Source organism: Oncorhynchus masou, chromosome 32 (assembly GCF_036934945.1).
Source record: "Oncorhynchus masou masou isolate Uvic2021 chromosome 32, UVic_Omas_1.1, whole genome shotgun sequence".
NCBI classification, from domain to species: domain Eukaryota; kingdom Metazoa; phylum Chordata; class Actinopteri; order Salmoniformes; family Salmonidae; genus Oncorhynchus; species Oncorhynchus masou.
Genome location: NC_088243.1, coordinates 74409346 through 74481434, shown reverse-complemented (window position 1 = coordinate 74481434; position 72089 = coordinate 74409346). Strand labels below are relative to the sequence as shown.

At 39.9% G+C, this 72089-nt stretch overlaps 3 protein-coding genes across 4 annotated transcripts in view; all 3 read right to left on the bottom strand.

Moving 5' to 3' along the window:
* The window catches only part of LOC135526582 (uncharacterized), a 7869-nt gene extending 1448 nt beyond the window's left edge, over positions 1 to 6421 (bottom strand). Inside the window, exons 1-5 of one of the 2 annotated variants that reach the window (XM_064955083.1) lie at positions 6340 to 6421; positions 3291 to 3381; positions 981 to 1340; positions 443 to 805; positions 91 to 207 (exon numbers count right to left, since the gene is read on the bottom strand). In XM_064955083.1, the coding sequence (XP_064811155.1) occupies positions 91 to 207; positions 443 to 805; positions 981 to 1340; positions 3291 to 3333 (883 nt within the window). In that variant the 5' untranslated portion in view covers positions 3334 to 3381; positions 6340 to 6421. Of the gene's footprint in view, positions 1 to 90; positions 208 to 442; positions 806 to 980; positions 1341 to 3290; positions 3622 to 6339 lie in introns of those variants that run through there. The other variant, XM_064955084.1, reaches the window with a different exon arrangement.
* Positions 6422 to 40841: 34420 nt separating this feature from the next.
* On the bottom strand, positions 40842 to 58343 carry LOC135527266 (uncharacterized). The gene is made up of 12 exons (XM_064955862.1): positions 58266 to 58343; positions 57608 to 57955; positions 57062 to 57421; positions 56765 to 56881; positions 56540 to 56601; positions 55625 to 55750; positions 46316 to 46418; positions 45707 to 46051; positions 44870 to 45211; positions 42891 to 43007; positions 42700 to 42752; positions 40842 to 42576 (listed from the first exon to the last, which is right to left on the bottom strand). Exons 1-12 carry the CDS (start codon positions 58309 to 58311, stop codon positions 42448 to 42450), a joined length of 2148 nt encoding a protein of 715 aa, XP_064811934.1. The 5' UTR covers positions 58312 to 58343; the 3' UTR covers positions 40842 to 42447.
* Positions 58344 to 67232: 8889 nt separating this feature from the next.
* LOC135527265 (signal-regulatory protein beta-2-like) lies at positions 67233 to 68737 on the bottom strand. Its single transcript, XM_064955861.1, is given in 4 exon segments — positions 67233 to 67582; positions 68101 to 68378; positions 68380 to 68443; positions 68695 to 68737. Coding segments are annotated over 4 exon segments (735 nt in total).
* Positions 68738 to 72089: the final 3352 nt, after the last annotated feature.

Here is a 72089-nt window from a genome sequence, read left to right as displayed (position 1 = left end):
TCAGAACATAAAGTGATATTTTACTTTTAAATGAACATAGATAACACATTTGACACAAAACAGTTTATATGTATGAATAACATGACTTACCTTTACAATGATCACATGTTTGTCTCTTGTTTTTGGTACAAGCAAGAATAAAAATGACAATCACACACACAGCCACTGCTGCTCCCAAGCTGAGGACAATGGGATCCACTGTGCTTCCTTGTACAAAAATAGATTTAACAAGCTTTTTTTGATTGATGTTAAGCTTGCATAGTTGTTAAGCTTGCACAATTTTCTTTTGCTTTGACCCATTTAAACTAAATAATGGTATCTAACGTTGATTAATGTGCACTGTCCCTGTAAAAATAAAAACTCAAACTATAAAATACGCTTGATTGTTTGCATAAAGATTTTCAAGTGTAAGGTATTTTTTCAATTTAACAAGAAGTTGTACCTTTAATGGTGTTAAGTTTGGTTCCGTCGCCAAACAGGATCTCCCCGCATGTGACCACAGCACAGTAGTAAGTCCCAGCATCAGAAGGGCTGAGGTTGTTCTTGGAGAGGCTGTAGACACAGCTCTGTGTAGGAGAGGGAGTCTCAGGGATCTTCTGACAGTCATCACTCCTATTTTCAGGGGTGTAAATGACTCCTGGATGGGATTCTCCTGATCCGGCTCTGAACCAGTACACACTGTGTTCTCCTGTACAGGTCTCAGAGAGTACAGTACACTGCAGAGTCACAGACTCTCCTGGATGGACTGGGTCAGACACTGGTTGTTGCTCTACAGTCTGGTAGTGTGACCTCTTCTGACTGACACCTAATTTATGTTGTTTTTATGGAAGAAATGTCAATATCATGTGAATACACAATTATTGCAGTTTGGCTTTTTAGAATCATATGTATGCAACACACGCAGCATCAATAACTATGGATAACTTAACAAAACTGTTGTGATAAACATTGAGATAAATCATATTTCTGAAATAAATTACCTTTTACAGACAAAAATGTTCCATTTCTAAACTTAATTTCATACACTGTTCCTATTCCACAGAAGTATGCTGCCTCATCTGATCTGCTGATATTGTTGATGATGAGAAGATATCCAACTTTTACTTTCTCCATCGTGAAACGTATGTTGTTAAACTCTCCATTAAGAACAAAATGTGCAGATTTTTTCTGTTCCACGGTTGCCACAACTTGGGGCATTTGACCAGCAGTTTGCTTGTACCAGTACAGCCATTGGAAATAATCAATTGTCTCTGAGAAAAAACATGGAAGAGATACAGACTCTCCGAGCTGAGCTGTGGTCAGTGGAATTTGCAGAGGAACTTCTTCAGAGTGAATCAAGACTACACAAAAATAGAATGAAATCAGTTTGTCAGCTATGTTATCCATTCCATCAAACAATGAAGAAAAATATATACAAAGTTGATATCGGAAGTTTACATACACTTAGGTTGAAGTCATTAAAACTAGTTTTTCAATCACCCCACAAGTTTCTTGTTAACAAACTATAGTTTTGGCAAGTCGGTTTGGACATCTATGTTGTGCATGACACAAATAATGTTTCCAACAATTGTTTAAAGACAGATTATTTCACTTTTAATTCACTGTTTCACAATTCCAGTGGGTCAGAAGTTTACATACACTAACTTGATTGTGCCTTTAAACAGCTTAGAAAATTCCAGAAAATGATGTCATGTCTTTAGAAGCTTCTGATCACATAATTTACATAATTTGAGTCAATTGGAAGTGTACCTCTGGATGTATTTCAAGGTCTACCTTCAAACTCAATGTCTCTTTGCTAGACATCATGGTAAAATCAAAAGAAATTTGCCAAGACCTCAGAAAAACATTGTAGACCTCCACAAGTCTGGTTGATCCTTGAGAGCAATTTCCAAATGCCTGAAGACACTACGTTCATCTTTGCAAACAGTAGTATGCATGTATAAACAACATGGGACCATGCAGCCATCATAGCGCTCAGGAAGAAGAGGTGTTCTGTCTGCTAGAGATGAACATACTTTGGTGAAAAAAATGCAAATCAATCCCAGAACAACAGCAAAGGACCTTGTGAAGATGCTGGAGAAAACGGGTACAAAAGTAACTGTATCCATAGTAAAATGAGTCCTATATCGACATAACCTGAAAGGCCCCTCAGCAAGGACGAAGCCGCTGCTCCAAACCGCCGTAAAAAAGCCAGACTACAGTTTGCAACTGCACATGAGGACAAAGATCTTACTTTTTGGAGAAATATCACCTGATCTGATGAAACAAAAATAAAACTGTCTTGCTATAATGTCCATAGTTATTTTTGGAGGCAAAAAGGGAAGGCTTGCAAGCCGAAGAACATCATCCCAAACATGAAGCACGGCGGTGACAGCATCATGTTATGGGGGTGCTTTGCTGCAGGAGGGACTGGTGCACTTCACAAAATAGATGGCATCATGAGGGAGGAAAATTACGTGCATATATTGAAGCAACATCTCAAGACATCAGTCAGGAAGTGAAAGCTTGGTTGCAAATAGGTCTTACAAATTGACAATGACCCCAAGTATACTTCCAAAGTTGTTGTCCTTAAGCCATTTTGCCACAAAGTCAAGGTATTGGAGTGGCCATCACAAAGCCCTGATCTCAATCCTATAAAACATTTATGGGCAGAACTGAAAAAGTGTGTGCGAGCAAGGAGGCCTACAAACCTGACTTGGTTACACCAGCTTTGTCAGGAGGAATGGGCCAAAATTCCCCCAACATATTGTGGGAAGCTTGTGGAAGGCTACCCAAAACATTTGACCCAAGTTAAACAATTTAAAGACAATGCTACCAAATACTGATTGAGTGTATGTAAACTTCTGACCCACTGGGAATGTGATGAAAGAAATACAAGCTGAAATAAATTACTCTACTATCATTCTGACATTTCACATTCTTCAAATAAAATGATAATCCTAACTGACCTAAGACAGGAATTGTGAAAACTGAGTTTAAATGTAATTGGCTAAGGTGTATGTAAACCTCCGACTTCAGCTGTGTGCGTGCGTGTGTGTGTGTGTGTGTGTATGTATATGTGTATATATATATATATATATATATATATATATATATATATGATATAAATGACAATTACTGTCATTAATTATTTGCACTTGAATTTCCCACAAATATATTGCCATCTTAATTGCATCATATTGAATCTGAAGACATAACTTTTCAATCAGACATCATTATATAATCAGTTTTAAATGTTTCTCTCCAGTAAGACAGTACAGTATGGGACCGTTGGTTAAACTGGTACTTACAGATTTGACTGACTAACATCCAAACAAGGTTGATTCTGATCATCTTGATGTGTTGTAACAACAGTTGGTCTCCAGTCCCCAAATGAAATTACTGGTGAGAGCAGACATATACATGTAGGCTGATTTGAATTCTAAGAATGACCTTATTGGTTGGAAAAAACTAAAGTTCAACATTTCCTGTTCCATTTCCAACCAATAAGCAGTTAGCGTAATCAGAAGACCAGCGATAATGCTTCTCTTACTGTAATCTGTTGGCTGAATGCTTTAGGCTTACTAATTGATACCATACTTATGTCATATGTCATTTTGATCATAATGCCTTTTGCATGGTTTGCTTGGCCTACCTATATGAGGAGAAGCCCATTCATCTTAGTTTGCCTCTCCTCGGTATGATCTTAGCATAATCTCCTATGTAAATTAACTTCATAAAGTTACATTATTGTGTTTAATAGATATTATAGAAAATATGAATTTAATTGATGCCATAAAAGTTTTTTAATTTAAACATTTTTAATTGCACCTTTATTTAACCAGTTAGGCCAGTTGAGAACAAGTTCTCATTTACAAATATGACCTGGCCAAGACAAAAAACAACACAGAGTTACACATAAACAAATGTACAGTCAATAACACAATATAAATATCTATGTACTGTGTAGAAGAGTAGGGAGGTAAGGCAATAAAAAGGCTTTTGTGTTAAAATGATTAAAATTGACCATTAACACTGGAGTGATCGATGTACAGATGACGATGTGCAAGTAGAGATACTGGGGTGCAAAAGTGCAAGAAGATAAGTAACAAAATGGGGATGAAGTAGTTAGGTATAACATTTACAGATTGGCAGTGTACAGGTACAGTGATCGGCAAGCTGCTCTGAGAGCTGATGCTTAAAGTTAGAGGGACAGAAGACTCCAGTTTCAGTGATTTTTTTTTTTTTTTTTTTTTTGCAATCCGTTCCATTCAGTAAAGAACTGGAAGGAAAGTCGGCCAAAAGAAATGGTGGCTTTGTGGGTGACCAGTGAAACATACCGGCTGTAGTGTGTTGCTATGGTGACCAGTGAGCTGAGTCTGCTAAATGACTTAAATGTAAATGTAAATAAGGCGGGGCTTTACCTAGCATAGGCTTAGAGATGACCTGGAGCCAGTGGGTTTGGCAATGAATATGCAGTGAGCCAATCAGAGCATACAGTTTGCAGTGGTGGGTAGTATACGGGGCTTTGGTGACAAAACAGATGGCATTGTCATAGACTGCATCCAGTTTGCTGAGTAAAGTGTTGGAGGCTATTTTGAAATGACATAGCCGAAGTCAAGGATCGGTAGGCTAGTCAGTTTTACGAAGGTATGTTTGGCAGCATGAGGGAATTCTTATGATCTGAATCATGAACAATTTGTTTTATTTAAACTTCAATAACAAACCGAAGACACTATACTGGAAATATTCAGTGATATCAAAATATAAAGATAATACTTTAACATTTATTTATTGCTATAATTAGATGTGTGATAATGTATGGAACAAAAATAATGTTGCACATATCAACCCCATATACTATGGTTCCATTCAACATTTTACACAATGTTACCAATATGTACACTATATTTATGAACGTATGGGGAAACCCCTTCAAGAGAGTGGATTTGGCTATTTCAGCCACACCCCGTTGCTGACAGGTGTATAATATCGAGCATGCAGCCATGCATAGACAAACATTGGCAGTAGAATGGCCTTACTGAAGAGCTCAGTGACTTTCAAAGTGGCACCGTCATTGGATGCCACCTTCCAACATGTCAGTTTGTCAAGTTTCTGCCCTGCCAGAGCTGCCACGGTCAAGTGCAATTGCTGTTATTGTGATGTGGAAACTTGTAGGAGCAACAACGGCTCAGCCTGCAAAGTGGAAGGTCACTGAACAGCAATACCGAGTGGTGAAAAGCATACAAATTGTCTGTCCTTGTTTGCAACACTCACTACCGAGTTCCAAACTGCCTCTGGAAGAAATGTCAGCACAAGAACTGTTCGTCGGGAACTTAATGAAATGGGTTTATATGGCTGAGAAGCCATAGAAGCCTAAGATCACCATGGGCAATATCAAGCCTCGGCTAGAGTGGTGTAAAGCTTGCCACCGTTGGACTCTAGAGCAGTGTAAACACATTCTCTGGAGTGATGAATCACACTTCATCATATTGATGGCAGATGCCAGGAGAACACTAACTGTCCCAATGCATACTGTCAAGTGTTAAGTTTGGTGGAGGATAAGTAATGGTCTTGGGTTGTTTTTCATGGTACTCACTTGGCCCCTTAGTTCCAGTGAATGGAAATCTTAACATTACTCATGCAAATACATTCTAGGCGATTCTGTACATCAACTTTGTGGCAGCAGTTTGGGGAAGTCCCTTTCCTTTTTCATCATGACAACACCCCATACACAAAGAGATCCATACAGAAAAGCTTTCTCGAGATCGGTGTGGAAGAACTTAACTGGCCTGCACCGAGCCCTGCCCTCAACGCCTTTGGGATGATTTGGATAGCCGACTGTGAGTCGAGCATAATCACTCAACATCAGTGCCCAACCTCCCTAATGCTCTTGTGGCTGAATGGAAGCAAGTCCCCGCAGCAGTGTTCCAACATCTAGTGGAAAGCCTTCCCAGAAGAGTGGAGGCTGTTATACAAGCAAATGGGGGACCAACTCCATATTAATCCCCATGATTTTGGAATGAGATGATTGACGAGCAGGTGTTCACATACTTTAGGGCATTTAGTGTACAAGGAGATATAAAGATGCATTTCCTCCTGCTACTAGTTGACATCAGGTAGCTCAGAGTAAGTGGACCATTCCAGAAGGCATTTTGAGCAGCAACATGGTTCTAATTTTATTAGGCTATTGTATTATAATATTGGAAAAGTTAATCCAAGAGCAATGTACTGAGATTGTATGAGTTTTGGTTAAAACATTTTGTCTAAATAGAGATGCCTGAAAAATAGAATTTTGTCCATGCTGTAACTGAAACAAAGTTCACTCCCAGCCTGAATACCTGACATCAGAGTACATACTTTCCTGTGGTGTCTGTCCTTCTTCCTCATTTAGTTTTCCTCTCGGAGAAATGCAATGCAGTTTAACATATCTGTGTTTGGCACCTAAGGAATAGAGTACAGTAAATAATAACTCCCTTGTACATAATAACAGAAAAGTCCAATAATAACGTTACCATCTTAAAAACCCACATCTAAAATGTACCTATACGTTCAAATAAAACTATCAAAGACTTCTTTGATCAACTGAGCCAGCCAAATTATAGCTGCAGGTTATAATTAACAATATATTTAAAGATTTTCTTTGACACAACACTGCTGCAATATCTCAGTTTCTGCTGTACTTAGTGATTTATTCACAAATATACACATATACACACTTGTGTAACAGTCAATGTACCTCTTGTTTTCACACACTGGATAATACAGATGTTACATACCTGACCACTTGACTGCTCTGATGACGGGTTATCATCATGGTGAATATGCTGAGAGACATTTGCTGTATCAACAGATAGAAACCCAAGCACTAAAATGGAGATTAAATATACAGTATAACATTAAGCTCTCAATCAGAACATAAAGTGATATTTTACTTTTAAATGAACATAGTTAACACATTTGACGCAAACCAATATATATGTATCTCTAAAATGACTTACCTTTACAATGATCACGTGTTTGACTCTTGTTGCTGGTACAAGCGAGAATAAAAATGACACTCACACACACAGCCACTGCTGCTCCCAAGCTGGGACAATGGGATCCACTGTGTTTCCTGGTACAAAAATACATTTAACATGCTTTTTATGTTTTATGTTAAGTGATAACACCATTTATTTCGCTTTGACCCATTTAAACTAAATAATGGTACCTTTAAAATAAGCTTGCATGTTTGCATTAAGATTCAAGTGTAAGGTGCTTTATCATTTTAACAATAATTTGTACCTTTAATAGTGATATGTTTGGTTCTGTCACCAAACAGGATCTCTCCACATGTGGCCACAGCACAGTAGTAAGTCCCAGCATCAGAAGGGCTGCGGTTGTTCTTGGACAGGCTGTAAACACAGCTCTGTGTAGGAGATGGAGTCTCAGGGCTCTTCTCACAATCATCACTCCTAATCCCAGGGGTTTAAATGACTCCTGGATGGGATTCTCCTGATTCAGCTCAGAGAGTACTGTACACACAGAGTCTCCTGGATGGACTAGGTTAACCTCTGGCTGCTGGTTGAGTCAGACCTCTGACCGTTCCCTAATTACTCAGAACAGAGTAATTTTTAGACGTTCAGATAATATAAGATATTTTACTGCAGTCTTTTTGTTAGCTGAGAAATCACAAAAGTGGCAGGCATTTGTTTTGTCTTTTTACTTAACAAATTGTCCAATAAATAGAAAGTACAATTATTTTACTTTTTAAAAACATAAATGTGCCATCTCTAAACTTCACAGTCATCTCTCTTCCAATTGCACAATAGTACATGACTTCTTCTTCTGGGATCATCTTCATGATAGTAAGGCGAAACATCGGTTGAGCCAATTTTACATTGGAGTGTGAATTATTAAATCCAGAGTGAAACACAGGCTGTGTTAAATATTTATGCATCGATGAGACAAGTTGTGGAATTCCTCCCACAGTTTGCTTGTACCAGTGTATTTGCTCATCGCTGAATTTTTCTACTGGGAAAACACATAGCAGTGTTACAGGAGAATAGAAAAGGAGTACGGGAAAAACACAGTGGTTGACTTGGCTAAACATACAAGACGAACTGGCACAGAGTGACAGGAAACACAGGGATAAATACACTGGGGAAAATAGGCGACACATGGAGGGGTGGAGACAATCACAGGAACAGGAGAAACAGATTAGGGCGTGACAACTGACTCAGGTTATTATTTCTTTTTAGATGGTATGTGTGTTGGCTGAACGTTCTAAATGTCTATTTATCCTATCCTTCAAGAAGCTTGAACTATTTTGAATTGTACGGCACCCCAACAACAACATTTTTGATATACTACCAGTGATGAAATTGTACTTACACACTGCACTGAGAATAATCACAGCAACCCCTAATCTGACCATCGTGGTATGTAACCTCTGGGGAGGTTGTGTTTATTTGGCCTGTGCTTAAATGAGAACCCAAGATCAAGTATTCAAACTTGAAAACATACCTCATTGGCTGGAACATAGTGTTTAATACTTCCTGTAAAATGTTCCAACCCGTGACATGCCTGTCATGTCATAAGGTTACCACCATAGTTTCATGTTACTCTATACTATGGTGTCTCATATATTGTTTCTGACTATAGTACATATATGGAAATAAGCTATATGGAATGTTTTTAAGAAGGTACTATACCATGCCAAGGATCCATTTGCTAAAATTATTTTGGGCCTTTCTGCTATTAGCCCATACAAACGCATTGAATAATATATTCACTAAATGGAACAACATATAGTTTCCCCCCCCCCCCCCCGAAAAAAAAAGTGGAGGCTGCTTAGGAGAGGATGGCTCATATAAATGGATGGAAAGGAATGAGTGGAATGGTATCAAATATATCAAACACATAGTTGTGTTTGATGCCATTCCATTTGCTCATTTCCTGCCATTTATATGAGCCATCCTCCCCTAAGCAGCCTCCACTGGTCTCCATATATACTTCCATCAAGTTTTCAGACTGGTACCTTCAGACAAATCTTGTGAGTCCTATGGGCATCCTAGAGGAAAACAATAGTAACACAAATGTTTTTGTGAGAGTCGCATCATTCGATAGAGGGGTCATAATATTTCATGTAGGCCAAAGCGTGAGAATGCTACAGACGATTTTGTGAGAAGACAAATTTTCAAGATGTCTCATGGTCTGACAAGCACCGCTCTCGCTCTGTCAGTTTCCACCGCAGATGCTGAAGTGTTACATAGGCAGATGCGGTGGATATCTCTATCTTAAACTGACATATTTTTATAATTTGTATTAGGTTAATTCGATTGCCAGACATTGACCTTAGGAGGTTTTTGTTACGGAGTTCAGACCAAATGCCGTAAATCATAGAGGATATAACTGAGGTCCTATATCAAAGGGGTCTGTGATCATTTACATAGACTGGGTTGATTTCCTTAAAGCTCTCAAGTGCCAGGTTAATCAGGCAGTAACCAGAGGACTGCTCAGGAAACCAACATCTAGATAATTTCTTGAACTTTCAGCTCAAGACCAAAATTAGAAATTTACCGTACTATCGTGACCCAAATTGTCCTCCAATGACCCAAATTAAGAAGAAATAGTGTGTGATTATAGATGTATTCTCATGACTTGCGACCCACCTCTCCTATGCCCGGGGCCCACTTTTGGTCCCGACCTACAATTTAAGAAACCTGCATTTGACCAAGAGGAAATTCCCTCCTGGTCTGAGGATGACATTGGTTCTACCTCATCATGAGAGTGTGATTCCAAATCACCTCTGCTACATTCACCCCCCTTTGACCTCCTACTCCACAAGAGACCAGCCTGCATTTGGGCAACAATGTAACTGATCTGATTCTTAACGTGGATGTCTTGCTCTGGAACCCAACATCTTAACCATTACACTCTCTTGCTCCAAGGGAGACAGTTAGGCTTACAAGTCTCAGGCAGGGTTACCTCATCACAGGACAAGACTCCAATCATCTCTGCTATACCTGAATTCCATTTTAAAGTTCTCTATTAAAGACACTTATTTTGTTTTTAAGATGATGTAAATACATTGAACAAAAATCTAAACACAACATGTAAAATGTTGGTCCTATGTTTCATGAGCTGAAATAAAATATCCCACAAATGTTTCACACGTACAAAAAAACTTTTTTCTCCCAAATTTTGTGCACGTATTGAACTATAATGATGACAAGCGGTGCCCACAAACTGTTAGGGCCTACATAAAGCTGTCCCAAGAGCAGTCCCAACACCTTTACCACTGCAACACCTGGCTACCTGTGGAGCCTTGTTGGCAGAAAAACAGTTCATTTAGCCTCATTTACTGCTTTGTAAAAAACATAGCTGATATGGCTGACCTGCTTAAACAAATGTGGTTTCTACTGACAATTGAGACAAACTATGGCAGCGAATAAGAGGCAATCCGTCATTTCGATTAAGACATGAATGAGCAAGCTAGGATGGACGTAGTCAATATAACTATTTGTGCAGCACTTTTGAAATGTACAGTGATAGAATTCAGAACATGGACCGTTCTTACAGTGTTCTCCCTGTACACCAAGTCAGAACCGTAGGATAAAAAAATGGCGTACAAGCAGACAATGAAAGCTATTACAATATTTGATTACATTTCTCAAAAACATGTTATACGCTACATGTGCACCACAAAGTAAGAATATTCGGTGAAATTAAGAGGTGAACATAGACTAAATAATTAGGGTGAGGCACATGGGCTACTAACAGCTTACTACACAACATACAGAGTATTACTTTCTTAGCTTCAGTATACATATCTCCCTGGCATATTACATCATTTAAGCAGCAGCATATAATACATATTTGGATCACCCTTTGTTGCGATGTACTCACTTGAACAGGAATGTGGCCTGGCGGTCCTCCGTGGTCAAATTTTGTCATCAACAAAAGAGAGAGATGCCAGATTTACAATTCCGATTTGGATGACCGTTCAAAACGTATTTTCCCAGTCTGAGTTCATTAATTCCCGACTTCCCAGTTGCAATGCTTGCAGTTAGTCACTGTCACCAATTCCTTCCAAACCACTCATTGTTGAATTTGCGCTTTCCAACTTGCTCTGTAATGTTAATGTCCACTGGCCGATGAGCACCGATACATTTTATCTTCATTATTTCTCTTCACATGACAAGGATTAAAAAGGATTTGCCAGTAGATTGTTAAATTGATTCATGTTGATGACTGCTAGCTAAGATTTTGAAAGTAAGATGTTGACATGATCAGTCCAACATCAGCTACTGTAAATATAACGTGATTTGATGTCATTGTATCTGTGGCCAATGACCTTGAGCCTTCTTGGAAGGGCACTTCAAATGTAACTCTATTGCAGGGCCCAAAGGGCTAGAATTGTCAATGTCTACCCTTACAAAGGACTTAGACTTGGCGGTGACGTAGTGTCCCCATGAGTGAAAGAGCACTGAGCCAATCACGGTGCAATGCTCCTGAAACACCTGAACTTTGGAGATGCCTTACTCAAGAATACAACAAAGAGACCATGTTTGTATACGGCCTTATTAACTCACTTATATATCTTTTTTTACATTGTTTGCAAACTGTTATGTGACAGGTGTTGATGCCAAAATAACATCCAAACAGGCAAATGTCACCTGCCTTTAATGACGTGTATGACAGTGTGTTCTAGTTGCCCCCAATATTCAGCAAATTCGCAGTCATTGAAGAGGAGTGGCAGAACATTCCACAGGCCACAATCAGCAGCCTGCTCAACTCTATGCAAAAAATATGTTTTGGTATGCATGAGGCAAATGTTGGTACTGACTGGTTTTCTGATCCATACGCCTTTTTTAAAGTTATCTGTGACCAACGGTTGCATATCTGTATTCCTAGTCTTGTGAAATCCATGGATTAGGGCCTGAATAATTTATTTTATTTGACTGATTTCCTTATATGAACTGTAACTCTGTTACTGTAAAATACTTGAAATTGTTGCATGTTGCATTTACATTTTCATTCAGTATACATGCAGCCTTTAGTGACAAAGTGTGGCCTGACCTGGAGAACTCTCGCTAAGAAGGCCTGAAGACTGTATGCAGTGGTGCTCCTTATGTGCCTCAAGGCATAAGAGGATTAAAGGGAAATTTCAAAATGTTCAACTTCATATTCTTCATATACAGCACCACCCCAACCTCAACATATGTGAAATTCGTACGTTTCTATGTTGTGTAGTAAAATATATAGAGGAAGATAAGTGTTTCCAATGACATCATCACTGTGCATTGTGTGGTTTTTAGCAAAGGTTGAATAGGCATTGCCTGATAATTGCCTACAAATTCATAGATGATGAAATTGGAAACAATTATCTTCCTCTATTTTTTTTACTGCAAAACATAGAAACGCTCCAATTTCACATATGTATATTTTGGGGTGGTGCTGGATATGAAGAATATGAAGTTGAACATTTTGAAATGTATGGTGAAATTGTAATTAATGGTGGAATTTCCATTGAAGTAAGTAAGATCAGAAGCAACACTCCAACGAGTAAAATTTTAGCAAGGCTAAATACCTTACATTGATAATTCACTTAAAATGGTTGTTTTTGCTTGTTTTTTCTTACCAAACTAATTGACCTAAGGTCATTGACTGATAATTTCGCTTATTTTAACACCCATTAAAGACTTAAATACAAATAATATATATATTTTGGAAAATATTTTACCTTAATCATCTTATTAAAGGGAGAGTAGCACTTATTTGTCAATGCCATCGGACATGTGTTTGTCTTATCTCGTGTCTTATCTCGTGTCTTATCCCGTGTTTTATAGACATTTTTTTAACATATATTTTAATCTCACTTTCTATCTACGAAATAAATCTACGAACTAAAAAAACTATCCTGCAACCCGCCTCACCCAATGTGGTAGGGATCTGCTATTTTCATTCCTTAAAACCGGAAACTCCATCAGGAGCTCGCCAGCTAACTATCTACTTGCCTTTGTTAGCCATAGCCAGCGGTCTTCACCTTTAGGGTGGACACCAGCCAGCCTTAGCCCAGACAATACCTGCCAGTCTGCACAGCGCGATATCAACCCAGAGCATATCTGATTGCTTCTCTCTACCACATCACCAGATTCCTGCTGCTCTGGACTATTACACCGGATCATCTCAGCTAGCTAACTGCAAACGAGGGGCTACTGTTAGCTAACGCCTCTGTCCCGAAGCAAGCACCAGTTAGCCTTGAGCTAGGCCCAAATACCAGCTAATTCGAGGGCTACAAAACCTCTTTGCCAATTGGCCTGGATCCTTTATTGTTGACATGGAGCCCCGCCAATCCATCACGACTGGACTGCCGACATAATCGTCCGATGTGGTCTCAACAGGCTATTCCGGTACGATGTCGCCGAAGAACCATCTGTAATCCCCGGGCTGCTAGCTTCCTGAATGCCGTGTCCCCCGCTCACCTAGCGTAGTAGTGATTACTGAATGTCCCTCCGACTCACCTATTGCTGTTCATTGAACCCTATGATCACTCGGCTACGAAGTTGATGCCCCCTGGGCTGTTTCAATAACACGTTCCTCATTTTGTTTATCTGTCAGCCCCAGCCTCGAACTCATTCCCTGTATGTACCCTACTGACGCGCTCTGCCATTCATCGCCATTTACCCGTTGTTGTCTTAGCTCTCCCGATTAACACCTGTGATTGCTTTATGCCTCTCTCTAATATCAATATGTATTGCCTACTGCTGTCTCGGCTAGTTCTTATTGTTTTAATTCACTATAGAGCCCTCAGTCCTGCTCAACATAACTTAGATAGCTCTTTTGTCCCACCCCACACACATGTGGAGACCTCACCTGGCTTAACTGGTGCCCCCAGAGATGAAACCTCTCTCATCGTCTCTCAATGCCTAGGTTTCCCTCCACTGCACGCCCATCCTACTATACCCTTGTCTGTACATTGTGCCCTGAATCTAATCTACCACGCCCAGAAATCTGCTCCTTTTATTCTCTGTTCCCAACGCACTAGATGACCAGTTCTTATAGCATTTAGTCATACCCTTATCCTACGGCTCCTCTGGTGATGTAGAGATTAACCCAGGCACTGTAGCCCCCAGTTCCACTCCTATTCTCCAGGAGCTATCATTTGTTGACTTCTGTAACCGTAAAAGCCTTGGTTTCACACATGTTAATGTTAATTAACATCAGAAGCCTCCTCCCTACATTTGTTTTATTCAATGCTTTAGCACACTCCACCAACTCTGATGTCCAAGCCGTGTCTTAATCCTGGTTTAGGAAGGCCACAAAAATTCTGAAATATCCAGGGGTGGAGTTGCAATCTACTGCAGTAATAGTCTGCAGAGTTCTGTCATGCTATCCAGATCTGTGCCCAAACAGTTTGAGCTTCTACTTTTAAAAATCCACCTTTCCTGAAATACGTCTCTCACTGTTGCTGTTTGTGATAGTCCCCCCTCACCCCCCAGTTGTGCCCTGGACCCCATATGTGAATTGATTGCCCCCCATTTATCTTCAGAGTTCATTCTGTTAGGTCACCTAATATTAGATATGCTTAACATCCCGGCCATCCTACAATCTAAGCTAGATGCCCTCAATCTCACACAACTTATCTAGGAACCTATCAGGTACAACCCTAAATCGGCAAAAACGGGAAACCTCATAGATATCATTCTGACCAACCTGCCCTCTAAATAAAATGTTGCTGTTGTCAACCATGATCTCAGCAATCACTGCCTCATTGCCTGCGCCCATAATGGGCCCGCTGTCAAACGACCATCTCTCATCACTGTCAAGCGCTCCCTAAAACACATCACCTTTCTAATCGACATGGCCCCGGATATCCTGGAAGGATATTGACCTCATCCCGTCAGTAGAGGATGCCTGGTTGTTCTATAAAAGTGCTTTCCTCACCATCTTAAATATGCATGTCCCATTCAAAAAATGTACAACTAAGAACAGATATAGCCCTCGGTTCACTCCAGACTTGACTGCCCTTGACCAACACAAAAAACTTCCTGTGGTGAACTGCATTAGCATCGAATAGCCCCCGCGGAATGCAACTTTGCAGAGAAGTTAGGAACCAATATACACAGTCAGTTAGGAAAGCAAAGGCTAGCTTTTTCAAACAGAAATTTGCATCCTGTAGCACAAACTCCAAAAGGTTTTGGGACACTGTAAAGTACATGGAGAATAAGAGCACCTCCTCCCAGCAGCCCACTGCACTGAGGCTAGGAAACACTGTCACCACTGATAAATCTATGATAATCGAGAATTTCATAAAGCATTTTTATACGGCTGGCCAAGCTTTCCACCTGGCTTCCCCTACTCCGGCCAACAGCTCCACACCCCCCACAGCAAACTGCCCGACCTATATCTATCCTACCCTGCCTTTCTAGCATCTCGAAAGCCAAGTTAACAAACAGATCACCGACCATTTCGAAACCCACCATACCTTCTTCGCTATGCATTCTGGTTTCCAAGTTGGTCATGGATGCACCTCAGCCACGCTCAAGGTCCTAAATGATATCATAACCGCCATTGATAAAAGACAGTACTGTGTAGTCGTCTTCATCAAGCTGGCCAAGGCTTTCGACTCTGTCAGTCACCGCATTCTTATCGGCAGACTCTATAGCCTTGGTTTCTCAAATGACTGGCTAGCCTGGTTCACCAACTACTTCTCAGATAGAGTTCAGTGTCAAATCGGAGGGCCTGTTGGACCTATGGACCTATGGCTGTCTCTATGGGGGTGCCACAGGGTTAAATTCTCAGGCCAACTCTTTTCTCTGTATATATCAATGATGTCGCTCTTGCTGCTGCTGATTCTCTGATCCACCTCTATGCAGACGACACCATTCTGTATACTTCTGGCCCTTCTTTGGACACTGTGTTAACAAACCTCTAGATGAGCTTCAAAGTCATACAACACTCTTTCCGTGGGCTCCAACTGTTCTTAAATGCAAGTAAAACTAAATGCATGCTCTTCAACTGACCGATGCCCGACCGATGAGCATCACTACTCTGGACGGTTCGGACAACTACAAATACCTAGGTGTCTGGTTAGACTGTAAACTCTCCTTCCAGACTCACATTGAACATCTCCAATCCAAAATGAAACCTAGAATCGGCTTCCTATTTCCCAACAAAGCATCCTTCACTCATGCTGCCAAACATACCCTCGTAAAACTGACTATCCTACCGCTCCTTGACTTCGGCGATGTCATTTACAAAATTGCCTCCAACACTATTCTCAGCAAATTGGATGCAGTCTATCATAGTGCCATCCGTTTTGTCACCAAAGCCCCATATACTACCCACCACTGCGACCTGTATGCTATCGTTGGCTGGCCCCCGCTTCATTTTTGTTGCCAAACCCACTGGCTCCAGGTCATCTATAAGTCTTTGCTAGGTAAAGCCCTGCCTTATCTCAGCTCACTGGTCAACATAGCAACACCCACCCGTAGCACACGTTCCAGCAGGTATATTTCACTGGTCATCCCGAAAGCCATCTCCTCTTTTGGCCAACTTTCCTTCCAGTTCTCAGCTGCCAATGACTGGAACGAATTGCAAAAATCACTGAAGCTAGAGACTCAAATCTCCCTCATTAACTTTAAGCATCAACTGTCAGAGCAGCTTACTGATCATTGCATCTGTATACAGCCCATCTGTAAATAGCCCACCCAACTACCTCATCCCCATATTATTTATTTTTGCTCTTTTGCAATCATCATCTGTACATCTATCACTCCGGTGTTAATGGGAAATTGTAATTATTTTGCCACTATGGCCTATTTATTGCCTTACCTCCCTAATCTACATTTGCACACACTATATATAGATTTTTTTTCTATTGTGTTATTGACTGGACATTTGTTTATCCCATGTGTAACCCCATGTTGTTTTTGTCGCACTGCTTTGCTTTATCTTGGCCAGGTCTCAGTTGTAAATGAGAACTTGAAAATGAAAACGTCTTCTCAACTGGCCTACCTGGTTAAATAAATAAATAACACAATTATATAATAGCAACTTAGAGCACCCCAAGAAAACATTCCCAATTTACAAACTCTAAAATCAATTGTCATATATTATGTTGTTCTGAAAGTTGCGGTCAGTGTCACATGGTGAATGAAAATAATTTTGCGCGCCCATTTTTCAGTTTTGCTTTGTTAAAAAAGTTTGAAATATCCAATAAATGTTGTTCCACTTCATGATTTTGTCCCACTTGTTGTTGATTCTTCACAAAAAAATACAGTTTTATATCTTTATGTTTGAAGCCTGAAATGTGGCAAAAGGTCGCAAAGTTCAAGGGGGCCGAATACTTTCGCAAGGCACTGTACATTTTGTTCATGTTCTGCCATATGTCAATAACATAGCTGCGTTTGTCACTGGTATGAAGCTAGGCAAGCTAAAACAGGGGAGAGAGGGAGGAGAGAATTCATCTTCTGTTTTGTCTGTTGCTGGCTTGCTAATCATCACTCAAATACGTATTTCCACTTGTAATTGATGAAAGGATATTGTTATTTTATAAAGATTGTAATTGTGTCAATATGTTGTGAATATTGTAAAACAATCCTCACAGCTGTTGTTCATTCTAAAAAGCGTGACTTACAGTTTACCATGTACAGCAGACTACAGACAATATGTTTCTCAACAATGTACAGTAGACTACAGACAATATTTTCCATCAAATCAAATTGAAATTGTCACATGAGCCGAATACAACAGGTGTGGTAGACCTTACAGTGAAATGCTTACTTACAAGACCTTAAACAAGAATGCAGTTTTTTTTTAAATACATAAAAAGTAAGAATAACAAATAAAATTAAACTGCAGCAGTAAAATAACAATAGCGGGGCTATATACAGGGTGTACTGGTACAGAGTCAATGTAGGGTGGGCACTGGTGTCGAGGTCATTGAGGTAATATGTACATGTAGGTAGATTTAAAGCGACTATTTTTAGATAATAACCGAGAGTAGCAGCAGCTTAGAACAGGGCGTGGGGAGGAGGCAATGCAAATAGTCTGGGTAGCCATTTGATTAGATGTTCAGGAGTCTTATGGCTTTGGGTAGAAGCTGTTATTAAGAAGCCTCTTGGACCTAGACTTGGCGCTTTTGTACTGCTTCCTGTTCGGTAGCAGAGAGAACAGTCCATGACTTGAGTGGCTGCAGTCTTAGACAATTTTTAGGGCCTTCCTCTGACAGCGTCTGGTATAGAGGTCCGGGATGGCAGGGAGCTAGGCCCCAGTGATATACTGGGCCGTACGCATTACCTTCTGTAGCACCTTACGGTCAGATGCCAATTAGTTGCCATTCCAAGCAGTGATGCAGCTAGTCAAAATGCTCTCAATGGTGCAGCTGTAGAACTTTTTGAGGATCTGAGGCCCCATGCTAAATATTTTCAGCCTCCTGAGGAGGAAGAGGAGTTGTCGTGCCTTAGGTTGGTGTGTGTGGACTATGTTAATTCCTTAGTGATGTGGACACAGAGGAACTTGAAGCTCTCGAACCGCTCCACTACAGCCCTGACGATGCGGATGGGGGCATGCTCGGCCCCCTGTTTCCTGTAGTCCACAGTGAGCTCCTCTGTCTGGTTGACGTTGAGGGAAAGGTTGTTGTCCTGGCACCACACAGCCAGGTCTCTAACCTCCTCCTTATAGGCTGCCACATTGTCGTCGTTAATCAGATCTACCACAGTTGTGTCGTCAGCAAACTTGATGATGGTGTTGGAGTCGTGAGTGTCCATGCAGTCGTGGGTGTACAGGGAGCACATGGGAGGACTAAGCACACACTTAGGGGCACCCGTGTTGAGGGTCAGCGTGGCGGAGGAGTTGTTACTTACCCTCACCAGCTGGGTTTAGCTCATCAGGCAGTCCAGGATCCAGTTGCAAAGGGAGGTGCTCAGTCCCAAGGTCCAAAGCTAAGACATCCCTATGGCTCTCCACCTCCCACTTTTCTGTGTGAGTGCTTTTGTCTCTTGCCAGGTTATCCCTGCTTTACTTAGGTCCTGTAGAGAGGAGAGTCTCCAGTTAGTTTTTGTCTGCTTTATTTCTCCTTGTGGGTTGTAGCCCAGTGCTTGTCTTGTTATGTGTATTGTGTCTTTGCTGAGTGATCCTGCGTGATTTCCATTTTCTCCTCCTCAGACTGATGATGACATCTTGTTTCTTTCTTCTTCCTTCACATGTCTTGGTTTGTTATTTTGTTAGGCCACCATATCTTTAGTATATTCTGTACCATTGGAAGCAATTGATAAATATTCTGGGTGAAGCCCTTTTATCTGTTAATTGAATTGTGGCCTTAATCTTTCTTTCACCTCATCCTTAAGCAGTTATTCCTTGACCCTAAAGGCCTGGAGTATAATAGCACTGGCCTATGCTATCCTGTTTGTAGGGTAGGCGCTCTATAACATGTTGTACTTACACTCTACCTGTCTATGTAACCACCAGGTTAATATATACATATATTTGGTGGACAATTACCTTTAACTAGGTGTAATTTCTGACAAAAGAAAACATTAGAGTTTGTGTCTTGCCATAATTTCTCTGAGAGGAAAACTAAAAGAGGAAGAAAGAAGAGAGAGACACCACAGGAGAGTGTGTACTCTGATGTCAGGTACTCAGACTGGGAGTGAACTTTGTTTCAGATACAGCATAGACTAAATTATCTCAGTCAAGTGTCTCTATTTAGACAAATGTAGGGTGTTCAGACTGGGACTGAACTACAGTGCAAGAATACATTTTTCAATTGCTACTATATACTGTAATATGCAAGGCAAACAAACAACACTGTTTTTGTGTCAGTGCAACAAGGTCTTTCTAATCTCTGCAACCCAGAATGAAATCTCCTTTACAGACTACTGTGAGTAGAACGTGTTTTTTATTGTTCATGTTTTCAGGTAATTCAAGTATTAATCCTGATTGAGGATGTAATGTTAAATTAACCTTTTGAAATAAATGTCATTTTATTTACAATAGATATTGTCATTGCATACTGTTGCATTTCTTGAGGTCAATATGCAATTCCAAAATCTATTGATGTACAGTATATTTTGCTTTATTACATTACAAAATGTACCATTGCATATTAAAACACATTATTAACCAATACATTATTGTTTCCATGCGAACTCAGTGCAGTCTCTCAAATGTGCATGAATAATGTCATAATAAAATCATGATAACAGGAGACAAATGGCTGTGAGATAGAGGTTTAATCGTAAACACATAAAAAGTGGGATGTATACGGAGGGTGCGAGGCAACAGAAGACGAACAGCAGTGGGGCAAAGGATTTTAGAGATGGGGAAAAGGCAGATGAAATGGGGTGGGGAGGGATTTACGGAACTCCACCCGGAGGTGCAGGTCCCGAGTGGAAAGCCATCCCCTTTGCCCAAGTCGATAGCGGGGAGCAGGGGTCCGGTGGCGATCCACCTGTCGCCGATACCTGGATGTGGTCTTCAAAAGCGTGGCCCGGGCTCTCTTCTAGGGACGGTGACAGCGGCGGACAAACATCTGGGCGGAGGGTATGCTGACGTCTTCTTCTTTCTCTCTTCTTTCTCAGGGAAGTACGTAGCTGATATCCGAAAGGAACACTCACTGTGATTTCCTGATACACGTAAGTTGATACATTGCCAATAGAGCACCCATCCAGCGCTCTGACGTCCATAGGAATGGAGAGGGGTTAAGTGGATTCCGAGCTCCCGACACCAAAGTCGCGTCGATAAAGTTCTCATCGGCCCCAGAGTCATTGAGAAAATCTCTGTACTGCTTACCAGAGTACTCATACCTACTGATGAGCCTGGTCTTTTTAATGGACTGGCGGAAATATAATCTCCTGAAGTCCCGCAATAGAGACAGCTCCTGGTGCTCAATCTGCGTATTACACCAATTTGCTGCACTATGGGAGTTTTGATGCTGTTGTAGTAGCTTCCGGGTAGCCTCTCTCCCGGATAAAGGAGAATCTAATACCTTCCTAACTTCCGCCACAAACTCCTCCGGACTGTATCAAACGATGGACTGTTGCTCCTAACCGCTGTCGCCCGGGCGCGAGCCCTCCCAGACATCAGCGTTATAAGATACACTATCTTTGAGCAATCCAATGGCTTCAGCTTGAAGATGAGGGAGCACTGGGAGAAAAATGCCTGGCAGGTTCCTGGATTTCCAGCATAGTGATCCGGAGGAGGTAAGCGGGGTTCTCGGGAAGCCGGGATAGTCAGAGGGGTTACTGTAGAGCCTTACTGCCTAGTGGAATATCTGCAAAATTGCTCCATCAATGCCATGAAAGCGTGGTCATGTCATTCCCTGTGTCTTCCAATGGTGGCTCCTTTGGAGGAGACAGCGTTGCGGTGCTGGTCCGAGTCTGCTGGGTCAGTCATGGCCAGTTCATACTAACACCACTCAGGATATGACCCAGATGCTGACACGGGAGAAAGAAGGTTCAATACACATAGTTGTTTATTAAACCACAGGAGGAGGGCAAAGGGCAGGTCGAGGACAGGCAGAGGTTCATAACCAGGTCTGAGTCGACAGGTACAGGGCGGCAGGGAGACTAAGGGTCAGGGCAGGCAGAAGTTCATAAACCAGGTCAGAGTCAGGTAGGTAAAGGACAACAGGCAGTCTTTGGTGACAAGCGAATTTCTTCAGCCTCCTGAGGTTGAAGAGGCGCTGCTGCGCCTTCTTCACGATGCTGTCTGTGTGGGTGGACCAATTCAGTTTGTCTGTGATGTGTATGCCGAGGAACTTAAAACTTACTACCCTCTCCACTACTGTTCCATCGATGTGGATAGGGGGGGGGTGTTCCCTCTGCTGTTTCCTGAAGTCCACAATCATCTCCTTAGTTTTGTTGACTTTGAGTGTGAGGTTATTTTCCTGACACCACACTCCGAGGGCCCTCACCTCCTCCCTGTAGGCCGTCTCGTCGTTGTTGGTAATCAAGCCTAACACTGTTGTGTCGTCCGCAAACTTGATGATTTGAGTTGGAGGCGTGCGTGGCCACGCAGTCGTGGGTGAACAGGGAGTACAGGAGAGGGCTCAGAACGCACCCTTGTGGGGCCCCAGTGTTGAGGATCAGCGGGGTGGAGATGTTGTTGCCTACCCTCACCACCTGGGGGCGGCCCGTCAAGAAGTCCAGTACCCAGTTGCAGAGGGCGGGGTTGAGACCCAGGGACTCGAGCTTGATGACGAGCTTGGAGGGTACTCTGGTGTTAAATGCCGAGCTGTAGTCGATGAACAGCTTTCTCACATAGGTATTCCTCTTGTCCAGATGGGTTAGGGCAGTGTGCAGTGTGGTTGAGATTGCATCGTCTGTGGACCTATTTGGGCGGTAAGCAAATTGGAGTGGGTCTCGGGTGTCAGGTAGGGTGTCAGGTAGGGTGGAGGTGATATGGTCCTTGACTAGTCTCTCAAAGCACTTCATGATGACGGAAGTGAGTGCTACGGGGCGGTAGTCATTTAGCTCAGTTACCTTAGCTTTCTTGGGAACAATGGTGGCCCTCTTGAAGCATGTGGGAACAGCAGACTGAGATAGAGATGCATAAAGATGTAGGATCGTAATTTGAAACTTTAAAAAAAAGTATTCACATGCTTTGTAAATAACAGATGTTGACTAACAGTGAAATGCTTACTTATGGGCCCTTCCCACATATGAAAAATGTAAAAAATAATGGAAAGATAATAACACAAGGAAAAATACACGAGTAACGATAATTTGGCTATATACACAGGGAACCAGTACCGAGTACCGAGTCGATGTGCAGGGGTAGGTATGCACATATAGGCATGGGTAAAGTGACTAGGCAACAAGCTAGATATTTAACAGTAGCAGCAGTGTATGTGATGAGTCAAAAGAGTTAGTGCAAATGGGATCAAACAGATAGGGTAGCTATTAGGTGAACTATTTAGCACTCTTACGGCTTGGGTCCTGTTGGTTCAAGACTTGGTGCATTGGTACTGCTTGCCATGCTGTAGCAGAGTGGACAATCTATGACTTGGGTGGCATGAGTCTTTGACAATTTCCAGGGCCTTCCTCTGACAGCGCCTGGTATAGAGGTCCTGGATGGCAGGGAGCTCGGCTCCAGTGATATACTGGGCCATACACATTATCTTCCGTAGCGCCTTACAGTCGGATGCCAAGCAGTTGCCAATGAACATGAAATGCAAACATTGCACCGACATGAAAACAGAGTCAATGACACCTGAGGAAAGAACCAAGGGGAGTGACAGATATAGGGAAGATAATCAAGGAGGTGATGGAGGTGAGTGTCATGTGGCGGAGGTGCGCAAGACGATGGTGACAGGTATGCGTGATAATCAGCAGCCTGATTACCTAGAAGCCGGAAAGGTAGTATACGTGACATCTGTGTGTTTTTATACATTCACGTGCATTTTAGAAAGTGTTGTTTCAGATTGATTTACATGAAACAATAAATGTACCATTTAGGTAAGAATCACCAGAGGTCTGATTACAAGACTGTGTTAGCACGGCCAATGTCTGACCCATTCCACCCAGGAGAAAAGGTGACTGCAGTGTACAGTACTCTCTGAGACCTGTACAGGAGAACACAGTGTGTGCTGGTTCAGAGCCAGATCAGGAGAATCCCATCCAGGAGTCATTTACACCCCTGGGAACAGGACTGATGAGGGTGAGAAGAGCCCTGAGACTCCATCTCCTACACAGAGCTGTGTCTACAGCCTCTCCAAGAACAACCTCAGCCCCTCTGATGCTGGGACTTACTACTGTGCTGTGGCCACATGTGGGGAGATCCTGTTTGCACGAAATGCAATGAGTCAGGTAGAATCAGTGTAATTGAAGTGTACAGATGTAGGATCTACATTTGAGTCAGTTTGCTACAGCAGGAAAATGTGATTCATTATGTGGATTATAATGAATGGACATTTTTGGAGGGGTTGATAACATAAGAGTGGTCAAATTCAGATCTTACATCTGTAGGCCTAATGATTTATAGTACATGGTTTTTCTCTAGTGCCAGTACATGAACCTAAATCTGCCAACCTATTTCTACATTTTCTTGGGTAAAAATTGTGAAAGATACTTCATGACATTCATTTTTATGTTTGTTTCAGAAAAGTCTCTGGTAGTGGTTGTTGTTGGTTTGGCAATGGCGTTTGTGTTGTGTGGGATTGGGATCATCGTCCTTGCCTGCAACAGAAGTAAGAAAAAAGTCTGTGAAAATTGTCAAGGTAAGCAATACAATTTTGAAAATGTCCTAGATAACCTTTGCTGCCCTGAAGTTACAGTATTTTTGAATTGCTATGGACATTTATCTTGTCTTTATTTCCTGTCTGATAAACCTTATATCTTCACTTTGCCCCCCAATTTGTAAAAACATTTTTTTTAACATTTATTGAAATATGGTCATGTTAACCATTTCCTGAAAAGTTTCTGTTTTGGAGATAAGATGTTGTCATCAGACAGCAACGCTTAATTAATTTCAATATTTTATTTTGAGTTTTCACTCGAAGCAGTAGGTGCCTGTCGGGGAGGAAGACATGACAGATTAAAAGGAGAACAGGTATATTAACATTGTGAAATGGTTCAATTCCAATTTGAGGGTGAAATTCCTCAATGGCTCATGATAACCCTTGAAAACTACTCTGTGATGAATAATGATCCAGTAATTATATATTTTCCAAACAATACGTGGCCTACTGTTTTGTATTTCTGTGAACATAACCATTAAAACGTAACATGATCCAACATGTAACTGAGAAGCATTTCTATGTAATGTATTGTTCCTCCTTAGGATCAAGATGGAGTTTTGTTGAATGAATCTGCTATGAATTTCTCTAAGAGGAAAACTAAAAGAGGAAGAAAGAAGAGAGAGACACCACAGGAGAGTGTGTACTCTGATGTCAGGTACTCAGACTGGGAGTGAACTTAATGTTACATTTTAGAATGTTTAAGCTAAGAAAAGTTACATTTGTAAGTCAGTGCAGTTTCAGTAAAATTCTTAAAGTTTTTTGATGGTTTGTTTTGAATCACATGATGAATCATCATCATCACACGTTTAGCTTTGTACTGAAAGTGCTCTACTCTTGTTAAACTCATGATTTAAGACTAGATACAGGCACCCTGAGATCCACACTACGTGGTACAGGACAAACATATTGTGTTCTGCTGAAGCTCTTTTTTCATTCTTGCTGTTTGGATTAAAAAGTAAATGGTTGTACAGCTAAGGGGCGGTGCTGTAGAGCTGTGTGGGTGGCTGTTTGAGTGAAACAGATGTGGAGGAGAAGCAACCAGTGTAAAAGCACAGCCCTTTCATTATTGAGGCATCCTGTTGACAACATTAAAAGAGCCTCCCCAGATACATAGATTAGACTGATGCTGTATCAAACACATTCCCTTTTCACACTATAGAGCCAAGACAAACGAGGCTGTACTGGGCTGGCCTGTTTATGCATTCACCAATGTTTCTACAACTGTGCTGCAAAGGATAATGTGAAAATAATGTATCTGAGCCAGCACAGTATGGTTCAGCATGTATAGAAATGGTGAGAGTGTTAGTTAACTAACTCTGAACACTTCCACAATGAAACAAAACTTGTATTAACCCAATATGATACACAACTGGTATTAACCCAATATGAAACACAACTGGTATTAACCCAATATTAAACACAACTGGTATTAACTCAATATGAAACACAATTTGTATATTAACACAATATGTTTTAAAGAGGTCCAAAGAAGGGAATATATTGATATATTTATAAAAACAAAGTATTTATATATTTATTTCTCAATTTCATAATCATAAAAAAAAGTACTGGTAGGTCAAAACACTAAAGCCCCGACTTTATTTCACAGAGTCTCAATGCCGAACGAGCCTCAACTCAAGCCCCACCCTTCAGCGTAGGGGAATGGAAAAGGGTTACAGTATACAATAAAGAATGCATAACGATAGTCAGTCACAAATGGAGTGAGAGAGTCTTGACTCACGCCTACATGAAGATAGCAATGTGTTAATGCTGTCATAGCCTTTATCTCCGCCCATTAGTGGGAGGTACCACTTATGCACCAAACTAGTGTAGCAAAAAATAGAATTGTTAGGCATCTGCCGTACAGAGAGATTATTCTCAGGTTTCATCTCAACATAATTACCTAATTTCCATGAGCATTAAACATTTGAACAGATAAAACATAAAATGGTTTGTTGTATTCAGTAGAACAAGTAGTATTAGTCTCAACATGATGAAGTGGGTGTTTGTTACAATCTATTATTAAACTCTTCTGCTATACTTCAGATATGCTTTGTACTTATCTGGTAATGCACATAGGTAGCATACAATATTGAGTCAAATACAATTCAAGTGTGAATACGTTGTTTAAAGAGTTCGTATCTGAAGCAACAAAGACAACATCACATGCATTGTTTCCACAGGAGGCTGCTGAGGGGAGGATGTCTAATAATAATGTCTGGAGCAGAGTAAATGGAATGGCATTTATTGTATTTGATACAATTCCACTCATTCTACTCCAATCATTACCACGAGCCAGTCCTCCCCAATTATGTTGCCACCAACCTCCGGTGGTACCTTATGCCCTGTACATAACTAGGTGGTACCGTGTGCCCTGTTTAACTAGGGGTTTCAATACATGCTGACTGGTCACAGTTTCTATGAGGATTATGGCAACACCACCACTACACTAAAACAATTCAAAGGTTTGATTTGATATTGATGCTGTATGTAGCACCCTTTACGTAGTAAATACTGACTAGTGTGTTAAACTGATTATCCTATTTAGCATCTCATGTTAGTACCTTCAGTGACTCCACTGTATCTCCACTAGCTTCAGTTTACCATATAAGGACAATGTTAATTTGTAGAGGTAAGGGGCTGTTGTTTGTTTGTGACCAGTTTCGTGTGTGACGATAATCACCCTGTAATTTTCCACTCGGGTTCGACCGAGCAAGACCCACACAGGATGACTGACCTGAAGTTGAGGTCTCATTTAAAAGAACAGGCAGACACATGTGCATTGACAAGACAAACCCTCCACTCTGAGCCTGCAGAGGGACTTACCACTTCAAAGCAAAGGTGTGAACCCCACAGAAAAGCCAGTCAAGGTGTGAAAATGTAACGTGTTCAGCTCAAAAAAGGACCATGTTTAAAAATTACCCAATTCTCAAAAATGATTTTACATCAAACATCTCCCCTTAGTAACTAAATTAGCCTTAATTAACTAAGCTTTAACTGATTTAGGCTTTGTTGAACCAAAACCCTAACACTTGGTCACCTGATGACAAGTGTGGCAAGTTATTCAATCCATTCATTAAAGTTCTTTAGGTTATTTTGGTAATGTGTCAACATAACCCTGACATAAATAAGTCAACTTTGCATAAAAAAACATGTGATATCGTTTAAAAGCAGCAGATCTATTACCCAGGCCTGTTTGACCTCCCCGGTAGAGAGCAGTAGATCTCACAATCATGTCACTGTCATGTCTCAGGCTGTTTGTGAGACTGTGTGTGAGTAGGTGATGGAGTTTGCAGGATGGAAATAAGTAGCTTTCTGTGTGTGTACCCATATTTGTGTAAGTAGGTACACATTGGTATCAGTGAGACTGATCATGCATGTGCATGTCCCTGTATGTTTGCTGTTGGTGTGTAGACCTGTGTGTTTGTGTGTAAGTCTGTGTGCGTGTCAAGCATGTTCCAAGGTTGTACGTTTTGTTTAAAGTGTAAATATGCAGTTCAAAGAATTACAAAGTGGTCACTCCACCACTGAGGGGTATCCTACAAAGCAGGCTTGAGGAGTTAGCGAGGTAACTTTGGTCAACTCTGAGTTCATCTCAGGATAGCCAGTGAAATGAAATTGCTCACCTTTTATCCAGGTAAATTTCTAATGCAACGAATCCTTCAGAACTAACTTGCTCGGGGTCAGTCTAACTCACGGTGAACTCCACTTACTCTAAATGAAATAACTGAGCTGCGAGTTGAGGACCAATGAAATCAGATTACCTCCCTCTTGCAAATATTGCTTCATCAGCCCCTTCATTTGAGGAAGAAAACTGATTAAATATTGTATTAATTACATTTCTAATCTCAGTAATTTAATCTGATTACTTTCCATTACTTTTGGATCACTTTCCCTTTATTAAGAGGCATTAGAAGAAAACAAAAGGATCCTTCAAAGGTATTTAGTGTGTCATCACATTGGTCTCTTACCTGCATTCAGACTAGCTCAGCTGGAATAAATGTAAACTTTTTTCAAAGCTGAATTGAACGTCATTGAGAAAACAGAAAGGTTTAAGTTATTTTTTTTCTCGCAAACATCCTTTCAGAATTTTTTATTAATCCAACAAGTAATCGTCTTGTTCTATAAAATTATCTGTAATCTGATTACAATATTTTTTAAGGTAACGCCACTGATTATAGTTACCCGTTTTTATAACCAGATTACATGTATTCAGTTACTCCCCAACCCTGTACAGAAGAGAACATGAACATGACTCATGTGGACTGTATGACCAAGCATCTGTAATGATCTGTAGGGCTTTGTAACATTTCCTTTGTTATTTATCTAAATAAAATAATGTTTGCATTTGTACGAATGTGTGTATACCTGCATGCATGTGTTCATCAACAGTCATGAGGACCAGTCAATATGAGTCAAACCTTGCTGGCCATTACAATATACTTTTGCTCTTTTGTTTTGCTGCAGTGTTGCTGGCATGTTTTGCACGCCCACGCTTGTCAAGTGGTGAGCCTGTTCACAGTGTTTTAGCTCATAGGCGTAGGTTGTGGTGGACCATCTCTGCACTTTGGACAGACCTCTGAGCTGTTTACTCACTACAGACCTGTCTTCGCTGCCTGTGTGTGTAGCCACAAGATGCACAGCTATGTTATGGCTGTGAGAGACTTTGATAAACAAGCTAATTTTAGCAAACCTGTTAACTTGAGAGTTGTAGGGCCAGCTTCACAGACATAGAATAAAGTTTGGAGTGAGCCTTGTTCTCACTTAGTAAATCTCTAACTTTTACCATCAACAAGTCCTGATCTGATGTAAGTCTAATGTTTTTACTTGAAGGCATAGTTTTACTGACAGTTAGTAAAAGTCCTCTAGGAGTCCATCTAAAACATGTTGTTAATGCAGTGTTCAATGCAACGTATGAAAAACTGGTCATGAGGTACCTATACATACATGTTCGTTGATGTTTATGACATTGTCATGACAAGTCTTACACTCAAGATGTGCTTTCAACTGATATCTGCAGTGTGCTTGTCCTACATATGGAACATTTACACAGGGAGGCTGTTACAGAAACACTGAACACTGAAAAGCCCCACTCAGCTTCAGCTGCTTGGCCAGGATGACATGTCTGCTGAGGGAGTGTGATTGGGTTAATAAGTAACTCTCTGAGACTCACCACGTTGATGTGACCTATTTTCAGACAGAGCTGTTTCTATGACTTACCGGATGTAGAGACAGGCTCCCTGTCCAACAAAACTCTTTCCAAAGTGCCAGACAAGCTGTGTCCAAAATTGCACCCTATTCCCTGCTGTATGCGGTACACTACATTTGACAAGGGCCATAGGACTCAGGTCAAAAATAGAGCACTATATATGGAAAAGGGTGACATTTGAGACATCTGTTTTTAAATGGGCTAAAATCACACTGGCAGATGAAGTTAGACCCATTCAAATTAGCCCACAGTCTATATATAAAATGAGTGACTTGAGCATAGCCCCAATTTTTAACACCATCTCTTCAATTATTGTTGGATAGTCTTATAACAAATTGGATTTTTTTATATTTGATGTCTTCAATTATTTCTGGATTAAGGTTCATCCTCATGTTGAAAATATTGAAGCACAGAGCAAAGGCTTTTTAGATGATCATGATGATATTGATGATGATGAGGATCATGATGATATTGATGATACTGATGATTTTGATGATGATAATAATAATGATGATGATGATGATGATCATAATAATGGTGACAATAATGATGATGATAATAATGGTGATGATGATGACAATAATGATGAGGATAATGATGATGGTGATAATAATGGTGATGACAAGGTTGATAATAATGATGATGATAATAATGGTGGTGATAATGATGATGATATTGATGATGATGATGATGATAATAAAGGTGATAATAATGACGATGATGATAGTGATGTTAATGATGATGATCACATTCAGAATGTTATTTTCTGAAATCAAGACTCTCATAGTTTATGCTAATATACCTAAATCCAATGACATGGTGACATTTGTTGTTTATTTCAAGTTGAATTCACGGTTAGTTGACAACTCAACCAAATGTAAATCAAAAGTACTCGTTAAACTGACCCAGTGGGTGAACCTGAATTTCTTTGTTGAGCCCCAATAAATTCCCCAATAGGTTCCAAAAGTCAAGCTGCTACTCCACAGAATATCTGAATGACATGAAGTTGTGTTATGCCTCATACAAACACACAAGTACAGTCAATCAATCAATCAATCAATCAATCAATCAATCAATGTACTGTATTTATAAAGCCCTTCTTACATCAGCTGATGTCACAAAGTGCCGTACAGAAAGTCAACATCATGTGGTGTGCTCAATAAAATATAAATCCAGCGAATGATATACAATGGCACATAAGTGTTGTTTGTTAGCTGGACTGTGATGGTCTCTATGATATTTTTCACACATTGCATTGTTTGTCTCTGGACATTTTTTGTGTTTGTTGGTTTCATTGCGGATGGCTAAAGACGCAGTGGAAAAAGTCACAGCCCTCTCATTCTGGAAGCTTTACCTCCTTATTCTAGCCAAACACAAGACCTCTTGGTCTTATTCCCCTGAATGTGACCCCTCACCCTTTTCACCATGTACTTCTCCCTATTAGGAATAAGAACTTCAATATACCTCAATACGCTTGCAGTTAACCTCAAACAATTGGATATGTTTGACTACAAGGTATTGGCTAAGGAGTGAGTTTCAGGCATTTGTGAAAGCACCCTTAGAATCAAGTATGTGTTTTTATTCATTGATCAATTTTCTCTGCTAGTCCACTCTACCACTAGTTTTGACAATACTGAGTACAGTTTAGGCAAACATAGTAATTTGAGTTGCATGCACAAAGTGCAATATGCATGAAGAATATGGTGAACTGGATTCACTTGTACCTTTCTTTTCAAGTTTCAATTTATTCAAATTTTGAGGGGTCAAGCCTCTCTACTTTTCCAGATGATTGCTAAAACAGAATGAAACATTATCTCATGTTAGTAAAGACATATTTGATGATTTAATTGTTTAATGAGATACAACAGCGAAGGCTAACAAAATCAATTCAATAAGTAGCATTAACTTTGACCAATAGACTACAGCATTTTAGCAGTATGAAGAGATTACACCTGAGAGAAAACATTGACTTGGTTCATAATTGTATTTAACACCACATTGTCCTACGGTCTGACTGTGAGACTGGTAAAATAATTATGTCCTAAACTAGTGAAACAACGCCATCTGGTGAAATACTACCAGAGTACCGTCATGTAAAATGTTCCTTCCTGATAATGTATCAATTGTAATGTCATTAACAGAAATGTGACCGCGTTCATGTTACACCACTCTGTTATGTCTTACAATAGTAAAGTGTGCGTTGTATCGCTCTATTCAGAGCTAATTTAACCAAGCTGTCAATTTGTTTTTATTTTTTTAGAATTGGGATTTTGTTTCTTTTCAGAAAAGTAAATACACAACTTTAAGGACTGTAAAAGCAACATTTTGAAACCACTCCTATCAACACCCCATTCCATTCCTTTTTTTTTTACTAAGCCTTACTCAAACGATACAACCTACACACACATGCTGCTCCCAAACTATCAAGAGTCCCAGGGACAATCTCTCATTTACATTACATTTTACATTTAAGTCATTTAGCAGACGCTCTTATCCAGAGCGACTTACAAATTGGTGAATTCACCTTCTGACATCCAGTGGAACAGCCACTTTACAATAGTGCATCTAAATCATTTAAGGGGGGGGTGAGAAGGATTACTTTATCCTATCCTAGGTATTCCTTGAAGAGGTGGGGTTTCAGGTGTCTCCGGAAGGTGGTGATTGACTCCGCTGTCCTGGCGTCGTGAGGGAGTTTGTTCCACCATTGGGGGGCCAGAGCAGCGAACAGTTTTGACTGGGCTGAGCGGGAACTGTACTTCCTCAGTGGTAGGGAGACGAGCAGGCCAGAGATGGATGAACGCAGTGCCCTTGTTTGGGTGTAGGGCCTGATCAGAGCCTGGAGGTACTGCGGTGCCGTTCCCCTCACAGCTCCGTAGGCAAGCACCATGGTCTTGAAGCGGATGTGAGCTTCAACTGGAAGCCAGTGGAGAGAGCGGAGGAGCGGGGTGACGTGAGAGAACTTGGGAAGGTTGAACACCAGACGGGCTGCGGCGTTCTGGATGAGTTGTAGGGGTTTAATGGCACAGGCAGGGAGCCCAGCCAACAGCGAGTTGCAGTAATCCAGACGGGAGATGACAAGTGCCTGGATTAGGACTTGCGCCGCTTCCTGTGTGAGGCAGGGTCGTACTCTGCGGATGTTGTAGAGCATGAACCTACAGGAACGGGCCACCGCCTTGATGTTAGTTGAGAACGACAGGGTGTTGTCCAGGATCACGCCAAGGTTCTTAGCGCTCTGGGAGGAGGACACAATGGAGTTGTCAACCGTGATGGCGAGATCATGGAACGGGCAGTCCTTCCCCGGGAGGAAGAGCAGCTCCGTCTTGCCGAGGTTCAGCTTGAGGTGGTGATCCGTCATCCACACTGATATGTCTGCCAGACATGCAGAGATGCGATTCGCCACCTGGTCATCAGAAGGGGGAAAGGAGAAGATTAATTGTGTGTCGTCTGCATAGCAATGATAGGAGAGACCATGTGAGGTTATGACAGAGCCAAGTGACTTGGTGTATAGCGAGAATAGGAGAGGGCCTAGAACAGAGCCCTGGGGGACCCCAGTGGTGAGAGCGCGTGGCGAGGAGACAGATTCTCGCCACGCCACCTGGTAGGAGCGACCTGTCAGGTAGGACGCAATCCAAGCGTGGGCCGCGCCGTAGATGCCCAACTCGGAGAGGGTGGAGAGGAGGATCTGATGGTTCACGGTATCGAAGGCAGCCGATAGGTCTAGAAGGATGAGAGCAGAGGAGAGAGAGTTAGCTTTAGCAGTGCGGAGCGCCTCCGTGATACAGAGACGAGCGGTCTCAGTTGAATGACTAGTCTTGAAACCTGACTGATTCTCCATGGGAGATGTCAAAGGCTGGTCCAGTGGTTCTCAAATACCCCCTGGATAATATCTCTGGTTAATACCCCTGGATAATATCTCTGGTTAATACCCCTGGATAATATCTCTGGTTAATACCCCTGGTTAATATCCCTGGATAATATCTCTGGTTAATATCCCTGGTTAATACCCCTGGATAATATCTCTGGTTAATATCTCTGGTTAATATCCCAGGATAATATCTCTGGTTAATATCTCTGGTTAATATCCCTGGATAATATCTCTGGTTAATACCCCTGGATAATATCTCTGGTTAATACCCCTGGATAATATATCTGGTTAATACCCCTGGTTAATATCCCTGGTTAATATCCCTGGTTAATATCCCTGGTTAATACCTCTGGTTAATATCTCTGGTTAATATCCCTGGATAATATCCCTGGTTAATATCTCTGGTTAATATCCCTGGTTAATATCTCTGGTTAATATCCCTGGTTAATATCTCTGGTAAATATCCCTGGATAATATCTCTGGTTAATATCCCTGGTTATTATCTCTGGTTAATATCCCTGGTTAATATCTCTGGTTAATATCCCTGGATAATATCTCGCCTTCAAACGAAGATACATGAAAAGCATGTCCAATATAGTGATGTGGTGAAGAGAAATGATTCAGTTAAAATGCTATTCTACTTTTTCAATTGTTTCAAGGACATGTCATCATAAGCTTTCTGACAAAAACATTCACGCTCTTTCAGTGTTTTTTACGCATCAGTTTGTCTGGTTTGAAGGAGCCCTGAACTGATGATAAGCAAATAATTCAACAATGAACTGGTCGACCAATGAAAAATGAAATGGACATTTACTTTACAAAATGCCAATGTTTACAAGGAGGTTGTCATCTGAGATGCACATTCCATAGAAACCAGCAGATATAGGGGACCTCCAGGACCAGGATTTGGGGAAATACTGCCCCTAACACTTCCAATCAATTCCTGCATCGACATAAAACAACACTTATATCAATAAATACAATTAAATAATACAAAAAAATACAAATACATTGAAGGCATCCATAAATGAGCAATCACATGTCAAGGCAGGCTCCACAAAATGGTGGTCTGCTCCAAATATATTCATAGTAAGACCCTGGCCTTACTGTTGACCTTTTCATTCCCTACAAGTTCTGTTATACCATCCATATCTGACTTAAAAATGTGTATAAGTTTTAACATTGAACATTAAGTAAAATATGTAGTCATCAGTTGGGACGCTGTAATGGCACTGACATGAAATTTATTTTTTATTAAATTGAGATTAAATTATGTTTATGATGTTATATAAAACAAAAGTTCAGGACTTGTGGGCATGACTTTTGGCATCTGAGGGGTTGGTGGTACTGCTGGTTTGATTGTGATTGGACACAATGCAAGGACTTTGATATGGGATAGATAATCATAGAAAATTTGACTTCTCTTATGCTTGTATTTATTTCTGATTTCAACCACATGTAGGATTACATTTCTCTCTTTCTCTTCTGGAATAACCCAACACATCCACTGTCATTGTGATTATGATCAAATAGGAACACTACATCTTTGCTCAACCCACAACCAACCTCAGCTGGTTCATGTTCAATACGAATACCTGGAGGTATCCAGTAACGAATGCTTTTGTTCTCCATTTCAAAATGTTTTAAAGGTCAAATTTGGGCACGAAAATGAACAAACTCCTCCCCTTTCACAATTTTCAAACAGAAATGGGGTGTGCCTTTTGTGGTTCGTTGATGTGTCATTCTGGTCATGCACACCTTGACCAACATAGCTAGTTCATTAGCTAAGCTAGCCACTTTTGCTAGCCAGGAACTCCTCTAGTATGTGTTGATGTCATTTCACAGGATAGTTTTTGGATGAAAGCTGTAGAAATTGATAAGAAATTGTACCTCTGTAGCCAAATATTCCATTTATCCCAAAATCGACCTTTAAAACATTTGCCATAATGAGCATGACCCTGATCTTCAGGCTGCAGTAATTGGCTATCTTCACATTGGAATGACAGTGACCATAACTGATAACCAAAACAAAACTACCAGAGAGAAGATGGCTGGCAGGCTGACTGCTGAGCTGAACCGTTCCTTGTTCCACTTCGATCCGGTTTGGTCTCAGACCCGAGGGTGGCTTGATGGGGGTTGAGGGCTTATGTGGGGAGGGGAGTAGGGCCATTCATGACTGTACCTCTCACCTCCACCACCCGTTCCACTGTCCTTCTCGCCCTCACCTTCAGAGTGAAAAGCGAGAGAGGCTGGAAAAGAGAGAGAGAGATTAGGGATACAGAAAATGAGAGATGTAGAAAAAAAGTGGAAAAGAAAGTGTAACCATGTATCCATCGACAGTTTTAATGAGTAAAGTCATTCCGTATAAAAAAAATCATGACAGCTACAGTATGATGGAAACAGGAAGTTTCGGTCCAATTTTATAAATGCCAACAGATCATTTGTTCGTTCGACATGGTGGGATATTTTTGAGTCGGTAAAATGTATTATGCGAGAAATGGTGGTGGATATGCCTTAATGCGTAAATGTTGATATCATAACCATCATATACAGTGCCTTGCGAAAGTATTCGGCCCCCTTGAACTTTGCGACCTTTTGCCACATTTCAGGCTCCAAACATAAAGATATAAAACTGTATTTTTTTGTGAAGAATCAACAACAAGTGGGACACAATCATGAAGTGGAACGACATTTATTGGATATTTCAAACTTTTTTAACAAATCAAAAACTGAACAATTGGGCGTGCAAAATTATTCAGCCCCCTTAAGTTAATACTTTGTAGCGCCACCTTTTGCTGCGATTACAGCTGTAAGTCGCTTGGGGTATGTCTCTATCAGTTTTGCACATCGAGAGACTGAAATTTTTTCCCATTCCTCCTTGCAAAACAGCTCGAGCTCAGTGAGGTTGGATGGAGAGCATTTGTGAACAGCAGTTTTCAGTTCTTTCCACAGATTCTCAATTGGATTCAGGTCTGGACTTTGACTTGGCCATTCTAACACCTGGATATGTTTATTTTTGAACCATTCCATTGTAGATTTTGCTTTATGTTTTGGATCATTGTCTTGTTGGAAGACAAATCTCCGTCCCAGTCTCAGGTCTTTTGCAGACTCCATCAGGTTTACTTCCAGAATGATCCCGTATTTGGCTCCATCCATCTTCCCATCAATTTTAACCATCTTCCCTGTCCCTGCTGAAGAAAAGCAGGCCCAAACCATGATGCTACCACCACCATGTTTGAAAGTGGGGATGGAGTGTTCAGGGTGATGCGCTGTGTTGCTTTTACGCCAAACATAACGTTTTGCATTGTTGCCAAAAAGTTCAATTTTGGTTTCATCTGACCAGAGCACCTTCTTCCACATGTTTGGTGTGTCTCCCAGGTGGCTTGTGGCAAACTTTAAACGACACTTTTTATGGATATCTTTAAGAAATGGCTTTCTTCTTGCCACTCTTCCATAAAGGCCAGATTTGTGCAATATACGACTGATTGTTGTCCTATGGACAGAGTCTCCCACCTCAGCTGTAGATCTCTGCAGTTCATCCAGAGTGATCATGGGCCTCTTGGCTGCATCTCTGATCAGTCTTCTCCTTGTATGAGCTGAAAGTTTAGAGCGACGGCCCGGTCTTGGTAGACTTGCAGTGGTCTGATACTCCTTCCATTTCAATATTATCGCTTGCACAGTGCTCCTTGGGATGTTTAAAGCTTGGGAAATATTTTGGATCCAAATCCGGCTTTAAACTTCTTCACAACAGTATCTCGGACCTGCCTGGTGTGTTCCTTGTTCTTCATGATGCTCTCTGCGCTTTTAACGGACCTCTGAGACTATCACAGTGCATGTGCATTTATACAGAGACTTGATTACACACAGGTGGATTGTATTTATCATCATTAGTCATTTAGGTCAACATTGGATCATTCAGAGATCCTCACTGAACTTCTGGAGAGAGTTTGCTGCACTGAAAGTAAAGGGGCTGAATAATTTTGCACGCCCAATTTTTCAGTTTTTGATTTGTTAAAAAAGTTTGAAATATCCAATAAATGTCGTTCCACTTCATGATTGTGTCCCACTTGTTGTTGATTCTTCACAAAAAAATACAGTTTTATATCTTTATGTTTGAAGCCTGAAATGTGGCAAAAGGTCGCAAAGTTCAAGGGGGCCGAATACTTTTGCAAGGCACTGTATGATCTCCAATGTATCGTCCAGCTAAAGTACCTGTCTGATTAGGATTAATAATATCTGAAAATAGGTTTTTAATTCTATGCGCCAAGTATTTAGTTGGAATTTTTGCATCAAAACACTGAAGTGTAAGATGCCTCAATTTTTTTAAATGGACTGGATCTTTATACAGTTGAAGTCGGAAGATTATATACACCTTAGAAAAATATTTTTAAACTCCATTTTTCACAAATTCCTGACATTTAATCCAAGTAAAAATTCCCTGTTTTTGGTCAGTTAGGATCACCACTATATTTTAAGAATGTGAAATTTCAGCTTTAATTTCTTTCATCACATTCCCAGTGGGTCAGAAGTTTACATACACTGAATTAGTATTTGCTAGCATTGTCTTAAAATTGTTTAACTTGGGTCAAACGCTTCATGTAGTCTTCCACAAGCTTCCCACAATAAGTTGGGTGAATTTTGGACCATTCCTGGTGTAACTAAGTCAGGTTTCTAGGCCTCCTTGCTCGCACACATGCCTTTTCAGTTCTGCCCACACATTTCCTAAGGGATTTAGGTCAGGGCTTTGTGATGGCAACTCCAATACCTTGACTTTGTTGTCCTTAAGCCATTTTGCCACAACTTTGGTAGTATGCTTAGGGTCATATTCCATTTGAAAGACCCATTTGTGACCAAGCTTTAACTTCCTGACAGATATCTTGAGATGTTGCTTCAATATTTCCACATAATTTCCCATCCTCATGATGCCATCTATTTTCTGACTTGCACCAGTCCCTCCTGCAGCAAAGCACCCTCACAACATGATGCGGCCACCCCCGTGCTTCTTGGTTGGGATGGTGTTCTTCGGCTTGCAAACCTCTCCCTTTTTTCTCTGAACATAACGATGGTCATTATGGCCAAACAGTTCTTTTTTTGTTTCATCAGACCAGAGGAAATTTCTCCAAAAATCTATGATCTATCTCCTCATGTGCAGTTGCAAACCATAGTCTGGCTTTTTTTATGGCGGTTTTTGAGCAGCGGCTTCTTCCTTGATGAGTGGCCTTTCAGGTTATGTCGATATAGGACTTGTTTTACTGTGGATATAGATACTTCTCCCAAGAAGGAAACCAGAATTGTGTATGTCTACAAGTTTTTTTCTGAGGTCTTGGCTGATTTCTTTTGATTTTCCCATGATGTCAAGCAAAGAGGAACTGAGTTTTAAGGTAGGTCTTGAAATACATCTACAGGTACACCTCAAATTGACTCAAATTATGTCAATTAGCCTATTAGAAGCTTCTAAAGCCATGACATAATTTTCTGGAATTTTCCAAGCTGTTTAAATGCACAGTCTACTTAGTGTATGTAAACTTCTGACCCACTGGAATTGTGATACAGTGAATTATAAGTGAAATCATCTGTCTGTAAACATTTGTTGGAAAAATTACTTGTGTCATGGAGAAGATAGATGTCCTAACCGACTTGCCAAAACTATAGTTTGTTAACAAGACATTTGTGGAGTGGTTAATAAACTACTTTTAATGACTACAACCTAAGTGTATGTAAACTCCCGACTTCAACTGTATCTCATCTTGTTATCAGCAAAATCAACACATCAGATGAGGCAACCTACAGTGCAGTGGGAACAAAGTATCAAACGGATTGTAGAAATTGAACCTTTTTGGCTGCAAATGGTAATTTATTTTGAATTGTACATGTTATTGTTCATCAGTATATTATTTTCAGTGTACAATATCGTCCTTAGTGGATATGATAAAGATCAACTTGGTACATTGTTCTTACTGCACACTGTCTCAAAGATGTGCCACAGATTCTGCTTCATTTAAACTTGAGAATATCCTTCATCCAACACAATAAACAATTTAGGTTCCAGTGGAAAGAGGTTTACCAAAGATAACTCTGGAGCAGCAGCCAGAGTCTGACCCAGTCCATCCAGGAGACTCTGTGACTCTACAGTGTACAGTACTCTCTGAGACCTGTACAGGAGAACACAGTGTGTACTGGTTCAGAGCTGGATCAGGAGAATCCCATCCAGGAGTCATTTACACCCCTGAAAATAGGAGTGATGAGTGTAAGAAGAGCCCTGAAACTCCATCTCCTACACATAGCTGTGTCTACAGCCTCTCCGAGAACATCCTCAGGCCCTCTGATGTGTTAGTGACTAATTGAATTTTAAACAATTAATTCATGTAATTCTATTTATTTACATTTACATTTAAGTCATTTAGCAGACGCTCTTATCCAGAGCGACTTACCCAATGCATCATGTTTGGAGGCTATTAACATTTGGACAATTATGTTTTTTAAACAATGTACCAGTAGCACTGTGTAGAATCATTAAACCAATGTATCGTTAAATATTTTCTGATTAATCATATTATTTTAAAATGTAGCTTTTAATAATGGTAAAATAATTTTGCTTTATGTTATGAGGGTTGATTTGTTTGTATACAGTATCTGGCTCGTACTGTTTTGTTTCTTTGATTATTTCAGAATCAAGTATTAATACATGTGCAGAATGTTTAATTTGTAGTCAATTTCAAAGTTTACATCTTTGAGGACAGTCACTCTTTGTACCATTATTAAAAGCCCAATTTTAAATCATGTGATGAATCAGACCATGTTTAATGATAAATTGGTTTGATGATTCGACACAGCACTACTGGTACATGCTGGTACATTATAGCTGTAATTACAGTAAGCTGTGTGAACTCAATAAATACTGTAGAACGTAATTAACCTACATTATATACAATAATATAATATAATAATATAATACCTCAACGTCTGTTTAATGGGTTACAGTAAATACCACAACAATCATACATTTTGCAAAAATTATTAAAACAATAAAAATAGAACCATAATACAATTATACATTATTGCAAATAGTGACAAATGACTACAAATGGGGGCTGATCAACTCTAATATGATTTGAAATACATTTAAGTTGCATCAAACTTTACAATATAACATTAGGAAAGTAATTCATCCTTGTTCGAGACAGAATGCCTCATAGTGGCAGGAGCCTATCTCCCGATTCTATAGCAGAATGCAGCTTGATGAACAAGTACACCTCCTGGATAGGACACTTACCCAATCCATCTCCTTTATACTGAGTGCCAAACAGAGGCATCCGCTCCTATTTTTAGAGTAATTGGTGTGACTCGATCGGGGATCAAACCCTCAACCTTCTTATCTCAGGGAGGACACTAAGCACACTGCTACTGAGTTGGCTCACAGTTAAACAGTATGTCTAAGCAAAGGGCTGATATACAAGAAATACAATACAAGAGGATGACATAGAGTCACTAAGGAAGTCTAAAATAAAAATACAATCACAGATTAAAGGCCAAACTAAAAAATTGGGTTTCTCAGGAGTGATTTAAAGTCCTCGATGGTTCCTGGCCTTCTACCTGACAGGACCAGCTGTTCCATTACAGTGTTACACTGACAGAGAACGCTCCTAGAAGAATTAGCTTCCTACATCAGTGGAGGCTCCTCAGAGGAGGAAGGGGAGGACAGTTCTCAGTGAATTTCATAAAAAATGTAATAGTGAAACTTTTAAAAAGTTGTACTCTTTAGATTAAACGATACAAAATATATTCACGTAAGCAAGTAATTGATTAAAACACACTTTTTTTAATGAAGGTCTACAGTAGCCTCAACAGCACTCTCTAGGGAATGCATGATTGTGTAGCTGGAGGACAGCTAGCTTCCGTCTTCCTCTGGGTACAATGACTTCAATACAAACGTAGGAGTCTCATGTTTAATTACATAGTAATTGTGACAGCTTCTGGAGGAAATCTTCCAACTCATAAGAGCTCTTGTAGCATTAACTGAAATTTTGTCCACCCAACCAACGGATAGGAGAATTAATCTATTACTGAAAGCATAAGCTACAGCTAGCTAGCACTGCACTGCATAACATGCGGTGAGTAGCTGACTCAAAGAGAGAGAAAGACAATAGTTTAACAGTTTTAAACAAATTACTTTCTTTAAAAAATGAATGAGGATTGGGAGAGAGAGAGAGATATATATTTGGTATTTTTTTCACTTTCACTTTCACTTACTTAGCTAGCAAATGCAGCTAGCTAGTTTTGCCTACTCAAACACCCAGCTCAAACAGAGGGATGCTATGTCAGTTAGCTGGCTTTAACTATGCAAAATTGGAACTCTTTCAAGTAAAGGTAAGCTTTTGGTTTTACTAGTTTGGTGTAAGTGCTAATCTGCTTACTGACTGTACATTGTACTGCATCATTGTAGCGGGTTAAATATCTTGTTAGTTATTTTAGCTATGCTGACTATGACGTTACTTTAACTAATATGATGACAACGATGTGTGCTGTATGTAGCGGTTATGACATGAAGGATCGGTTTGGAAAGGTTTTTTCACCTGGTCACAGACAGCTGATGTGTTGTTCATTGAAGTCCATAAGCAAAGCTAAAAGGTGAGAGGAGGAGAGAGCGTAGATGCGAGAAGGAATACAACAAGCTGTTTGTATGTGGTTATGAAAGTGAGCTGTTTGAGTGTGAACGGTGGTGTATTTATTCATTCCTCAGATTCTGTTAAAACAAATCTTCAACGGATGCAAACGGAACAAAACTATAATAAATTCAGGTAATAAATATACCTGAATTTTTCCAGTTTGTAACTGTTGGACTAATGATGACACAATAGATCAGCTAGATGCAGGCAAAAGTGTGCAAGGCGGTATTGAATGTGTCCCTTTCTGTCCATGTGTCAGTGTCTGTCACCTCAAATCTTTATCTGGACTTGTGTGCACCTATTTTGTAAACTTTCATTCATAGGCTAGGTTGTAATAACCTCATGATGGGTATAGGGAGAATTCTGCCACTGTCTTGCTTGACAGAACATGTCACTGTATCATTAAGGGTATAATATCATGACTGTTTAAATACATTATATATTAAGAAAAGTTTATTGACCAAACTACATCCATTCCTCTGCACATAAGCAACGTTCAGTCCCAGTCTACTCTGACATCAGAGTACACACTCTCCTGTGGTGTCTCTCTCTTCTTTCTTCCTCTTTTAGTTTTCCTCTCAGAGAAATGCAATGCAGCATAATTCAGGGTATCTGGGTCTTGATCCTGTAAATAATGTTGTTGGTTTAAAAAATGTAGTCATAATAATAGTCAGAAAATTGGAGTATCTAGTATCATATCACAAATTATCTAGCAACAGGCCAATATTATAACACTTGCATTTATTACCTGATCATATTCAGTGGTTGAGTTGTCATGTCTAATATGCTGAGCAACACTCACTGTTAACATGAATAAAAAAAAAACATCAACATGACAAAAGGTAAAGACAGAGGTATTATACTTGATGACAAGTATTGTGCATTAACCGTAAAATGTTATAGGTGTTCAACTATAGTTTGTAATACCAGAGGACTCACCTTTATAATGTTCAGAAATTTGCTTTGTATTTCTGCTGAAGACGAGTATAATGATCACAATCACACAGAAAACTGTTGTCACTCCCAGTCCAATGACTACATGATCCAGTGATCTTTCTAAAAGGAATAAAAAACGTAATAACCGTCGATATACATGTATACCACCGTTATATTAATATCAAATAGGAAGAGAGATATAGCTACCCTTGAATTATAATAAAATAGTAAGAGAAAAATACCACCCTAATATAAAAATAAACAGTAAGAGATATATATATATAAATATATATATATACCACCCTTAAATTAAAATAAAATAATAAAAGAGATATATACCACCGTTAAATTAAAATAAAATAGTAGGAGAGATACATTTCACCCTTATGTTAAAACAAAATTGTCAAATAAATATATACCACCCTTATTTTAAAATAAAATAGTATGAGAGATCTATTTCACCCTTATATTCAAATAATATAGATAGAGGCATATATACCAACCATATAGTAAGATCTAATAATAATAGAAATACATACCACCATTACATTAAAATAAAATAGTAAGAAATATATAACACCATTTATATGACTAAAAAAATAGCGAGATATATATAGATAAACACCCTTATATTAAAATAAAAATGTTTCTGAAGATGGCAGAGGAGGATCAGTGTCTGTTCCTAACAACTGTTGATTTCTGGTGACTTTCCCTGCACTTTCAGCAACAGTGGCACATTTTTGGTAATGGACGACCAGTACCTACAGAAAGGAGCGGCTTCCATGGAGGAACTGAATGCAGGAGAATTATGTGTGATGTTCTGATGAGGGGCTCTGTCTTTTGTCTCTATCCTGCCTTTCCAGCCCAAACTTCCTCAACACCCTTTTCCTAGTATGACTAAGGACATTCAATCTCCAACATCCTAATCTGCCTCAGGACATTCAATCTCCATCTCCAACATCCTAATCTGCCTAAGGACATTCAATCTCCATCTCCATCATTCAAATGTGACAACGGAAATTCAATCTCCATCTCCGTCATCCTAATCTACCTAAGGACATTCTATCTCCATCGTCTCAATTTATATTTGTTGTGTTTGTTATTTTATTTAGCTTTTTAACGCTTTGAGATTAATTTTGTAATGAAAAGCACTATACACATTCCATAAAATTGGTATTATTATCACATGAAAGATGTGGATTGAAGATTGTAGCCACATTTTGAAGGAGAGATTTGTCAAAATATACATTTTAAATAAGTTATTAGCAGGTTGTATTTTGTTTACAGCATCTAAGAGTTTTTAACTGAACATTCATTTCTGGTCAATGATGAGAATATTGTTATAGCAAAAGGCACATTGACCTCAACCACTGTGCTGTACACTGACTGTATAAAACATTATGAGAATATGTTCTTTCCTTGACAGACTGACCAGGTGAATCCAGGTGAAAGGTATGATCCCTTATTGATGTCACTTGTTAAATCCACTTCAATCGGTGTATATGAAGGGGAAGAGATAGGTTACCGAATGATTTTTAAGCCTTGAGACAATTGGATTGTGTACAGTACGTGTGCCATTCAGAGGGCGAATGGGCAAAATAGTTAAGTGTCTTTGAACGGGTTACGGTAGTAGGTGCCAGGCGGACCGGTTTGAGTGTGTCAAGAACTGCAATGCTGCTGGGTTTTTCAAGCTCAACAGTTTCACGTGTGGATCAAAAATGGTCCACCACCCAAAGGACATCCAGCCAAAATGACACAACTGTGGGAAGCATTGGAGTCAACATGTGCCAGCATCCCTATGGAACACTTTCGACAACGTGTAGAGTCCATGCCCCAAAAAATTGAGGGCAAAAGGGGGTGCAACTCAATATTAGGAAGATGTTCTTAATGTTTTGTACACTCAATGTACATGCACCACTTTTAATATGACTAAACTTTCTTCTGTATTTTCAACATTATAACACATAATATTCATTACTTACCAATATTTAGGTTTGTTCCGTTGCCAAACAGGATCTCCCCACATGTGGCCACAGCACAGTAGTAAGTCCCAGCATCAGAGAGACTGAGGTTGTTCTTGGAGAGGCTGTAGACACAGCTCTGTGTAGGAGAGGGAGTCTCAGGGTTCTTCTTACACTCATCACTCCTGTTCCCAGGGGTGTAAATGACTCCTGGATGGGATTCTCCTGATCCGGCTCTGAACCAGTACACACTGTGTTCTCCTGTACAGGTCTCAGAGAGTACAGTACACTGCAGAGTCACAGAGTCTCCTGGATGGACTGGATCAGAAACTGGTTGCTGTACCAATGTAGGGTGATTGTGTCCTATATTGTGTCATTGTATTGAGAACATAATTATTCATTAGCTTGTAAAGTGGAGAGGTCATAGAGTTTTAAATAGAAAACATTCCTTTAGGCACATGGCAGTTTTGGAAACAGCGTTTTGCTTGCTAGAAAAGAGAGGTGCAGTTTATATTTGTCAGTAATTATTCATATGAATTCACCCCACAGTCAGCCAAGATGCTTAGCTAGGCTAGTTCTTTGCAGTAAAATTTAGTTAGCTACCGTTTCTACACTCTTTTGCTAGCTATACCCGTAACGATGTCATTTCAAAAACCTGTCTCCAAAAATGATAAGTTGTTTTTACATTTAACCATTATGACACGCAAGCATGAATATCCACTTTCTAAGCATACTGCAGCAAGATTGTTAATACTTTTCTGAACATCTAATGTACATGGCAGTGTACATCTACTGTATGTATAACAATACACAAAAACACTTGGTGAACATTGAAATGCACAATTTAAATTAAATTACCCTTCACAGCCAAAAATGTTGCATGTCCATAGTTCATCCCATACATTGTCCCAATTCCACAAAAGTATGTTGCCTCATCTAATGTGCTGATATTTCTGATAATGAGATTATACACATAATCAGATGTCTCCACTTTGAAACGTGGGTTCTTAAACTCTCCATTAAGTACAGGTTCTGATGCATAGGACACAGATGCGACAAGATGGGGCAGTTGGCCAACAGTCTGTCTGTACCAGTACAGCAATTGTTGAGATTCTGCTTTAGGACATGGCAAAGATATATTGTCTCCAAATAGACGAGTAGTCACTGGTATTGGTTGAGGAGCATCTTCAGTCTGAATCAGGTCTGCCAAAATGTGAATGTAATCAGATGTCAAATTGAAATGAAAATGGACATTGTTCAACTTTTGAGTAACAGGGTTTTTTCTTAATTAAGTCATCAAACTACTGCAATTTAAAATGTCTGAAGATATATCGGTCACATTGCTGTCCAAACTGAATATATTTCATTATCTTTAGATATGACTTTCCAATATGATATTATTATTCTTTTCGATTTTAAATTTTACTGTTCAGTAAAGTACTATGTGAGATTAGGACATGCACTTACACACTTGAGAGAGAAGTCCCCAAAGAAGGCAGATTCTGATCATCTTGATATGGACTGACTGTAGCTTTAACAACTGTTTTTCTATGTTACTATGAATGACTGACTGACAAAATGAAAATAATTGTGGGATGTTTAAAATCTAAGCATGACTTGATTGGTTAGGGGAAAGACATGCATCACTTCCTGTTGAACGTTTCCATCCGTTTTCAGCCATGTACTGTAGGCAATCTAAATATTTATGGTGTGCACTAATTTGTTGGCCTACATTACAACGAGATATTGCTCAGTGATGCAATATATCCAAGACTCAGATTAAGCCAAGACCACGATTCAAAACATTCTCAGTAGAGTTTTTACATTGAATGTGTAACGAAGACGCTGTGAGTTGAGAAGCAGGTGCAGGTGAAACGTTTAATAAAACAACAAACATGGAACGAAACAACATAACAGTAGCATCTACGCATGAACACAGGAACAATACAGACTGGGGAAGGAACCTAAGGGAGTGCCGGGTATAGGAGAGGTACTTGTGTGCCTCATGATAGACGTACAGGTGCGCTTACTGATTGATGCCAGGTGTGCGTAATAATGGATCCCAGGACCGGTGTTATGTATACCTGCGAAGGCGAACACAGGAGTAGACGTGACAGAAACTAGGCTTAATCTACATTTGTAAACTATTCAGACACCTTGACTTTTATTCCATTCTAAAATGGATTAAATAGTTGTTTTCCCCTCATCAATCTACACACAATACCACATAATGACAAAGCAAAAACAGGTTTTCAGACATTTTTGCAGATGTATAAAAAATGTAAAAGTATTCAGACCTTGTACTCAGTACTTTGTAGAAGCACCTTTTGCAGCGATTACAGCCTTGAGTCTTCTTGGTACGACACTACAACCTTGTCACACCTGTATTTGGGGAGTTTCTCCCACTCTTCTCTACATATCCTCCCAAGCGTTGTCAGGTTGGATGACAAGCGTTGCTGCAAAGCATTTTCAGGTCTCCCCAGAGATGTTCCATCAGGTTCTAGTCTTAGTCCTGGCTGGGCCATTCAAGGACATTCAGAGACTTGTCACGAAGCCACTCCTGCGTTGTCTTGGCTGTGTGCTTAGGGTCGTTGTCCTGTTGGAAGGTGAACCTTAACCCCAGTCTGAGGTCCTGAGGGCTCTGGAGCAGGTTTTCATCAAGGATCTCTCTTTACTTTGCTCCTTTCATCTTTACCTCAAACCTGACCAGTCTATCAGTCACTGCTGCTGAAAAACATCACCACAGCACGATGGTGCTACCACCATGCTTCATTGTAGGGATGGTGCCAGGTTTCCTCCAGACGTGACAATTGGCATTCATGCCAAAGAGTTCAGTCTTGGTTTCATCTGACCAGAGAATCTTGTTTCTCATGATCTGAGAGTCTTTAGGTGCATTTTGGCAAACTCCAAGCGGGCTGTCTTGTGCCTTTTACTGAGGAGTGGCTGCATAGCGGAGAAGGTATGGTGGGATTCTAAATGGTCGGTAATCTGTATGTTAACTTGGCTTTCAAAGATCTTTGAAAGGCAGGGTAGAATAGATATAGGTCTGTAGCCGTTTGGGTATAGAGTGTCTTTAAAGAAGACGATGACCGTGGCAGCTTTACAGTCTGTGGGAACCACAGATGACACAAAAGAGAGGTGAACATTTTAGTAATAGGGGCTGCAACAATTACGGCAGATATTTTTAAGAAAGAGTGGGTCCAGATTGTCTAGCCCGGTTGATTTGTAGAGGTCAATATTTTGCAGCTCTTTCAGAGCATCAGCTGTCTGAATTTGGGTGAAGGAGAAGTGGGAGAGGCTTAGGCGAGTTGCTGTGGGGGATGAAGGGCTTTTGATTGGGGTAGGGGTAGGGGTAGCCAGGTGGAAAGCATGGCCAGCCGTAGAAAAATTAGTATTGAAATTCTCAATTATAGTGGATTTATTCGTGGTGACTGTGTTGCCCAGCCTCAGTGCAGTGGGCAGCTGGGAGGAGGTGCTCTTATTCTCCATGGACTTTACAGTGTCCCAGAACCTTTTTGAGTTTGTGATACTGGATGCAAATTTCTGCTTGAAAAAGTTAGCCTTTGCTTTCCTAACTGCCTGTGAATATGTGTTCCTAACTTCCCTGAAAAATTGCATAACACGGGGGCTGTTCAATGCTAATTTTTTTTCACCTTTATTTAACAAGGTAGGCTAGTTGAGAACAAGTTCTCATTTGCAACTGCGACCTGGCCAAGATAAAGCATAGCAGTGTGAACAGACAACACAGAGTTACACATGGAGTAAACAATTAACAAGTCAAGAACACAGTAGAAAAAAAGAGAGTCTATATACATTGTGTGCAAAAGGCACGAGGAGGTAGGCGAATAATTAAAAACTTTGCAGATTAACACTGGAGTGATAAATGATCAGATGGTCATGTACAGGTAGAGATATTCGTGTGCAAAAGAGCAGAAAAGTAAATAAATAAAAACAGTATGGGAATGAGGTAGGTAAAAATGGGTGGGCTATTTACCGATAGACTATGTACAGCTGCAGTGACCGATTAGCTGCTCAGATAGCAGATGTTTGAAGTTGGTGAGGGAGATAAAAGTCTCCAACTTCAGCGATTTTTGCAATTCGTTCCAGTCACAGGCAGCAGAGAATTGGAACGAAAGGAGGCCAAATGAGGTGTTGGCTTTAGGGATGATCAGTGAGATACACCTGCTGGAGCGTGTGCTACGGGTGGGTTGCCATCGTGACCAGTGAACTGAGATAAGGTGGAGCTTTACCTAGCATGGACTTGTAGATGACCTGGAGCCAGTGGGTCTGGCGACGAATATGTAGCGAGGGCCAGCCGTCTAGAGCATACAGGTCGCAGTGGTGGGTGGTATAAGGTGCTTTAGTGACAAAACGGATGGCACTGTGATAAACTGCATCCAGTTTGCTGAGTAGAGTATTGGAAGCTATTTTGTAGATGACATCGCTGAAGTCGAAGATCAGTAGGATAGTCAGTTTTACTAGGGTAAGTTTGGCGGCGTGAGTGAAGGAGGCTTTGTTGCGGAATAGAAAGCCGACTCTAGATTTGATTTTCGATTGGAGATGTTTGATATGAGTCTGGAAGGAGAGTTTACAGTCTAGCCAGACACCTAGGTACTTATAGATGTCCACATATTCAAGGTCGGAACCATCCAGGGTGGTGATGCTAGTCAGGCGTGCAGGGGCAGGCAGCGAATGGTTGAAAAGCATGCATTTGGTTTTACTAGCGTTTAAGAGCAGTTGGAGGACGCGGAAGGAGTGTTGTATGGCATTGAAGCTTGTTTGGAGGTTAGATAGCACATTGTCCAAGGACGGGCCGGAAGTATATAGAATGGTGTCGTCTGTGTAGAGGTGGATCAGGGAATCGCCCGCAGCAAGAGCAACATCATTGATATATACAGAGAAAAGAGTCGGCCCAAGAATTGAACCCTGTGGCACCCCCATAGAGACTGCCAGAGGACAGGACAGCATGCCCTCCGATTTGACACACTGAACTCTGTCTGCAAAGTAGTTGGTGAACCAGGCACGGCAGTCATCAGAAAAACCTAGGCTACTGAGTCTGCCGATAAGAATATGGTGATTGACAGAGTCGAAAGCCTTGGCAAGGTCGATGAAAACGGCTGCACAGTCGATAGGGCAGTGAAGCTAGACTGGCGAGTATTATCCAGGTTAAAAAAACTGGCTGGCTGTGCATAAAGTAAAAGCTGCTATCAGTGGCTAACAATGACTAAATAGCTTGTAGCTAGTTAGCTGGTTAGCTTCTGGAGGTTCTTGAATGTGTTCTAAAAATTAAAAATAATAGCGATTCCGTATCACATTGGGTGAGGCAGGTTACCGAAGGTATAATCGAATTAAAAATCGAAAAGAGATTGAAAGTAAATATGGGTCCAGTGAGTGGTTGGGCTGGCTGGGGACGCGGCGATTCAGACAGTTAGCAGGCCTGTGCTAACAAGCTAACAGTTAGTAGGGCGGGGCTAAACAAGCTAGCAGTTATCGGACCGGGGCTAAACAAGCTATCAGTTAGCAGGCCGAATTAGCAGGCAAGCAGATAGCAAGGGCTAGAAAGTTAGCCTTTGGGGGACGTCGCGATGGGGTGAGTCTGTTTATGCCTCTTCATGCGGTGACATCGATAGACCGGTCGTGGGTCCGGATATTGTAGCCCAGGAGTATGCTTCAGTGGTAGCACAGGAGCTCTGGCCGGGCTAGCTTCAAGCTAAGTGGATGGAAATGCTAGCCAGGAGTAATCATCCGGTGTTGCAGTTAGCTAGTTAGCTAGTTGTGAAGATCCAGCTGAAAATGTTCTGTTTGCGGTGGGAATCCGGGGATAAAAATAATAGGTCCGTTATTGTCTGGTTAGAGTCGCGTTGTTCGAACTGGCGAGAGCTTTCCTAGCTAAAGGTTAGCTGATGACCGGTTAGCTGATGACCTCTAGCAATGTTTTGCTGACTGATAGCTGGTAGTTAGCTGGCTAGCTTCAGTTGAGGGGTTCCGGATCCGAAGTAAATATAAATACTTTAGGAAAAAATAAGCAGATCCACGCTACATTGGGTGAGGCGGGTTGCAGGAGAGTATTTAGATGTTGAGGTTTAGCAAAATGTTTTAAAAGATATGCGAAGAAAAATATGTTAAAAAAACGATATATACAAGGGACACGACACGACAAGACGTCTGACTGCTACGCCATCTTGGATCTAGTCTTGCAGAATGCCACAGGATATTTTTGTGCTGGATAAGGGCAGTCAGTCTGGAGAGAATCAAGAGCTATATCTGTTCCTGGTTCTACAGTTTTTGAATGGGGCACGCTTGTTTAAGATGGTGAGGAAGGCACTTTTGAAGAATAACAAGGCATCCTGTACTGACGGAATGAGGACAACAGGTCGATTAGAAAGGCCTGCTCGCTGAAGTGTTTCAGGGAGTGTTTGACAGTGATGAGGGTGATTGTTTGACCGCAGACCCATTACAGATGCAGGGAATGAGGCAGTGATCGCTGAGATCTTGTTTGAAAACAGAAGAGGTGTATTTGGAGGACAAGTTGGTTAGGATGATATCTATGAGGGTGCCCGTGTTTACGGATTTGGGGTTGTTCCTGGTGGATTCATTGATAATTTGTGTGAGATTGAGGGCATCAATCTTAGTTTGTAGCATGGCCAGGGTGTTAAGCATGTCACAGTTTAGTTCACCTAGCAGCATGAGCTCTGAAGATAGATGGGGGGCAATCAATTCACGTATGGGGTCCAGGGCACAGCTGGGGGCAGAGGATGGTCTATAGCAAGCGGCAACGTTGAGAGACTTGTTTCTGGATAGGTGGATTTTTAAAAGTAGAAGCCCGAATTGTTTGGGTACAGAGCTGGATAGTAAGACAAAACTCTGCATGCTATCTCTGCAGTAAATTGCAACACCGCCCCCTTTGGCAGTTTTATCTTGTCGGAAAATCTTAATGTTAGGGATGAAAATTTCAGGGTTTTTGGTGGTCTCCCTAATCCAGGATTCAGACATAGCTAGAACATCAGGGTTGGCAGAGTGTGCTAAAGCAGTGAATAAAACAAACTTCGGGAGGAGGCTTATAATGTTTACATGCATGAAACCAAGTCTTTTACGGTTAAATAAGTTTAAAAATGAGAGCACCTGAGGAGTAGGAGTGTAGCTTGGCACTGCAGGGCCTGGATTAACCTCTGCATCATCATCATCAACAGAGGAGAAGTAGGATAAGGGTACGGCTAAAGGCTACCAGGACTGATCGTCTCGTGCGTTCAGAGCAGAGAGTAAAAGGAGCAGGTTTCTGGGCGCGAGATAATAGATAATAAAGTACAGACAGAGGTATGGTAGGATGGTAGGATGTGAGTACAGAGGTTATTCCTTTGTGTAATGAAGAAGTCTGGCCATCTAGGAACTGCGTAACACTGTTGAGAGTTGCACAAGACTTGAAAAGTTGCTTGGTTTGTTGTCTTCCAGTATTGAACACAGATAGACCTGTCTTCAATTTGATCGATTATTAACATTTAAAAATGTGATTTTCATATAATTTTATTTGAATTTGCCACGCTGCATTTTCCCTGGCTTTTGGCCAAGTGGGATGCAAGCTACTTTTCAAGTCTTGGCCAACTCTCAACAGCGTTACCCTTTTCCAGGATGGCCCTACTTCTTCATTGCACAAATTAATAACCTCAACCAAATTCCAAAGACTGGTGACATCCAGTGGAAGCGGTAGGAACTGAAAACAAGTTTCTAATAAATATTGTTTGCAAATGAGAACTCACTGAACAGACAGAGACCTAAAAAAAAATCTGAACGGTTAGTCCTCTGTGTTTTGCCTGCTACATAAGTTCTGTTATACTCACAGACATGGTTCAAACAATTTTAGAAACTTCAGAGTGTTTTCTATCCAAATCTACTAATATACATATCTTATATTCTTGGCAGGAGTAGCAGGAAGTTGAAATTGGGCACGCTATTCATCCAAAAGTGAAAATGCTGCCCCCTATACCTTAAGAAGTTAAGCAATGCCACTTTATATAATGTTTACATACACTACATTACTCATCTCATCTACTGCATCTTTCCTATGCCTTTCGGCCATTGCTCATTAATATATTTATATGTACATATTCTTATTCATTCCTTTACACTTGTGTGTATAAGGTAATTGTTGTGCAATTGTTAGATTACTTGTTAGATATTACTGCACGGTCGGAACGAGAAGCACAAGCATTTCGCTACACTTGCATTAACATCTGCTAACCATGTGTATGTGACCAATAAAAATAGATTTGATTTGATTTGATTAATCAGAAATTTGGTGCCCAACAATTGGCAATATTATAGACCTCCCCTTTACAATGTTCACATTCTGGCTCTGCATTTCTGTTGCAGATGATAATGATCACAATCACACAGACACACAAACTTATGTCACTCCCAGTGCAATGACTACAGGATGTGCCGGCATTGATGTTTTATATTATACAAAATAAAATAATTAAATATTGTTGATATAGTTTTAACAGGGCAATCCAGGATTAGAAAAAAAATAGACCACCCCACCACCACTTATGTTGATAAACAGATAAAGGTTAGGGCTGAAGAAATGTAACCCGGAGTGCATAAAAAGCCATGGTTAGGGAATGATCATTAGACCAGAAAAGCATGGAGCAGTCACGACACTTGAAATTGTTGGAACTATGAAACTCGACATGAGGGGAAGAAAATTAACCCACCTACTAGACCAGGAAACATGATGCGGAGAACTACATGTTTGAAATGGTTGAAACTTTAAACTTCAACACGAGGTGAAAAAGATAACCTCACCATTCGGACCAGGACATTGCCAGTATGGAGCTGCTTGTGTAAAGTGGTTTGGAACTTTGAATACCAACACAAGGGGGACAAAGAAAACTCCCCTCTCAGACAATCACTGGTACAGCTAAGTAGATGTTCTGAGGAAACACCCTCCCTCTTTTGGTAACAAGCCATCATATTTTGTCAGTCCACTAGCGACCTTTGTCTCATGTAGAGACATGTAGAGACATGTAGAGGTGTATGCTTATTCTGTGTTATTACTTAGTTAGCTAGTCAATAAAGAATTAAACCAATTTGTGTAGTACTGAATTATGAGCAAGGTTGGGGATTTTGCAGATCCAAGAAGGTTATGACTGGTCAGAATGATGATATGATAAGATGTCACGATTAATATGTTGACTGTTTTATGGATGTTATACTGTTGTTATATAAATATTAATTTGGGAGATGGTAACTCTTTAAATAACTTATTCTGTGGTGCCCCAAATCCTAATTTGGGGTTAATTGTTACATTATTTATTTTATCAGGTAACAATTAAACATAGTTAGTGGATTAAATAAATACAGTCATAAGAATAATGAAAGTAAAGTCACAACACCATATTTTAAGTCTAAACAGTGTGTGTTTACAATAACACTATTTACAAACAATGGAGTAAAACAAGCTCATGTGACTTCTATAAGCTACAAATATTATTTAATAATTCATTTCTATATATCATTAACTTGAATTGAATTCCAGACTGTCCCCTTTAACACAATGTGTTTCTGTATGCTATAAGCACTCTCCTACATGAGACATAATTATTTGAATATAACAACTCACAATATAATATTCATAAACTACCAATATCCATTTTTTTTCCTTTGCCAAACAGGATCTCTGTGGAAAAAGTTCAACATGTCCTATTCCATTTCCAACTAATAAGCAGTTAGCGCAATCAAAAGACCAGTGATATGTATCTGGGCCAACAGTTATATAATGTTTCCCAGTCTGTCGGTTGAATGCTTTAGGCCTACTAATTGATACCATACTCTATTCAACCGATACATATCTCTATTTGACCATACTAGACCTACCTCTATGAGGAGTAGCCCACTCATCCTAGTTGCCTTAACACAGTAAGATCTTAGCATAATCTCATTTGTAAATTGACTTCACAAAGTGAAATTATTACCTCAAAGAGATATTATACAAAAATATGAATGTACATGATGGTACAAAAATGCTTTTTATGACTTGAAAAACTTGAATAATCATGAATGAAATGGTTATGTCCATAATTTAACTATGACAGACAGTAAGAATTTGACCTCTTCTGAAATGAATAACAAACCAAAGACACTATACTAGAAATATTCAGTGATATTAAATGACAATGATAATCCTACAACATTCATTTATTGCTATGATTAAATACGTGATAATTTATGGAACAAAAACTATTCTGCACATATCAACCCAATATGATATTGTTCCATTCAACATTTTACACAATGTTACGAACATATGTGCAAAGGTTTCATCAAAGCAAAGGGTGGCTATTTGAAGAATCTCAAATCTCAAATATATTTTGATTTGTTTAACACTTCTTTGATTAGTACATGATTCCATATGCTTTATTTCATAGTTTTGATGTCTTCACTATTATTCTACAATGTAAAATGTTTTTTACAAATAAAGTACAACCCTTGAATGAGTAAGTGTTCTAAAACTTTTTACCAATAGTGTACATAGACATTTAAAGATGAAAACCCAGCAAGCTCAGAATAAGTTGACCACTCCAGAAGATATTTTGAGCAGAAACATGGTTGTAATTCCATTGTCTATGGTATTATATTTGGATATTGTATTGTACTATTGTGAAAGTTAATCTGAAAGCAATGTCCTGCGATTGTTTTACCAAAACGCTTAAATTGTGTCTAAATAGAGACACTTGACTGAGATAATTTAGTCTATGTTGTATCTGAAACAGTTCAATCCCAGTCTGAACACCTGACATCAGAGTACACACTCTCCTGTGGTGTCTCTCTCTTCTTTCTTCCTCTTTTAATTTTCTTCTCAGAGAAATGCAATGCAGCATAATTCAAAATATCTGTGTTTGGCACCTAAGGAATAGAGTACAGTAAATAATAACTCCACTGTGCACAATAATAGAAAAGTCAAATAATAACATTAACAATAATACGGTAAGGCGAATGTTCATGCGGAAGCTAGGATTCAAATCTTAGCAGAGGGCGCAGGACTGCCAACAATGCAGCTTTTAAAGTCATTTTCTCTGAGATTTAAGGATATCGCATTCATGGTAAACACTCCAGATGTCAGCTCAGAAACTATTATTTTTTCATTTCAAGCTTGCTATAACACGGATCTAACTTGGATCAGATTGAATCCTGGTCTTAGTGTCATATTTTTTCATACTAGTTAATTACAGGCTACGGCATTAAAGACAAATGAAACAATTTTTTTTTAAATCATTTACTTTGTAACAACCAAAACCTAAACTGATGTTCAAAGCATGTTGACATTGTTAAATATAATATTTACACTACAGATTTACGCTACAAATTTCTGAACAATAAATAAGCTAGCGGATATGAGGGTAATTTAACATCTTAAAGCCCGACATCTAAAATGTAACTAAACATTTTATTAAAAATATCAACAACATTTTTGATCAACTGAGAGCTTGCAAAATTATAGCTGCAGGTTATAATTAACTATATTTAAATACAGGTTTTCTCTATGACAAACAAGTCTGACGCAACATCTCATGGGTTACTGCTGTACTTAGTGATTTATTTACAAATATACACATATACACTAATATAAACACTCCTGTGTAACAGACAATGTACCTCTTGTTTCACACATTGGATAATATAGATGTTACATACCTGACCACTTGACTGCTCTGATGAGAGGTTATCATCATGGTGAATATGCTGAGAGACACTTGCTGTATCAACAGATAGAAACCCAAGCATGAAAATGGAGACAGAATATACAGTATACCATTCAACAGTGTAAGCCCATGAGGTGAGATTTTACTTTTAAATTATCATTGCTCACACATTTGACACAAAACAATAGATATGTTCTGCATGTCTAAAATGACTTACCTTTACAATGATCACATGTTTGTCTCTTGTTTTTGGTACAAGCGAGAATAAAAATGACAATCACACACACAGCCACTGCTGCTCCCAAGCTGAGGACAATGGGATCCACTGTGTTTCCTGGTATTAAAATACATTCAACATGCTTGCTATGTTTTATGTTAAGGATGCATAGTTGACAACACAATTGTTTTCTCACTTTGACCCATTTTAACTACTAAATAACATATCATTAAAATGTGCTTAAATGTTTTGATAAAGAAGTGTAAGGTGCTTTATCAATTTAACAAGAAGTTGTACCTTTAATGGTGTTAAGTTTGGTTCCGTCGCCAAACAGGATCTCCCCACATATGGCCACAGCACAGTAGTAAGTCCCAGCATCAGAGAGACTGAGGTTGTTCTTGGAGAGGCTGAAGACACAGCTCTGTGTAGGAGAGGGAGTCTCAGGGCTCTTCTTACACTCATCACTCCTGTTCCCAGAGGTGTAAATGACTCCTGGATGGGATTCTCCTGATCCGGCTCTGAACCAGTACACACTGTGTTCTCCTGTACAGGTCTCAGAGAGTACTGTACACTGCAGAGTCACAGAGTCTCCTGGATGGACTGGGTCAGACTCTGGCTGCTGTTCCACTATCTTGTTGTCAGACCTCTGACCGTTTCCTAAATTAATCAGAACATAGAGTAATTATCAGACATTCAAATAATTTCAGATTAACATATGTTTCTGCGCTATTTCTGTTAGCTGAGAAATCACAAAAGTGCCAAGCAATTTTTTTGTCTTATTAGTTATTAAAAAGTTATTGTCCAATTGGCATAACTTAAAAATAGAAAGTACAATTATTTTACCTTTTAAAGACAGATATGTGCCATCTCTAAACTTCACAGTCATCACTGTTCCAATTGCACAATAGTACATGGCTTCATCTTCTGGGATCGACTTCATGATAGTAAGGTGAAGCATCCTTTGAGCCAAAGTTACGCTGAAGTGTGAATTGTTAAATCCAGAGTGAAACACAGGCTCTGTTAAATATTTATGCATCGATGAGACAAGTTGTGGAATACCTCCCACAGTTTGCTTGTACCAGTGCATTTGCTCATCGTTGAATTCCTCTTCTGGGAAAACACATAGCAGGGTTACAGGATCACCAAGTTGAACAGTGGTCACTGGACTTAGCAGGTTAACATGGTCTACATCTAAATCAAATGGAAACAGAAACACAAGCACATTGTAGTTATCACAGACAAGGACAAATGTTAAGAGAAAACAAGTCTGTGAAAACATTTCAAATAATTGAAAATCAAGTTGTGAAAATCATTCCAGATGTTTTACTTTTCTTCTGCTTACTTTGTTTATTATTTATTTTTAGATGGTATTTGTGTTGGTTGAACGTTCTAAATGTCAATTTATCCTATCCTTCAAGAACCTTGAACTATATTGAATTGCACGGCACAGGAAAAACAATATTTTTAATGTATTATGATGAAGTGATGAAATTGTACTTACACACTGCACTGAGAATAATCACAGCAACCCCTAATCTGACCATCATGGTATGTAGCCTCTAGACTGGTAGTGTTGATTTGGTCTGTGCTTAAATGAGAACCCAAGACCAAGTATTCAAACTTGAAAACATACCTCATTGGCTGGAACATAGTGTTCAATACTTCCTGTAAAATGTTCCAACCCGTGACCCATTTCTTTGGTAAACCTGACATGCCTGTTATGTCATAAGGTCACAACCTTAGCTTTCATGTTACTGTATACTACAGTGCCTCATATATTGTATGTTTTGAACTGTTTAATTGTCCTTTTATCCACTGTACTTTTTTGTTGTATGGATACCATGTACCATGTTTGACCATGATTGTTTTTAGTATCTCAAATGTGGTCTCAATGTTATTTGCAAAATCTGAATTGTGCATTATTGTATTATTGTGGATAGACACAAATACATTTGTCTAACTAACTATATCAATGTATTTCTGTCTGCACAGTACAATTGCTATATTTTGCCTGTCCTCTTTTCTTGTCCTGTTTCATTTAATTATTTTTGGCATGAAAAGATCTCACTGAAAATGCACTTAGACTTTAACATTACGTTTTTGTTAACCTTACAAGTCTAAGCTCTATCTAAACTGTGGAGTGGGGCTAAGTAGTACCAAGCCTTATGGCATATTTTTAAGACCCTTTGAAGTATCCCAAAATATGTTTAAAAAATTATATATATATTTGATGAAAATGTCTTTTTGGCCTCTGCTATTAGCCCATCCAAATGCATTGAAAGGTGTCTATCCTACATCTGAGAGAAGAACACTTAATACGTAAGAACACTTAATACGTTGATTTTGCCCCTTGTTCTTGTCCATAAACAGTCTCCTCCACAGGAGGTTGGTGGCTCCTCAATAACTGGGGAAGATGGACTCGTGGAGAGGAAGCAGTGGAATGGTATCAAATATATCAAACACATGTGTTTGATGCCATTCCAGTCGCTCCATTCCAGCCATTTAAATGAGCCGTCCTCCCTCAGCAGCCTCCACTGGTCTCAATATATAGTTCCATCCATTTTTTCAAATGGTACCGGGGGAGCTTCAGACTTGTGAGGCCTGTAGGCATCCTATAGCAAAACAACTGAATTGTATGAGTTCGTGAGAGTCTCATCTTTAAACAGAGGGGTCAAACCAGTATGTAGCCCAAACTACAGACAGAAGTTGTCAGATCGGCTGTACTGACTTCAGACAAGTCCCAAAATGCTTGGGGGGTCGTAGAGCAAAACGGAGAACACCATAGTGTTTGTGAGAATCTCATCATTTCATGATAGTTAATATAGGACAAACCGTTCGGATGCTACAGACAATTTTGTGAGAAGACGAATTTGCGGGATGTCTCATGGTCTGACAAACACTGCTGTGGCTCTGTCACCTTACACTGTAGATGCTGAAGTATTACATAGGCAGATGAGGTGGATTGAGATGCATTCAGTACAAAAAAACATATCTCTAGCTTAAATTGACAGATTTTTATGGGAACATTTTTATTGAGTTAATTAGATTTCCGCGAGGGCATGGACATCGTCCTTAGGATATTTTTGTTAAGTGGTTCTGTGAGGTCATGTATCAAAGGGGTCAAAGATCTCAAGTGGCAGGGTAAACAGGTAGCAACCAGGGGACTGCTCAGAAAACCACTCTCGAGACCATTTCTTAAACTTTTTCAGCTCAAGACTCAAGTGAGTAATTAACCCTACTCCCGTGACCCAATTCGTCCTCCAAGAACCCAAGTTAAGAAAAAATAGTTTGTGATTATAAATACAGTATATTGTCATAACTTGCGACCCACCTCTGACATGCCCAGGGCCCACTTTGGGTTCAGGCCTAAAGTTTAAGAAATCCTGCATTTGACCAAGAGGAAATTCTCTCCTATTCTGAGGGTGACATTGGGTTTAACAGATGCAGGCCTGTTCATCCACCATGTACAGTAGGCAACAGGCAATACGTTCCTCCTCCATGTACAGTAGGCAACAGGCAATACGTTCCTCCTCCATGTATAGTAGACTACAGGCATTACGTTCCTTCTCCATGTACAGTAGACTACAGGCAATACGTTCCTCCTCCATGTACAGTAGGCAACAGGCAATACGTTCCTTCTCCATGTACAGTAGACTACAGGCAATACGTTCCTCCTCCATGTACAGTAGGCAACAGGCAATACGTTCCTCCTCCATGTATAGTAGACTACAGGCAATACGTTCCTTCTCCATGTACAGTAGACTACAGGCAATACGTTCCTCCTCCATGTACAGTAGGCAACAGGCAATACGTTCCTTCTCCATGTACAGTAGACTACAGGCAATACGTTCCTCCTCCATGTACAGTAGACTACAGGTGATACGTTCCTCCTCCATGTACAGTAGACTACAGGCAATACGTTCCTCCTCCATGTACAGTAGACTACAGGTAATACGCTCCTCCTCCATGTACAGTAGACTACAGTCAATACGTTCCTCCTCCATGTACAGTAGACTACAGGTAATATGTTCCTTCTCCATGTACAGTAGACTACAGGCAATACGTTCCTTCTCCATGTACAGTAGACTACAAGTAATATGTTCCTTCTCTATGTACAGTAGACTACAGGCAATACGTTCCTCCTCCATGTATAGTAGACTACAGGCAATACGTTCCTCCTCCATGTACAGTAGACTACAGGTGATACGTTCCTCCTCCATGTACAGTAGACTACAGGTAATATGTTCCTCCTCCATGTACAGTAGACTACAGTCAATACGTTCCTCCTCCATGTACAGTAGACTACAGGTAATATGTTCCTTCTCCATGTACAGTAGACTACAGGCAATACGTTCCTTCTCCATGTACAGTAGACTACAAGTAATATGTTCCTTCTCCATGTACAGTAGACTACAGGCAATACGTTCCTCCTCCATGTATAGTAGACTACAGGCAATACGTTCCTCCTCCATGTACGGTAGACTACAGGTGATACGTTCCTCCTCCATGTACAGTAGACTACAGGCCATACGTTCCTCCTCCATGTATAGTAGACTACAGGCAATAAAGTCCTCCTCCATGTACAGTAGACTACAGGCAATACATTCCTACTCCATGTACAGTAGACTACAGGCAATACGTTCCTTCTCCATGTACAGTAGACTACAGGCAATACGTTCCTCCTCCATGTACAGTAGACTGCAGGCAATACTTCCTCCTCCATGTATAGTAGGCAACAGGCAATATATTCCTTAATCATGTACAGTAGACTACAGGCTATACGTTCCTCCTCCATGTACAGTAGGCAACAGGCAATATATTCCTTAATCATGTACAGTAGGCTACAGGCAATACGTTCCTCCTCCATGTACAGTAGACAACAGGCGATATATTCCTTAATCATGTACAGTAGATTACAGGCAATATATTTCTTAATCATGTGCAGTAGGCAACAGGCAATGTACAGTAGCCTCTGTGTAGTTGGCTTGCTACGTGGCCAGCATTTGCTTGGGTATTCTAAACCTAATCATCCATCTAATCAGCTAGCTTGAAATTTTCCCATCAAATCATCTTTTTTTCTGTGAATTGCTCATAAAATGCAAATGCAGAAATAGCTACCAGATTATTTTGCATCTAGTTTGGTAGTCTATTGGTCATTGCCATATTGTCATGTTCCTCAGTAAACATTTGTAACTTACATACAGTAGTTGATGAAATCAAATACAATTTTATTTGTCTCACACATGGTTAGCAGATGTTAATGCGAGTGTAGCGAAATGCTTGTGCTTCTTGTTCCGCCCATGCAGAAATATCTAACAAGTAATCTCACAATTTCACAACAATTACCTTATACACACAAGTGTAAAGGAATGAATAAGAATATGTACATAAAAATATATGGATGAGCGATGGCCGAACAGCATAGGCAAGTATAGGCAGTAGATGGTATAGAGTACAGTATATACATATGAGATGAGTAATGTAGGGTATGTAAACATTATATAAACTGGCATTGCTTAACAGGTGATACATTTATGACATCCATTTTTTATTATAAAGTGGCTCGAGATTTATATGGGAACAGCAAACTTGGATAGGGATTGATTGAATATGTCCGTAAACACACCAGCCAGCTGTTCTGCGCATGCTCTGGGGACGCGGCTAGGGATGCCGTCTCGGCCTGCAGCCTTGCGAGGGTTAACATGTTTAAATATGCACTACCAAAATATGCACTATAAAAATGTAGGTGGACAACTCTTCAAATGAGTGGATTCAGCTATTTCAGCCACACCCGTTGCTGACAAGTGTGTAAATAACGCACACAGCCATGCTATCTCCAAAGACAAACATTGGCAGTAAAATGGCTTTACTGAAGAGCTCAGTGACTTTCAACATGGCACTGTCATAGGATGCCACCTTTCTAAGTGTTGAATTTATTATGGATTTATTATGGATAAATGAATAAACAATATCCCCATTTTAAATAGAATTGTATCTAGGTAAACTTATACTGTTTTATAAGTGATTGACAATATGAGTTCATAAGAAGGGATTGTGTGACAGGACAAGGAGTAATAAAAAGTTAATGAACACCATTCCAACTGGACAGAAACAAGTGGGTTGTGGACTGTGTAAACACATAAAGTCATTAGCCTATGGTTGACCCAACTGAAACTTAGCTCTGGGGTTTTTAGGTAAGGCAGTGAGTGCATTCCTAGGTTTTCTTTTAATTACAACTGTCAGTTCAGTGGTGATCGATAATGTTGAGGGGTCAAAAGTTATCTGGGAGTGTGTTAGTAAGTTAGAATGAACTTTTCACCTTACTTTGTCCCGGTCGAGAGGAGGTGATTCTGTTAAAGCAGTAAAATGAAGTCATGATCTGTATATAAACTGCTGTACGTGTTTAAGTGGTAGCGCGCTCCGAGAATAAATTCTATTACCTATAATTTAAAGACTGGTCTGTGTCTATTTTATGCAAACAAGAAATCTTACAAATTCTCATAAAATAGATTAAGGGCTTTCAATTGATGAAAGCACATTGGCATAATTAAATTATACTAACACAAGTCAGTTAGTTAAGTTTCTGCCCTGCTAGAGCTGCCCCGGTAAACTGTAAGTGCTGTCATTTTAAAGTGGAAACATCAAAGAACAACAGCTTAGCCTGCGAAATGATAGGCTACACAAGGTCACAGAACGGGGCGCCGAGTGCTGAAGTGCATAGCGTAAAAATCGTCTGTCCTCGGTTGCAACACTGACTACCAAGTTCCAAACTGCATCTGGAAGCAATGTCAGCACTGTTAGTCGGGAGCTTCATGAAATGGGTTTCTATGGCTGAGCAGTCACACACAATGCGCAAAGCCAAAGCATCGGCTGGAGTGGTGTAAATCTCGCCACAATTGGACTCTAGCACAGTGGAAACATGTTCTAGGAAGTGATGAATCACGCTTCACCATCTTGCAGTCCGACAGACAAATCTGGGTTTGGGGGATAGCAGGAGAATGCTACCTGCCCCAATGCATAGTGCCAACTGTAAAGTTTCGTGGAAGAGGAATAATGGTCTGGGGCTGTTTTTCATGGTTTGGGCTGAGCCCCTTAGTTCTAGTGATGGGAAGTCTTAACATTACTGCATACAATGACATTCTAGATGATTCTGTGCTTCCAAACTTTGTGGCAACAGTTTGGGGAAGTCTCTTTCCTGTTTCAGCATGACAATTTCTTTTTTTTCACCTTTATTTAACCAGGAATGCTAGTTGAGAACAAGTTCTCATTTACAACTGCGACCTGGCCAAGATAGCAAAGCGAAGCGACAGAAAAAACACAGTCCCTACCATTTCCACTGGATGTCGCCAGTCTTTGGAATATGGTTGAGGTTATTCCTTTGTGCAATGAAGAAGTAGGCCAACTTGGAACTGGGGACACTTTTGTGAGTTGCACAAGACGTGAAAAGCAGTGCTGGTTTCTTTTCTTTGTAAGCTGTTTTTCTCTGGATCAAATGCGCTTTATAAATGGACATTTTTGATATATATATGGATGGAATTAATCGATCAAAAGGACCAATTGTGATGTTTATGGGACATATTGGAGTGCCAACAAAAGAAGCTTGTCCAAGGTAATGCATATTTTATATTTTATTTCAGCATTTTGTGTAGCGCCTGCTATGCTAGCTCCTTTGTTTACTGCTGGTGCAGATGATGCAGGCTATCAGATAATGGCTTCTTATGCTTTCGCAGAAAAGCATTTTAAAAATCTGACATGTTGGCTGGATTCACAATGAGTGTAGCTTTAATTGAGTATCTTACATGTGTGATTTAATTAAACTTTGAATTTTATAGCATTTTATTTGAAATCTGGCGCTCTGCATTTCCCCCAGCAATTGGCCAGTTGAGATGCTAGCGTCTCCCCTATCCATAATTAAATACATTTGTCTGACTCTAACTATATCAATTAAGCTTATTTCTCTCATATTTTGTTCACAAATTTGTTTCCATCCCTGTTAGTGAGCTTAATCTCCTTCGCCAAGATAATCCATCCACTTGACAGGTGTGGCATATCAAGATGCTTATGAAACAGCATGATCATTAAACAGGTGCACCTTATGCTGGGGACCAGAAAAGGCATTCTAAAATGTACAGTTTTGTCACACAACAAAATGCCACACGTCTCAAGTTTGAGAGAGCATACAATTGGGATGCTGACCGAAGGAATGTCCACGAGAGTTTTTGCCAGAAAATTGAATGTTCATTTCTCTACCATAAGCTGCCTCCAATGCCGTTTTAGAGAATTTGGCAGTACGTCCAACCGGCCTCACAACAGCACACCACATGTAACCCCACAAGCCCAGGACCTCCACATCCGTTTTTTTTACCTGCGGGTTCGTCAGAGACCAGTCACCCAGACAGCTGATGAATCTGTGGGTTTGCACAACTGAATCATTTCTTCTTAAACTGTCAGAACCTGTCTTAGGGAAGCTCATCTGTATTCTCGTTGTCCTCATCAGTGTTTTGACCTGACTGCAGTTCGGTGTCGTAACCAACTTCAGTGGTGAAATGCTCACATTGACGTCAATGTCGTGAACAGAGTGCCACATGGTGGTGGTGGGTATATAGTATTGGCAGGCTACGGACAACGAACACAATTGCATTTAGCGATTTGAATGCACAGAGATATCTTCTCCGGGCTAGGGGGCAGTTTTCGGAAGTTTGGATGAATGAGGTACCCAAAATAATCTTCCTGTTACTCAGGCCCAGAATCTAGGATATGCATATAATTGGTAGTATTGGATAGAAAACACTCTAAAGTTTCCAAAACTGTTAAAATTATGTCTGTGAGTATAACAGAACTGATATAGCCGGTGAAAACCCGAGGAGAATGCATCCTGGAATTTTTTGGGGTGAGGTGACATCATTTAACATGCCTGTCTATGGGGAAATCAATGGAACACCTCCCAGATTGCAGTTCCTAGGGCTCCCAGTAGATGTCAGCAGTCTTTAGAAAGAGTTTCAGGCTTGTTTTTTTTAAATTAGCTAGAATTTGTAGTTTTTCGAAGTGGCACCCATTTTGGCTGGATGAGAGCGCGCACGTCGTTATTTATCTCCGGAAATTAACATACTATTCTCCGTCTTAAATTTGATTGTTTATTTACATATTAGGATACCTTAGGATTGATTAGAAATTATGTTTGACTTCTATGGACAAAGTTTATTGGTAACGTTTGGGATTCATTTTGTACGTATTTTGAACGAGGGGAAACCGGTGGATTATTGAAGGAAGTGCGCCAAATAAACTGACTTTTTGGGGATATAAAGAAGCACTTTATCGAACAAAATGACCATTTGTGATGTAGCTGCGACTCTTTGGATTGCAAACAGAGGAAGATCTTCAAAGGTTAGTGATTCATTTTAGCGCTATTTCTGACAAAGCGGCTGGATTAACTCTTTTGGGATAGGGGGCAGCATTTTCACTTTTGGATGAATAGCGTGCCCAGAGTAAACTGCCTCCTACTCTGTCCCAGATGCTAATATATGCATATTATTAGTGGTATTGAATAGAAATCACTCTGAAATTTCTAAAACTGTTTGAATGATGTCTGTGAGTATAACAGAACTCATGTGGCAGGCGAAAACCTGAGAAAAATCCAACCAGGAAGTGGGACATCTGAGGTTTGTAGTTTTTCAAGTCAATGCCGATTGAATATACAGTGTCTATGGGGTCATATTGCACTTCCTAAGGCTTCCACTAGGCTTCCACTGGAATCTGTTTTGATGCTTCTAATGTGAAGGAGGGGGGAACGAGAGCTGAATGAGTCTTGGGTCTGGCAGAGTGGCATGAGCTGATCACGTGCGCTCACGTGAGAGTTAGCTGCGTTCCATCGCATTTCTACATACAAAGGAATTCTCCGGTTGAAACATTATTGAAGATTTATGTTAAAAACATCCTAAAGATTGATTCTATACTTCGTTTGACATGTTTCCACCAGTGTATATGAAGGGGAGGAGACAGGTTACAGAAGGATTTTTAAGCCTTGAGACAATTGAGACATGGATTGTGTATGTGTGACATTCAGAGGGTTAATGAACAAGACAAAATATTTAAGTGCCTTTGAACGGGTTATGGTAGTAGGTGCCAGGCGTACTGGTTTTAGTGTGTCAAGAACTGCAACGCAGCTGGGTTTTTCATGCTCAACAGTTTCACATGTGTATCAAGAATGGTCCACCACCAAAAGGACATCCAGACAACTCGACACAACTGTGGGAAGCATTGAAATCAATATGGGCCAGCATCCCTATGGAATGCTTTCGACACCTTGTATAGTTTATTTATGCCCCAATGAATTGAGGCTGTTCTGAGGCAAAAGGGGGTGCAACTCAATATTAGGGAAATGTTCTTAATGTTTTGTACACTCTGTATACGCACCACATAAATATTACTAAACCTTCTATAATTTATACACGATAACACATAATATTCATTACTTACCAATATTTAGGTTTGTTCCGTTCCCAAACAGGATCTCCCCACATGTGGCCACAGCACAGTAGTAAGTACCAGCATCAGAGAGACTGAGGTTGTTCTTGTAGAGGCTGTAGACACAGGTCTGTGTAGGAGAGGGAGTCTCAGGGCTCTTCTCACAGTCATCACTCCTGTTCCCAGAGGTGTAAATGACTCCTGGATGGGATTCTCCTGATCTGGCTCTGAACCAGTACACACTGTGTTCTCCTGTACAGGTCTCAGAGAGTACTGTACACTGTAGAATCACAGAGTCTCCTGGATGGACTGGATCAGAAACTAGTTGCTGCACCAATGTAGGGTGATTGTGTCCTATAATGTGTAATTGTATTTAGAAAATTATTCATATGCTTGTAAAGTGGAGATGTCATAGAATTTTAAATAGTAAACATTCTTTTAGGCACACGGCAGTTTTGGAAACAGTGCTTTGCTTGCTAGAAAATAGTGGTGCGATTGCTAATTAACTGTAAACCTTTTATTTATTTGTCAGTAATTATTCAAATTTATTCACCCCACAGTCAGTCAAGATGCTTAGCTAGCCAGTTTAAGAGTTGTTTACAGTAAAAGTTAGTTAGCTACCGTTTCTACACTCTTTTGCTAGCTATACCGTAATGTTGTCATTTCAAAAACATGTCAAAAATGACAAGTGTCTTTACATTTGACCATTATGACACGAATCCATGAATATCCACTTTCTAAGCATACTGCAGCAAGATTGTTCATACTTTCTCAGAACATCAACAGTATAAAGCAGTGTACATCTACTGTATGTATAACAATACACAAAAACCTTTGGTGAATATTGAAATACGTAATTTAAATCAAATTACCCTTCACAGCCAAAAATGTTGCATTTCCATAGTTCATCCCATACATTGTCCCAATTCCACAAAAGTATGTTGCCTCATCTAATGTGCTGATATTTCTGATAATGAGATTATACACATAATCAGATGTCTCCACTTTGAAACGTGGGTTCTTAAACTCTCCATTAAGTACAGGTTCTGATGCATAGGACACAGATGCGACAAGATGGGGCAGTTGGCCAACAGTCTGTCTGTACCAGTACAGGAATTGTTCAGATTCTGCTTTAGGACATGGCAAAGATAGTGTCTCCAAATAGACGAGTAGTCACTGGTATTGTTTGAGGAGCATCTTCAGTCTGAATCAGGTCTGCCAAAATGTGAATGTTAGCAGATGTCAATTTTAAATGGAAATGGACAATGTTAAACCTTTGAATAAGAGTGTATATTCTAGATTAAGTCATCAAACTACGGCAATTCAAATTGTCTGAAGATATATCAGTCACATTGCTGTCCAAACTGAATATATTTCATTACCTTTAGATATGACTTTCCAAAATGATATTGTTATTCTTTTAGATTTTCAATAAAGTACTATGTGAGATTAGGACATGCACTTACACACTTGAGAGAGAAGTCCCCAAAGAAGGCAGATTCTGATCATCTTGATATGGACTGACTGTAGCTTTAACAACTGTTTTTCTATGTTACTATGAATGACTGACTGACTTTTTAAGATCTCGGAAATACTTGATTGGTTAGGGGAAAGACATGCATAACTTCCTGTGCAACATTTTCACCCATTTTCAGCCATGTACTTTATGCAATGTAAAGATTTATGTTGTGCATATTTTTTGGGGGCCTATATAGAGCTATATAGTCCAGGACTAATCTGTGTCTGGAAAACAAATTCACGCTAAATTTAGCCACCGATAGCTAACTATCAATGATAAGTCAATTGTGCAGTGTTTTTTTATGGAACGATCACTTTTAAGTGACATCAAACCAAATCTAGAGTTTTTTTGGCAATGAGAATTGCAAGATTGCCCCTATCATTCCCATAAATTTTTAGATAGATGTGGCTAAAGTTCGCTGAAGTCTGTAGTTCCTGTTTAGAGAAAACCGACCAATGGATTACATTTTGTCTTGGCTACTTTCACGGTGAGGAACCATCTTACATGAAGTTGTTAAATGCTGAGCTTCCCCCTTTAATGCTGAGTGTGAAGCATACTGTGTAAGGTTGACCCAAAAAAAGAAAAGGTTTTAATATGCATTTTAATATTTTGCAACATTATAGAGTCAAATAAAACGCAGATTGTTTACAGTTTACTGACAAATGCGTGAGACACTTACCATACGCAAGAACAAATAAATAAATAATAATAATACATTGAGAACTACCAAATATTTGACCAAATATATATATTCACAGTGGTGGAAAAAGTATTCAATTGTTGTACTTGAGTAAATGTAAAGATTCCTTAGATTCCTTAGAAAATGACTTGAGTGTAATGAGTACGTTTGGGTGTCAGAGAAAATGTATGAAATAAAAAGTACATTATTATCTTTAGGAATGTAGTGAAGTAAATGTAAAGGTTGTCAAAAATATAAATAGTAAAGTAAAGTGCAAATACTAAAAAAAAGACTTAAGTAATACTTGAAAGTATTTTACTTAAGTGCTTTACACCACTGCACATTCACAAATTTATGAAGTATGTGTTCATTCTATGATACGAGTTCAAATGAAACTTAATGAACTATGGTTATAAGTCTCTGTTTTTCAGTTAAAAGCTCAATTTGAAATGGATATAAGTTGTTATAAATGGTATATCAACAAAGTATTAGAAAAAGAGACAAATTAACTAGATCATTAATTCTTCTGAACAGTACTGACACATACAGTTACTTTGTAAAATATTCAGACCCATTCACTTTCTCCACATTTTGTTAGGTTACAGCCTTATTCTAAAATAGATTCAATGTTCTTTCCCTCATCAATCTTCACACAATGCTCCATAATGACAAAGCAAAAACAGGTTGTTTCTTTTTAGAAATGTTAGCAAATTTATTTACCTAAGTATTCAGACACTTTGCTATGAGAATAGAAATTGAGCTCGGGTGCATTCTGTTTCCATTGATCATCCTCGAGATGTTTCTACAACTTGATTGGAGTCCACCTTTGGTAAATTAAATTAATTAGACATGATTTGGAAAGGCAAAAACCTGTCTATTTAAAGTCCCACAGTTTACAGTGCATGTCAGAGCAAAAACCAAGTCATGAGGTAAAAGGAATTGTCCTTATAGCTCCGTGACATGATTTTGTCAAGGCACAGATCTGGGGAAGGGTACCAAACAAAAGTTTGTAACCACCAAGATCCTTCTTAAAGCTATCTGCCCAGCCACACTGAGCAATCAGGCCTTGGTCACTGACAGAGTTCCTCTGTGGAGATGGGAGAACCTTCCAGAAGGACAACCATTTCTGCATCACTCTACCAATCAGGGCTTTATGGTAGAGTGGCCAGACGGAAGCCACTCCTCAGTAAAAGGCACATGACAGCCCGCTTGGACTTTGCCAAAAGGCACCTAAAGGATTCTCAGACCTTGAGAAACCAGATTCTCTGGTCTGATGAATCCAAGATTGAATTATTTGGCCTGAATGTCAAACGTCACATCTTGAGGAAACCTAGCCCCATCCCCACGGTGAAGCATGGTTGTTGGAGCATCATGCTGTGGGAATATGTTTCAGTGGCAGGAACAGGGAGACTAGTCAGGATTGAGGGAAAGATGATCGGAGCAAAGCACTTTGATATCCTTGATGAAAACCTGCTCCAGATTGCTCAGGACCTCAGACTGGGGCAAAGGTTCACATTCCAACAGGACAATGACCATAAGCACACAACCAAGACAATGCAGGAGTGGCTTCGGGACAAGTCTCTGTGTCTCCTTGCCAAAGCCCGGACATGAACCCGAACGATCATCTCTGGAGAGACCTGAAAATATCTTTGCAGTGACGATCCCCATCCTACCTGACAGAGCTTGCAGAGAGGAATGGGAGAAAGTCGCCAAATACAGGTGCCACAACCAAGAAGACTCGAGGCTGTAATCGCTGCCAACGGTACTTCGACAAAGTACTAAGTAAAGCATCTGAACACTTATTAAATGGGTGCTTTTTGATTTTTTTAAAACAACTTCTACACATCTGTTTTTTCTTTGTCATTATGGAGTATTGTATGTAGATTGATGAGGGGGGGAACTATTTAATCGATTATAGAATAAGGCTGTAACGTAACACAATGTGGAAAAAGTCAAGAGGTCTGAATACTTTCCGAATGCACTGTACGAGGACATTTAAAGATGAATTCTCTACTGCTACTTGTTGACATCAGCTAGCTCAAAGTACGTGGACCACTCCAGGACACATTTTGAGCAGAAACATGGATGTCATTCCATTGTCTATGGTATTGCATCAGGATATTGTATTGTAATATTGTAAAAGTTCATTCTAAAGCAATGTCCTGAGATTATTTAACCAAAACGCTTACATTTTTGTCTAAATAGAGATGCTTGACTGAGATAATTTTGTCTATGCTATATCTGAAACTAAGTTCTCTCCCAGCCTCAGTACCTGATATCAGAGTACACACTCTCCTGTGGTGTCTCTCTCTTCTTTCTTCCTCTTTTAGTTTTCTTCTCAGAAAAATACAATGCAGCGCAATTTAACATATCTGTGTTTGGCACCTAAGTAAGAGAGTACAGTAAATAAAAACTCAATTGTGCACAATAACAGAAAAGTCTAAATAATAACATTATCAATAATATGTTCAAAGGAAATGTGCATTCTGAGTCTAAGATTCAATTACCTACATATGGAGCTGGACTGCCAACAATGTAGCTTTTAGATTTATTTTCCTTGACATTTGAGGATATCGCTTTCACGGTGAACATTGCAGATGTCAGCTCAGAAATTATCTTTGAAATTTCAAGCGTGCTATAACACCGATCTAACGTGGATCTGA

Bases quoted from the DNA above. Each gene is read 5' to 3' on its own strand.
- LOC135527266 (XM_064955862.1), bottom strand. From the start codon at position 58,311: ATGATGGTCAGATTAGGGGTTGCTGTGATTATTCTCAGTGCAGTGT. The intron at 46,419-55,624 runs GATTGAACTGTT...TCATTTTGTCAG, and splicing joins ATGTCAGGTGTTCAGACTGG to TCAGTCATTCATAGTAACAT. The intron at 42,577-42,699 runs GTAATAAATGCA...CATTATTTACAG, and splicing joins CAACCACTGAATATGATCAG to GATCAAGACCCAGATACCCT.